The sequence below is a fragment of the Erythranthe guttata genome, chromosome 3 (genome assembly GCF_056151865.1).
Source record: "Erythranthe guttata isolate IM_541 chromosome 3, IM_541, whole genome shotgun sequence".
Classification (NCBI taxonomy): domain Eukaryota; kingdom Viridiplantae; phylum Streptophyta; class Magnoliopsida; order Lamiales; family Phrymaceae; genus Erythranthe; species Erythranthe guttata.
The window spans coordinates 3418091-3471709 of NC_142535.1; the positions used below are offsets into that span (position 1 = coordinate 3418091).

A 53619-nucleotide genomic window follows, 5' to 3' on the forward strand; every position below is an offset into this window, starting at 1 on the left:
AAATTTATTATTTTTAATTTTTTTGTGATTAAACGTTTTTTTACAATTCAATTACTCTTCATAATATGTTATTTTTTGATAAAATTTTTAACTGGAGAAAAAAAAAATACTGAGTACAAAAAGGACATGTAGAACACAACTAATAATGAAACACACCAATCATAAGAAAAATAACAGTGATGATTAATAACAATAGAAGTTATTTAAATACTTATTTAAATTTATTATTTTTTAAATTGATGGAAGAATTGATTAATTAGGTTTAAGTAATATGGAATCTACGTGATAATTTTGTAAATAAAAAGTATTAAAATAAGGATAATTTTGTCTAAAGAAAATAATTTTTTATTCCCATAGGATTGGGAATAAGTAAAACCATGGGGGAGTGGAGGAATCCCTAATCCTATAATTTTGGGTATGACCATTCCGGTAGGAATGGGTATTCCCATTCCCAAAACATACCAAACATGTGTTTTGGAATGAGATTGGGAATACGTATTCCATTCCTTGCCCATTCCTATATACCAAAACCTAGAGGCTAGAACAATAAAAATGTTTGGTTAGGGACTTATATGCACAAAAACCCTTTAATTAATTTTTATATTGGGAATCCTATATTCTGAAAAGTGAAAACATTGAAATCAAAACTCTACTTAGAGCACCTTCCACCCTACTCACCATTTTTTCACCAAATCCTATTTTAGCTGGTGAAAAAATGGGTTTATCTCCCACCCTTAGCACACCATTCTATAATTTAACTACTTTTGATGAAGAAATAGTGTATTTGGTCTCCCACCAATTCCATCAAATTTTACACTAAACAATAAAATAATAACATTTCACTATTTTCCTATTTATAGAGAATAGCATTTGGTTTGATCTCCCATGGTATTTCATAAAATATATCACAAAATTATAAATTTAATGTTAATCATAATTTTAGTCTATTTTAATTTTAAAAATATTGATTATAGATCCGATTATAAGTAATAATTTTATTGATTATATAATCTTAGAATTATATTAAATTTTAAAAAACTATTGAAACATGAATGAAAATCGACATAAATTATTATACATATAATAAAACCACACATAAACAATAATTTCATAACTAAATGCATAAAAATATTACAACACGATTTAAAAAAAAAAACCATTAACATTGTTTTGGCCAAAACAAATTATTGGATTGATAATTTTGAAGGTCAAATGGGCCTCATCAAAACTTTGTTTGGCCTAACAAGGAAAGAGTACCCCTTACTAGAGCCAAACATATTTATATTTATTTAATAATAATAATAATAATAATAATAATAATAATAATAATAATAATAATAATAATAATAATAATAATAATAATAATAATAATAATAATAATAATAATAATAATAATAATAATAATAATAATAATAAATAATGTATTTATCTTTTGAACACTAATTCATTAATTAATACTAATATATTTTCTATAAATATGTTTATAAATTGGTAATTACATGAAATTAGTTAATATAATAATTTTATATGCTAATTATAAAATGGTGTTAATTACACCAAATCCTATTTTAATTTCTATATTTGATAGAAAAAATAGGATTTGGTGAAAATAAAGGTAAAATGGTGGTAGGGTGGGAGTTGCAAATTTCTTCACTAAAAAAAATTAGTGAAAATATAGGATTTGGTAATATGGTGATATGTGATTTGACCACAATGGGAGACTAAAACTATGTCACCATAATTTGAGGTGTAATGCTGATTTAGTGATTTAAGTTGGGATGTTAAAAACACCTGAATTAGATGAAAAATATAGGAAATAGAGATGGGTGGAAGATGCCTTAGCATTGTATTCTTAAATTGGAACGTATGGGTGAATGTCAAATGGAACGTATTCTTTAATTGAAATTATAATTGAAATGTATATTTTCCAAGGTTGTAAAAAGCGGTAATCGGGTCCGAGTCGGTCAGGCACCGATTCACGATTAATCGGTGCGGCGGTGATTAATCGGTAATAAATCGGAAATAAATCGGTTTTTAAAATTTAATATAATATATCTCTAGATATTATTTATAAATACTCGAAACATATATAAAAAGATATTTAAACATAGTTATATCTCCATCATGTATATATTCTTAATAACATAATAAAAGTTTAATAATTATAAGATCATAATACATAAATATCCTTATAAAATATAAATAAAAAAACATTTTTTTTGAATTTACATTTATTCTTGAACATTTCTGGCATACATCATTAGTTCTTTAACAATAACAATTAACATAAACAAAATAAGGCATAAACTCATATTTTCTTTTATTAAAATCCCAACTTTTATTTTGAATTATAAAAAAAAAAAAAAAAAAAAAAAAAAAAAAAAAACCGATTTTTTACCGATTTTTGCCACCGAGTTTGACCCGCCTTAAAGGTTTGACCGCCTCAGACCGCCTAAAACCGCCTCACAGGCAAAAAACCGATTTTTCAAACCTTTACACTAAAATCGTAAAGGTTTTGGACCGCCTCCGCCTCGGAGACCGATTAATCGGCCGCCTCGGCTGATTTTTAGAACACTGATATTTTCTAGCCAAAAATAGGAAGAACAAGTAGGTCGTTATAGTTGGAAGTACAACCACCTATCTTTCTTCTCTCATTACCATCAGCATGAAATATTTTTCACCAAATTGGAGCACATGCTATAAATATGGCGGGAGAACCCATTTTCTTACATAATAATAAACACACAAATTAATATACGTTGGGATAATGTTTTGAAAATCGGATCGGACATCGACCCGGCCAAGTTACTGGATCACGGTTGGACCGGTTCAACCGGGGCCCAACCGGGTTTTTAAAAAACTTCTTTTAGATGATTATTTTATTAATTAAGTACCATAAATATAATATTATCTATATATTTTGTATATTTCCACTGACTCACTTTTTTTATAAAAAAATAATTTAAAATTACATTTTTCACTCACTTTCTCTCTCTCATCTCCTCTCTCTTCTTTCTTCTTTCTTCCATATGCTTTTTCCTCTTCACGCATGTCTCCCGTGTCCAAACTGATATGCCCTGCTCTTCTTCCCTTCCTTCTTCTCTCTCTATTTGTTCTTTGTTCTTTTATTTTCTACACATACAGAGATTTTTATCCACTTTTTTTTTTTTTTTTTTTTTTTTTTTTTTTTTTTCATATTTTTCTTTATTTTCATTTTCACCTCCTCCTTTCTTTTCTTCAGTCACATTTGCCCCAAATCCGATTAGATCCATTCACCCACAGCCGTTTCCGGTAAGGTCAACTCACCCACAACCATCATAGACGCAGATCCGACCATGAAATTTTTTTATAGCTAAAATCCGGTTCTTGAACCGGTTTCCGGGTTTTCCGGTTCTTATCGGTCGAACCCGGATTTTGGTGGTTGACCCAGTTTTTTGGAGGTTTTGGGTTTTCGCTACTAACCGGACTGGATATGGCGGCGGTTCGCGGTGAAACCGGTCGGACCGGCCGGTCCGGTCCGGTTTTCAAAACATTGCATTGGGATTCGAGATAAAGAGAGAGTAGACGAAACTTTAAATATTTGAGTTTTTGTGCATAAGTACCCAACCAACCATCTTTATTATTCTAGGTTTAGGGGTTATATCTCTTTCACCAATAAGCCAATCCCTTTAATATTTATTATAAATAATAGAAAAATTCATGTATATGACAAAATTACCTCCAACCCTATACACCCAATTCTTAATTGTAACCCCAATTTAATCAATTTTTACCACAAAAATCCAATCGTTGACTTTTTTTTTTTTTTTTTTTTTCTTTTTTCTTTTTATACGTCCGCCGCTAAACGTTAACCGTAATTGTGCTGTCATTAACGGTAATTATACTGTCACTGACAGTAAATTAACGTAATTATACTGTCACTGACAGTACATTAACGTAATTGTACTGTAGTTGACAATACATTTATGTAACTTTACTGCCCGTTGACAGTACAATTACTTGACTGTACAATTAGAGTCAATGACAATATTATTATTTTTTTTGTTATTTTTTTTTTAATTTTGTTTGATTTTTTGACAAGCCAACATAATTATATTACTGTCAACAAACACAATAGTATTACTGTCAACCACATGAATATTATTATTTTTTTGAGTTTTTTTGTTTTGTTTGAGTTACTCACAGAGTAAGGTAATAATATTACTACATATTATTGTAATATTGTTGTAAACATAATAATATTACTGTTGTTGACGGTAATATTACTGTTGTTATAGTAATATTATTGTCACTCACCGTAATATTAATTCTTTTGGCTTTTCATTATGTTTACCTTTGTTGAACGGTCAACATATTAATTTTACTCTATTACACAATAATAATATATTTTGTTGTGTTAATATTCTTGTGTTAAACTGTAGTATAGTTAATTTTACTGTGTTTAACAGTAATATAGTTAATATTATTGTCAATCACAGCAATATTGTTGTTTAAACGTGGGGCAAAAACATGTTAAAGAAAAGGAAAAAAAATCGAAAAAGTCAACGTCGGAAACCGGTGGCGGAAAAATTAGGATTAAAAAAATCAACGCTGGAGACCGGCGGTCAACGGCGGTAATTGTCCATAAAAATGTGTTTTAGGTCAAAATTATATAATTATGAAATTTGGGGTCAAATTGATGTTAGATTAAATTAAATGATGAAATTTGAGGATATTAATAATATGAGGGACTATTTTAGTCTTTACCAAACCTCTAGACTATGTGTGGACTTTTTTGTAAAAAAATTATTATCTGAACATTTTATAATAAATATCATTGATGTGTTTATTATTAAAGTGTCCTTAATACTCCCTCCGTTACTTTATAATTGTCGTTTTTAGCTTGTGCACAAGGATTAAGGATCTCAATAAATGTTGCTTAATTTTAGAAAAATATATGTTCTTATACTAAAATGCCCTTGCCAATAATTAATGTGAGAGAATGTTGGAGATAGTTAATAAGGGTAAAATTGATAATTACACAATTAATGCAGTGTTGGAAATGTAAAGTGACAGATAACATGGAACAAAAATAATTTTAAAAAGAGACAGTTATTGTGGAACAGAGGGAGTACTTAGCCTAACTGTTTCAAATAATGATTTTGTTTTGCAGATGAAACTTCAATATGGGATTTCTTTTGGCTTATAATTTGTAATGTATTATTTTTTTTTAAATTGTTTTGGCATAGGTGATATATATTTATTTTGATTGATTATTTTATAGTGACTAAAGATTTGTCCTTTTATGATTTTTCAATATAAAAAGTTATTTAGATGCCACTAAATGCCACCAATAATCCAATTAGTAACTAAAATTTAATTGTAGGGCTAACATTGTAAAATCATATCATTCAGATCTTAATTATCAAACAAACATTTTGGTTCAACATTCAACATTCAGACATTATTCTTAATCATGCCAATACTTATTTAGCATTTAGTGTTCAGTGCTTAATTTTATCAAATATAACCTTAATCTTTTCCGGAATCAAAGAAGAAAAGAGGAAAGAACTTACAAAAGTACAAAATTTATTTCATGATTAAACCGTGAGATTACATTTCACCACCTCATCATCAGATGTGATATATACGAATTATAACAAGGGGCGAAAGTCGGATCGATCGGATCAGAATTGCCTTTCCGGAAAATTAAAAAAAAAAAATACTCGGAAGGATAAAATCAATTTCAATTCCAATTCTAAAATTGACGGAATCTAAAAATTCATTCCAATTCCAAATGGTCTGGAAATTTCGGAATTTCAGAAATTAGATAAGTTTTAAAATTTCAAAACTTGGCGGAAATTTTCTGAAAATTTCATAATTTTCCAAAAAATAAGAACATCCACGTCATAAAAGTAAATTTAATAGCTAATACTAAATTTCAATTCAAAAAAATAAATAAAGATAAACTACATCATGATCCAATAAAACTTCTAACAATTCAATATGTCAAAATCCTTAAACAAAACTTAAAGCAAATTACTGTTTAAAAAAAAAAAAAAAACAAAACCCTTAAAATAAGTATTATATTATATATATTGTTTATAGGTGTATTTCTTAGAAAAAAATCGGAATTTTTCGGAAGTAATTTCAGAAATTAAATCGGACCGGAAATTCCAATTCCAATCCAAAACAAGAAAATTCGGAATCGGAATTTCAGAAGTCGGAATCAAAAAAATTGTTCCAAAACCGGAACTTTTCGAATCGGAACCGGCGGAAATTTCCGTTCCAACTTGCACCCCTAATTATAACAGACAATATAACGTTTTTATAACGTTATTCACATCACACTTATAGGATTATTTACACTAGAAGAAAAATTATAAACGTTTTTATACTACTTACTTATAAAAACGTGTTCTTTCAGAACTGAGTTTATGCATATGTGCACTTTATAAATATTAGACTACATATATCAAGAGTTAGTTAGATTAGTTAGGTATATAAACAGATTAAACTGATGTATTTCTTATGCACTTTTTCACAACTCAGTAATTCAATAATAAAGCTTCAATTAATTCATCTATCAAATCAAAAGGAGTTCTGTCTCTTATGTTTTTGATCGTATAATATGGTATCAGTTAGTAAATCGTTTCCGCTTATTCACTCGTTATTCGACTTCTTATATACGTTACATTTGTCGTCTTGCTAAACAAAAAAGACTTTGCATTTATTTTAAATGAAAGGTTCCTATTGCTTTGTAGACTGATTGCATTATATTCTCAGTGTAGTGCAGTGTATCTTATTAACAGGACTTCTTCTAAACTTAATTACATTCGATAATTGCCCACCAACCGACTCGTTCTGTCGGGCCGGTTATTTTAAGCGACCCATATATAGTTGGGTCTTGTATAGTTTCTAATTTGTTGAAAAATCGGGTGGTTGATATTACTCGATGAACCGACCTCTCCCTTTTTTTTACCTCTCTTTCTGTTTTGACTGACTAATCAATTTCCATATTTAATTTTTGATATTTCGGTGAAATAAATAAAAGTACATAACTAAAAAAAAAATCTACTCCTCATTTTTCCCTAATCTTCCGACTCATGTCTCTCTCTCATAACACAACAAATGTTCTTCTTCAATAGTTTTAATTGTTGAACCGATCTTCCTATTCTTGCATTCAACAATAACAATAAAGCACATAAAGTCATCAAGTTCATACACTTATTATATCAAGTAGAAGAAATAATCCGGAATTAATAATTGAATAAAATCATATAATTGAGTTTACAAATCCCACATAGGGGTTGAATAAAATCAAAGAACAAGAAAACTAGCTACTAATATTTCTTATGAAAAGAGAAAAAAAATAAGGCGGAAATTCGTCATTTTGCTGTCTTGCTCGTAAGTCGTCTTCTCGTTCTGTGGTCTAAAAAATTTTGTGATTGGATGATAAGACATTGTTGCTCTTATAGACTTTTCTTGATAAGGAAGTTGGGAAACCTAATAGGAGTTAACTTCAGCAACTTTATCCCACCAAGATCTATTCTCCGATTTTGACTATCTTAGAATGCGAATGCTGGAAAATTATACGAAATAAGAATTGTATCCCTCTAAAATAGTTTTCCAGTGTCGCTAGAATAAAGTGATTTGGACTTTGGATGAGAGAGATATGCTCGAAATTAATTGTGGACACGGCTAGTGCTGTTGCGAAATTCCTTTCTTCCAAATTGATTATATTTCTTTTTTTGCATTTTTTTTTCTATTCCTTTTGATATTTTTTCCTTCCTAGACATTAATTCTCGATTTGCACCTTTAAAACACAAAATCTACTTATTAAAGTACAAATATAATTAAATCTAAACAAAAGATCCACGTAACGCAAACGTATTGAATATAAATTCTACACTCAACAGTTGGTTGAACCCTCACCAAAATTAGTTCTTCTCGAACACCTTCCCTGAATATTGATTGCCGAAAAATTGTTTCGTTCACCTGAAATCCCGGGGCTTGAGCCCTGAGTAGACACTTTGATGATCAAGTTAGTCGGAGAAAACAGTTCAAGAAAGAGTAAATAAAGAATAGGAAAATGAGAGAAAAAAACGTGTATTTCTTGTGTGTGAACGTGTAAAACTATTCAAATATCCTATGAAATCATTGTTGGGAATCAAGCACTTGTACGCAACGAAAAAATAAAAAAATTACATGAAAAACGTTTTTACATATAAATACGTGCACAATTTAGCAATAATGCGTACCTTTTTTTTCTTCCAGCGCAAATTAAAAACATACGTGCATATAATTAATTTGATTTAATTAAAACACATAGCATGGTCGCATTAAATCATAGATCATGCATCATATTATCAAATAATTCACGAAGTCAATCATAAAAAGATCCAGGTGATAAATTGCAATTCATAATTAATCATAATTAATAATTACACAGTTAAACACTAATGGATCTGGATGTTACCTCTTGAAGCATGAGGTGAATGATTCGACGAGAGCGGACTGTCCCAGAAACCAATCCGTGCAGCCAAGTATGGAGCTGAGGCGAAGTGACGGCGACGGACGCGCGGACAACGGCGTTGCGTGCAGTACACGCGCTGATCCTCGGACGGCGTGTGAGGACGCGTGCGGCGGTGGTTCGTCGACTGGATTTCACCTCGTACACTGAGCTCTACAATCATCTGGCACTAGACACGCCAAAGTTATCACAAAATGGAAGAAATGACAAGGAAAAGGACTACCGAACGTCGACAGAGGCGCGTGGACACGACAACTGGGGGTGGGGGGGGGGGGGGGGGGGGGGGTGGGCGACACGGCTTGGCGGAGAAGCAACGGCCGTGAGCTGAGTGAGAGAGAGAGCGGCTAAGGTTTTGTGTGTTGTGTTCAATACCTATTGTTGGCATCAGATTCTCGAGATTAGTTTAGAGAATCGGGTTGTTTGGTGTAGAAGATTGTCATTGATTTTATTCCATGTTTTTTGCTAGGAAATTGTTTAGTCCATACCTCCTAGAGATTTTATTGTATAGGACTTCATTTATTTCCTTATTATTTGTATTAGATTAGGAAATATATTGTAAAGATTCTTTCATATCTAATTTAGGTTGTAGAGATCATGAAGGATTCTATTTCCTTAGAATTGATTTCTTAGGACTCAAGCTAGGTTTATGGTGGTGAATTTCGTGCCTATATAAAGCCCTCAACCTCAGATTCGGGTGCTCGTGGAAAAAGAACTGTTTTTGGCACATGGATACTTGAAAAACTTGTGGTTTAGATTCGTTTATGAAATGATGATCTTGTTCGAAGAATACAATATATTCTTCTAACATTTAATATTTGAGTTTAAGCGTTTCAAATTAGCTCCATGGGTGGGAATAACAAAGATATGATTTGTTTGAACAAGTTAGAGTGCACGGAAATCCAATTAACATAGAAAATAAAGATTGACACATGCCACACGTTACCACTAACTCTTATTAATGCAGGTCAAAGGTTGTTAGGTAAAATATAGTAATATTGGGCAACGAGGAAGCAAGTGTAGGGCCAGACGGGCCATGGCCCCCTCAATTTTTTCTTTTTTACTAGTATATATGTTTATAGTTTATAAAATATTTATAGTTTATACAATGACGAATTAAACTATATGAAAGAGTATATTATGATAGATATGAACCTGAATAACTTGTTAAAACACGAAATTCGTATAAATGCACATTTTGTAATAATGCACTAGTGATTAAATATTGGGCAGATTTTCTATTTCCTCACATATTAGCTAAATCACGTACCAATTACATAATTAATGAATAATTTAAATTATTAAACTATATAGAATAATTTGCATATATAATTTAAATATAGCTTATTTAATTTCATTTTTTTATATAATATATTGTTATATATAATATTAATATTTTTAATGCATTTTGCATATTACATAATAATTAAAAAAAATCATACACCATGGTCAAAAAATGAATAAAAAGATAGATAGTGAGAGTGTGAAAAAATATTGAAGAAAATTTTATAAATTAAAAGGAATAACTAAATTAGAATAATTAATAATTAATGTTTCATATATTATATAATACATCAATATATTCATTGTACTTTTCATATTGGCTATTGCATAACACTTATATAAAAAAAAAACACTATGGCCGGAAAAGAATAACGAAAAAAAGATTGCTAGCTAGCGAGAGAGTAAAAGAATTACTACATAAATAATCTATTTAATAAATCAACATTAAAAAGGAATTACTATATTACTAGAGACGCTGTAAAAGAACTACTATTACTATTGTTTTACTTGTGACATAATGTATATAATATATAATATAAAATTATTGCTAAATAACACAACAAAAACAAAACCGAAAAATAGAAAAAATAAAGCCATAATAAGATTGAGATATGATAATCACAAATAATTGAGAACATGTACACAATATTTAACTAAATAAAGACAAATATACAAACAAATAAAAATAATTGAGAAGAAATACACGATATTTAACTAAATACCAGTGTTCTAAAAATCGGCCGAGGCGGCCGATTAATCGGTCGCCGAGGCGGAGGCGGTCCAAAACCTTTACGATTTTAGTGTAAAGGTTTGAAAAATCGGTTTTTTGCCTGTGAGGCGGTTTGAGGCGGTCCGAGGCGGTCAAACCTTTAAGGCGGGTCAAACTTCGGTGGCAAAAATCGTTTTTTTTTTTTTTTTTTTTTTTATAAATCAAAATAAAAGTTGGGATTTTAATAAAAAAAAATGAGTTTATGCTTTATTTTGTTTATGTTAATTATTATTGTTAAAGAACTAATGATGTATGCCAAGAATGTATGTAAATTCAAAAAAAATTACCTTTTTATTTATATTTTATAAGGATATTTATGTATTATGATCTTATTATTATTAAACTTTTATTATGTTATTAGAATATATACATGATCGAGATATAACTATGTTTAAATATTTTTTATCTATGTTTTGAGTATTTATAAATAATATCTACAAATATATTATATTAAATTTTAAAAACCGATTTATTTTCGATTTATCACCGATTAATCACCGCCGCACCGATTAATCGTGAGTCGGTGCCTGACCGACTCGGACCCGATTACCGATTTTTACAACCTTGCTAAATACAGACAAATATAAAAAAATTAAAAAACAAATGTTGATGAAATTACAACATAATTAAATCTAATAAACATTATCTTAAATACCTTGTCAAATTTGTTGGTGCAATGTGCATCAACACTGTAAGTGTGCAATAGGTCTCCACATTGTTGACAACGTATCTATTCTTCAAATCTAGGGGTGAGCAAAAAAACCGAAAAACCGAAAAACCGAAAAACCGAGCCGTTTTAAACCGTACCGAATAGCAAACCGCATGTACGGTTTTTTATTTTTGAAATACCGAATTATTCGGTTCGGTATGGTGGGAAGGTAAATAACCGAACCGAAAAACCGAACCGAACCGAAACTATAAAATGACTTCATTTTATATAATATATGTATTATTTTACCCTAATATTTATTTTCTATCTTTCAATTACTTGTCTCATTCTAAGCATTTGTTCATAAATTGAGACATTGTATTTTATTTATTTAGTAAGTAAAAATTTACTTGAGTTCATGGTTTTAATAATGTGGTAGATGAAAGTAGGAAAAAAAATGAAGCATAATACATCATCTAAATTACGTAAGTCCTATGAAATTAAAGATTTTATATTTTCATTGCATTAGTAAGTTGTGAAAGTAATTGTAATTGTATTTTTTTGTTTGTACAACTATTTGAATATATATTGACACTTGAACCGAAAAATAACCAAAACCGAACCGAAAAAACCCGAAACCGAACCGAAACCGAAAGAAACCGAACCGATAAAAAACCGACATACACGGTTTTTAATTTTACAAAAACCGATATATTCGGTTCGGTTCGGTTTTTGGCTAAAACCGAACCGAACCGACCCGTGCACACCCCTATTCAAATCCCAACGTCACCGGATATCATACTAACGTTATTTGTATATGCAAAAACAATGAAAATTTACAAACTATATACATGTGCACGGAACTGCAAAATATACAAAAAAAAAAAATTAGTATAAATTATTTTGCCTATATATTAAACAAATCGTAAAAACATTATATACATGTGCAATTAAATAAAATGACAGAACACTAAAAAAATTAGTTCAAATTTATTTTTTTACGAACTTTTAGGTTCGGATGACTGAACATTTAGTTTTTGCTTTTTTTGGTGAAGGGATGAGATGAAAAACTTGAATGTGATGGGTTGGGGATTTTATAGGCGGGTAGAATATGTCGAAAAGGTAAATGCAATAATTAAGGTAAGTATATTAATTTTATTGAATATATGGTTTACAAATGAAAAATAATAAATTAGATTTTAGTTAAATTGAATGATTATATATATATATATATATATATATATATATATATATATATATATATATATATATATATATATATATATATATATATATATACACCGAGTGTCAATATATAAAATATATGTCAAAACAACATATAATACAAATTTAACAAAGGGGACGGCTATTTCAGAATTCAAATACCTACTAGTACTACACCCGTGCGATGCACGGAGTAGCATTTCTAAAGGTAATTAATAAAAGATTTAAATATGTCATCAATAAAAGTAGTAATAAAAATATGAAATAAAATTTATTAGGAAAATTAAATTGACAAAGGGATGTATGAATTTAAATCGTCAAAATATGAATTGATCGTTAAAGAAATGAAGTATATTGAATAAAGCAAAAATTAATAAACTTGCCATACATGTATTCTACAACTCCAGCAATTGACGACATTATTATTTCGTTCTTTAACAAAAATGACTGATATATACATATATAAAATATCAATGCACCCGCAACAAAATCAAGATTGACATCCGGGGAAGCCCTGACAAAGTGTTCAACGGGTGAGTTAGGCTTTTTAAGTTTATCAAGATTCTAAGTCATAATAAGATTTAACGCATGACTTGAATCACACTAAATAGAAACAAATATATTCTAATGCAATTACTTGTTCAACCTTAAAGAAAACTAAAATAAAAAATTGTAAGATAAAATTACTAATTGCATATTATAGCTTTTCAAATGTCAAACATTTGTAAAACCATGAATTAAAATCAAACCCATATTTGTGAAAATCTTAATTGATTCCCAAAATTTGGTTCTAATGTATATGACATAACCAAAAATACTAATATGAAAAGCATCAAAATATTGCCCATCTACAAAGGAAAATGGCGTCATCTAAAGATTGTGAATATTTAGCCTTGTACATAATCCCTGAGCAATCAATTTGTACCTGATCCTGGTCCATGTTCGTAGCCCTTGAGCGAATCCCGATTCCCGTTTTTGGAGAAGACCTTATTTGCTGAGATGGAGACTGAAATAGGGTTGAACATATTTTGATCAAGAAATAAAATTCCATCAACAAAAACGTATGACTGTAGCAATTAAAACGTTAAAAAAATATTTGAATATTAAAATTGACAAATTCGAACATTATGAAGAATCAATATCAAGGTATGGTCGATCTACTAACCTTACATGGGGGAGAATTTTGGTAAGGCGGCCAATAGTTATCATCTGCAAGAAAAGCAACACAATATATAACTAATAGTATTTGAAGGAAAATAGTGTGTTTGTGTATGTTGAAAACGGGGAGGGTAGTAACAAAACATAAGATGGCATAACCAAGACACTTGGCTATCAATTAAAGAACCTATAAGACAGCATACTGAAGCCAACTTAACAATCCTACCACGGATATGAATGTGGTCGACGGAATAGAATCACCTAACTGCAGCAAAACACTTAAAAATGACTAACACTAACTCTAAAATGCGATAAGAAAAAATTCTGAAATACGATAAAAAAAAATTATTAATCTAAAATCCAGAATTACTAACTGCTTAAAGAAATGAGAAAAAAAATCCAATGAGATGCATTTATAAAATCTGCCCTTACGAAATACAAACACAAACACAGCACATCACACACATTTACATTGCATAGCACGGAACACATTAGCGCACACACTTTCATATCTTATATGATGAAAGAATTGAAAATAAGATCCATATTGCTTTTCCCTACTGCTTTTAAAAAACACACTATAGTTCAAAAATTCATACCCGAAAAAACTTGCTTTTTCCTACTGCTTTTGTATGTTCCAATTGTCAGACAGTTGAAATGTATAGAACCTGCAGTTATACCAAATAATAAATCTAAGTTGTGAAAAAGATAAAAAGACATTGATAAATTAAAAAGACCTCGAAAGAAAGCAATAAAAAACACCGGAAAAGTATTGGACGTCACTATAGTAAAATGGTCACTCAAAGTTTTCATTGAAATGTAAATTCGACATAGCTTAATTAAATTTCAAACATAGCATTTAACTGAAATTACATGTCAAAATAGTAATTTAATTTCTTGCTTCAACAGAATACTATTGCTTTTTAAAGCTAAACTATAGCAAATCATTAGTAAACAAATGAAAACAAAAACCTTAGATAAACCCAATTTATTTTATTACAAATTGCAATTATCCGTCGTGTCTGTGAGGAACACTTTTTATGCAGCAAAACTATATATTGAAAATTATTGCACTAAAAAAGGGTTGGTAATGCTGCAATATTTGAAACAATTATATTCTTAAAAATTATAGAAAATAGAAAAGAAATATAAGGGGGTCATCGTGTAGTGTAATTATTTCGAGATACGGAAAAACTGAATATAAAACTTAGATACCAAGAGTACAAAAATTGTTCCTAAACTGCACCAGGAAAAATGTATGCTTATTTATATATAAGAGTATATATATTCATATATACACTGTATGTGGATGTCGAAATTGTTCTTGTTTATTTATTATTACTACTCTAATTTTTTTTGGTAAAAAAATCAAGGAAATAATTAATATAACACATTTTCTACCAAAATTTTAATTCAGTGGAGCTTTTTCAGCATTGATAGTACTAATTCTTTGGAATGTGATGTGTTCACCTGGCTCGAAGGAGGCACCAAATTGGCAGGGCTATTACTATTAGCAGTAAACGGAAGCATCAAACGACTGTATCTCTAAGACGGAAAATCACAACCCATCTTTGAGCTACCGAAAATCACTATTCTCTATCTTGATCATTCAAAATTGAACCACACATGCAACTGTAAGACATCAGTCGGTCGACCACCAATACCATCATATCTAGATAAACTTACATGCTGTTTGGCATCAAGGAATCAACATCTAGGATTGTAATCCGAAATACATGGAAGCTCCTGTATATCATGACTAACATATAAATTCTCCAAGAAATAAAAAGCCCCATTAACTACATAAATAAAAACAGGGGAAGAAGTTATTAAGGTTGTGTAAAAAAAAACCTAAAAACAGGGGGAAAAAAAGAAAATAAATGAAAACGACTCAAAGAAATGACGGAAAAACGTCTAGGGAAACCAACAACCCCATTACCCCATAACCTGGAGATTGTATCTTATAAGGGGATTGAATCGGTAAATTATGCAATTATAAATAATGTTTTGAAGGTTTTGCAGAAATAAAACCCAATTTTTTATTGAAAAAATTTCAGTTCGATGGAAATTCCACAATTTTGTTTCGTTCCCAAAATTTGTGTTTCTCTCTGTCTTTCCCAAAAATTTAAATCTTACTTGAAATTTGGAGCACCACCGGCAGAGGCTTCCACCGGCAAACAATGAGCGGCTACTCCACTAACCCTCCCGGACCAATTTTGTTGATTTATCTGCCGGCGAAATTTTGAAATCTTCAATTTTCTGTAAATATTTCTGTGAACGATGTGTTTGTGCAGTTGGGAAGATGTGTATTGTGCAGATAAGGTTTTTTTTTTTTTTTTTTTAATATGAAACGGTGTTTTTTTAGAACCGTAAAAGAATTATTACAAAAACACTCCTTAGGTCTGTAAAAATTACAGAAAATGCCCTAAGGTTGCCTAGGGTTTGAAACCCTAAGAAGTGCCACGTGTCAAAATATTATGCAATAGATTCTCTTTTTATATATATATAGATTGTTTATCACTTCAATACACCTGAATAAAAATTAGTAATTATTTCTTGGTGTACTTCTTCTTCTTCTTCTCTTCCGCCCTCCTCCTCCTCCTCCTCCTCCTCCTCCTTCTTCTTCTTCTTCTTCCGGGTTCTTCTTTTTCTTCTTCCTACTTCTTCCCACTTTTTGTTCTTCTTCTACTTCAGCTTCTTCCAGCTCCTTCTCCTCCTTTTCTTCCCCCTTTTGTTCTTCTTTTTCTTCTTCCTCATCTTCATCTTCCTTTTCTTCATCTTCATCCTCTTCCTCCTCTTTCTTCTCATCTTCTTCATCCTTTTCTTCTTCCTCCTCGTCTTCTTTCTCCTCTTCTTAGTCCTGCTCCCCTTCTTCCTTCTCCTCTTCGGCCCCCTCATCTTCTTTCTCTCCGCCTTCTTAATGTTCGCCACCTTCCTCGTCTTCATCTTCCTCTTCAACGTTTTCATGCCTCTTCTTCTTCCTTCTTGTCCTTCTTCTTCTTCTTCTTCTTCTTCTTCTTCTTCTTCTTCTTCTTCCATATTCTACTTCTTCTTCTTCTCCTCCTCCTTCTTCTTTTACTCCCCTTCCTCCTCTTATTCTTCTTTCGCTGGAGTTTTCCATCAGTTTAAATAATATACAGTCTGTAATGTTGTTGAGATCATGGGGTTCTACCATGAAGAGTCGTGTAGTGGGATGTTAGGATTATGAAGAAGATTGAGATCGAAAAGAAAAGAAAAAATTAAAATACAAAAGGAACAAAAAAAAAAAAAAAAACAAACAAAGAAACCATTCATCAAAAACCCAAAAAAAATAAAACAAAGGTTGTGTTGGACGAAATAGTATTGATGATTGCTTGAATATAATACAGCTTTGTAGAATAGGGAGTTTGCAACTTCAAGTCAAAAGTGCATCGAACCCTCTCAATTACAACTGATCGTTAGAAACAAACATTAACCTGTAATGGTTATCTAAACCACTCACATCTCACAAAAAGAAAAAGAAAAATATCTGAATTAAAAAATAAATAAATTAAAACAACATTCAGATATAACTAAGTAATAGAGAGATGAATCTTACACCGATAAACATGCCGAAATAACGAATAGACACGATGAAAGTTGTGCAGAGAATCAATCGCTTCTTTTTTTACATTAATATATTGTATATGGATGCGTTCTCTGTATACAAAAACTTTGTATTTCAACTTTAATTTGTCTGAAGAACCTGTAGAGATGTTGAGCAAAGACATGATATATAAAATGACTGAAACAAAAATAGAAAAATGGAAAAATAAATTTAGAGGAAAATATTTTCCGACACAGGAATTTTAATTCAGCCTCTCCCCATACTCTCTTTTCGTAGGTCTTTTTATGTTCACTCTGTGCATACATGTTAAGTGTATATTTTTACACTTAATTGTACCTTTTAATTGGGGCTTTTGGGTGTGTTTTTACGATAATTGGTGCTTAAAATGGGTATTATTTGTATTTTAGGTACAAATTGAAGAATTGGAAACTTATGGGGTGAAAACTGCAATTTCGGGGAAAAAGTGGGCCAAAAGTAAAAAAATCAAAACTTCGAAGAATTGAAGACCGCACGGCCGTCCGGAATTAAGCGTGAATTCTCACACGGCCGTCCGAGTGCCCGAAGACGCGCAGTGAAGAAAGTTTAATTACACAAGGAAACCACCCGCTTATGTTTTTGCACCCTATTTAAAAGCCAAAAAGCACATAATTAGGAATCTATCTTTTTACACGCAATCTAGGAGCAAGAGAACGGAGCAACGAAGACGAAGACTTGACAAATCTTCATCATAGTTCTTCCTTTACTTTTATTTCTGGATTTTTATGAACTTTCGTATTTTTATTATGCTTTTCGTTAAGAACATGAGTAGCTAAGTTTTTATTCTAGGATTTTGTTGGAACCCTATGTGGTGATTCGAACCTATTTTTCTAATATTATGCAAGTTTAAATTCCTTGATTATTTCTCCTATTTGATCTTATTTAGCGCATGAACGTAGCTAATTTATGTTGCTATATGTTATTGTTAGAATTGATTGACAGATCGTTTTAATAATTAGAACAGGGATAGGAGAGCCTTCGAGTAGTTTTCACCGGATGAGTGTGTTAATTGCATGTGTTATCGTAGACATATAGATAATACCTTTGGTAGCCGTTGTCGAGACTTGTTATTTAATGCTCTATTCATACTAGGTTTGCATAGACATATAGTGAATCGTTTATGAATAATAGACTCATAATACACGCGACAGCGGGTTATGAGTAATTTCGTGTCTTGGGTTAATAATCAGGAATCGTAACTTGTATGATAGAGGTTTAATTGGGTGAAGAATTATCGCATAGGGGGAAGATAAAATCCTAGATCCGTTTTTATATTGATATTTTCTCGTGATTATTTGCTTTCTTAATTAGTTTAATTGTTTAATTGATTTAAATTGACAAACTTGCGTAGGCTGGATAAAAATCATAATTGTTAGAATTTGGTACTTAGGATTAGGTAATTTGAGTATTCCCTGTGGGATCGACATCCGACTCTCGCGAGTCCACTTTTACTACTTGTTTGCGATACGTGCACTTGTGTGTTAGGTATTTAGCCCAACAATACACATCAAGCTTGGCTTATTTGCGAGATACAAAAAGTTATCTTAATACATTCCACAAACACTTAAAAGAAATGCATATATTTTTAAAAAGTGACGTGCCATGGCTGCTGCAAAAAATAAAAAAAGAAAAAAAAAAAGGAAAAGAAAAGAAAAATAGCTCGTTGTTAAATTAAATTTGATCTGGTTATACCTTTTGTCGGTGGATTTGCTTGAGATGAAAACGTGGGAGATTTTGTAGGAAAGAATTAGTTCCAAAAAATCTAAGGCAACTCATCAACAGTTATATATAAAGATGTGATCGACGTAGAAGTTAGAACTTTTGGCATGAAAAAACTACCAGCAATGTGAAATGAATAAAAAAAAACTGCCTAAATGTAAAATGACTAAAATACTCCTAGGGTTACCTCTAGGTTTACAGGTCGAAATATCTTCCTTTTACATTTAAGATTAGTTTTTAAGTTTTTTTTGTTCTTTTAACAAATTATCCCTCAAAAAATCTGTCTTTCTCTGCTACTTTGCCTTTTTTTTTTCTCTACTTCCGACGATCCCCTCTTTTACTCCGTCTCCGACTATCTCTTTTTTCTCTAATTCAGGCAACACATATTTTTTTCTCTCTAAAAAAGAATCGATAGTTTTCTCTCTTCCGTTGAAGAGTGATGTCATGCAATTTTGTACGAATATAGAACTTGTGATTAATCATAATATTTTTTTATTGAGGTAGTATTTTTTGTGTTTTAATTTTCTCTTTTTCTATCGAATTGATATATTATTGTAAATATTTGAATGACATTTTTTTTCTTATTAAACAATATATATCTATAGCTTTTTATAAATTAAGTATAATTTAACTTTACGGAGTACGTCTTATGATAATTGTCTTGTGATAATATTTTTTTCATTTGTTGATAATTAATGATTAGTTAATCATTTTACCATAGAATTGGTGATTAATCATAATATTTTTTTATGAAGGAAACGTTTTTTGTATTCTAATATTTCCTATTTTTCTATAATAATTTATATATTATTGTAAATATCCGAAGGATATTTTTCATATTAAAATATATATCTAGAATTTTTACAAAAATTAAGTATGATTTAACTATGGAGAACGTCTTATATGATTATAAGACTTGTCTCTTAATTAATTTATTAATGAATATGACTAAATTGTCCTTCAAAATTTACATATGCAAAGGATATTTTGTCCTTACAAAAAATAGAAGAAACCTCCTATATATTCATACTTTTATAAGTAGTATAGATGGGTTGAGGTTTCGCGTGTCGAATAGTCTTTGAGCCCATCAAGTTTGTACAAGTTTCTATAATCTGTGCTCTGATACACCTTGTAGCACCCCCTCTTACTTAGGTCATAAATCGAACCGGTTTATCAAAACAGTAATCTTTATAGAAGTGTTTATTAGAAAAATATGTATAGATGATCATTTATTAAAAAAGAGCTTGCAAAATTAAAACTTTTGAGATAAAATTTTGTTAAAAATGAGTCTTATATATTTAAAACACTTGTGATTTTCCAAAACATACATGGAAATATTTACTTTAGAAGCTGAATTACTCATTTCAGAATTCACATACGAAATCATACAGGGTCTGATTGGTTTGTAGAATACAGTATGTAAAAATATGAAAAGTCTAAGTAATACATTTTTCCTGTCTGGTTACAAAGAAAAATACTGAGTAAAGTAATTTGGGGAAAAGGGTGAAAAATTTTATAACCTAAAACAAGGAAAAAGTCTTTTCCTGAAAAAAAAAAGCAAGGAAAATGTGAGGGAAAAAGATGATCGGACCTTTTTCCTCCACTGCTCTTCTTATTTTTTTTTTCTTTTATGGATTCCAAATTATATTTCTTAAATTCTCCGCCGCCTTACACAACCTCCCCGCTGGCACAACCTCCCCGACACCATGAGTTTTCCTCTCCGCCACCGACTCTTTCTTGTCCTCCGCCGGATGATTTCTCCGCCCACCCACCACCATCGCCACCGCCGACTCTAGTCCGTCAAAATAATTTCTCGCTCCGCTCACAACCACCGTTGCGCCATTCTTGTCATCCGCCCAGATGATTTCTCCACTTCCACCTTGATGTGTCTAATTGGATCTTAAACCCAATTGGTCCATTAAAGGCCCAATTAAGGAAAAAGTCCAATTAGAGCACCACTTTTATAATTTTCTCTCATATTGAATCTCTACAAGAAGTTTCACACTTCTACAATTGTCCCACATCGAAAGTTTACAAGAAACTAATAGTCAAGTCCTCTTATAAAGACAAGGTATGATTCATTTGTTGATCAATCTCCAATTTAGGTGATAGTTTAGCCTTTGCAAAATATCACTTCCAATATCTGACTTGAGCGTGGAAGTGTAATCGTCGGGGCCACCGCGACGAGTCACTTAGTATCTTGATTTGTTGTGTAGGTTATTCGGCGGACCCACACCTTTGATCCTTTTGGAAACTTGGCAAGGACCCTCGGCATTCCCGATATTGGACTTGAAGATTCCCGGACTTAGGAGACCAGTGGGCTTCAAGACCATTGGGCTGACCCACCATTTTGGAGCAGCATCATTTTGGCGTCGTCTGTGGAAATGCGTACCTGAGCACGTGGCATGGAAGAAGGCGGTCGGAGGATGGATGGATTCTTTCCACAAGAAGCGCGCGAGATCCCGGATCCCCCCAGAAGGGCAAGGACGATCAGAACAGCAAATCAACCAGGAGGGCCCCCGTCTGTCTTGCAGATGAAGACGAAAGAATTGGAAGCCTTGATGGATCGAGCTGCAATGAAGGCGGCGGCGGTGGCAGTGGCACATTACCTCGTCACCCAAGGTGTAGCCCCAGAAGAAGAGCCAAGCCCGGAAGCCAGTGACCTGTTAGGGCCTTACCCAAACCACCCCGTCTTGCCTATCTGAAGCCTTACCAGTCGGAGGAAAGATGTCAATGGGAGACCAGAGCTTCCCCTCAGCATTCGTTAGGAATGCCCAACGCCGGACACCTCACCTTAGCCTATCGTTGGAGAAAGTGCCCCGAAGGAACGATCGCGGGTGGTCGCCACCATTTGACGTCTCCTCAGATTACTCCCTTCGAATGGGAAACCGTCAATGTAGGGACACGCTCAAGGGGACAAGAGGAGCGTAGGCATCGAGAGGAGAGTGGCAACAGGAGGCGCCACCGTCCCAACCACTGCGGAGGCCCTTATCGAGGCAAAGAAGGTAGCAGAATGCCCCAACCAAAGGAAATAAGCCGACGTCGCTCAAGGGTTGGCGATGACAATGCAAGAAACCGAAGGAAAGAGGCAAACGAGTCGGCACCCTTCGCCCTGGTGAGAGTGGATCCGACAAAAATAAGCCCATTCATCCCGGCCATCCTAAAAGAAGCCTTACCCTTCGGGTTTTAGATTCCCGATCTGCCACAGTTCGATGGGACCGCGGATCCCCAGGACCATATAAATAACTTACGCTAATGTCGATCTTTACGGTCTCACGGATGGGGCATACTGCAAGATCTTTCAAACTACCATGAGTGGCCAAGCGTTAGGTTGGTTCAACAAATTGCCAGGAGGGACTATCGAGGATGGTTGCAGTTAGTAGAACAATTCCTTACCCAATATTCCATCAACAAGAAATACGCCAAGAATGGAGCCTATCTTTTCAAGGTCGTCCAGCAAGAAGATGAGGCGCTTAGAGATTATATGCAGCAGTTCGTTAACGCGGTGCATGAAGTACGCCACGTAAACCACGAGTTCTTGGCGGGAATCTTGATGAACAACTTAAGGCATCAACGTTTTCGAGAGTCCCTAGCAGGCTGACCCCCCTCGACACTGGACGAGCTCCTCGGTCGAGCCGAGAAGCACATTCGCATTGAGGAGACCGCGGAGATGGGTTTGCCTGCGAAGGGAAAGCTTGATGAGGAGCGCCACGAGAGAGAGAGAGAGAGAGAGAGAGAGAGAGAGAGAGAGAGAGAGAGAGAGAGAGAGAGAGAGAGAGAGAGAGAGAGAGAGAGAGAGAGAGAGAGAGAGAGAGAGAGAAAAGGCGCCCAACACTCACCTAACCTAACATTCACACCGCATAGCCGTCGAAAAGATAGCGGCAACAGGTGGCGTCAGCACACCAGCACATGGATGGGCGCTAAGGGCCAAAAACTTGAAAATTTTGAAGAGCTTTCAACAGCAAGTCGGGGGGATGTTGTCGCCCACCGCAATATATTCCGTATAATAAGCTACAGTGATAATGAAATGTTTTAATTAGGAGCATACCGCTCGCTGAACTTTTATTTAATTATCGTTATTTGTATATGTCTTTTGATCAGTTTCATTTTAGTTATTTTTCAAACTACTACCCGTAAAACAACAATTCACATACTTGATCAAATACCAGAATTGAATAAGTGGGCTAAAGGAAAAACACTAGCGGTCCAAAGAAGAGCTAGCTCAGCTCGAAACTTGGTGTTTTGTTCCCTGAGGCACCAAAAAGAATTAAAAGATGGACTTCCCACTAGGCAAAAAGCCAAGGGATACCATTACGCCTTAAAAGATAAATCTTAGCTTTTTCTTTGTGAAAGTCGGACTTCCCACTAGGCCAAAAGTCAAGGGATACCGCTTCACCTTAATACATAAATCTTAGCTTATTCTTTGCGAGATTCGGACTTCCCACTAGGCAAAAAGCCAAGGGATACCGATTCGCCTTAAAAAATAAAGCTCAACTCATTCTTCGAAAAGGCACATTTTTTCTAAAAAAACAGCCGTTAGCATTTTTCGAAAATAATAGTTGTCGGTATTTTCATAAAGAAATAAAATTAAAGAATATAAATGAGGTCTCAATGAAAAGGAAAGAACTAGGCGAACATCTTAGTGAACTTTCTAAATTGGGAAGTTTCCAAATTTAGAAGGACTACTGAATTAGGGTTTCCAGTTTCAGAAATTGGAGATCGAGAATTGCCATTCGTAATGATGAGGACGTCTCAATGATTCCGAAAATATAAATGTTATACTTTTCCAATCATTGAGTTGTGAGAAAGAGCGAAGAAAGACTAACGAACTTAAGTTGTTGGGCCCGGTCCAACTTAAGCCTGTTAGGGCTTAAATACAATACACTATAAATATAAGATTTATTGGTCTTGCACAAAAACACAAGTCACAACCCTAACCGTAGCCGCTCACCTCATGTCCGCTGCCCCTTCTCCACCGCCGCCGTTGCCGAAATCGGCGGCCACGCGCCGATAGCTCTTCGATAGTAATTCAAAAAAAAAAGAGAAAAAAATGATATCTCAAACTAATGTTGAAATTAACTAATGATGAGTCAGCTAAACGGAGCACCGACGAAAAACCGCTGCAAAAAAATAAAAAAATAAAATAAGATGACAACTAATTTTAAAGTTAACTAACATTGAGTCAGCTAACCGGAGCTCCGACGATCCACCACCGGAAACAAATTAAAAGGAAAAAAAATAGATAAAAAAAAATGGAATGTCAAAGTCAACTAATGCAGAGTCAGTTAACCGGAGCTCTGACGACCCGCCGTCAGAAAAAAAAATTTAAAAAGAAAAAAGAAAAAAGAAAATGGAATGTCAACTAATATTGAAGTTAACGAATGTTGAGTCAGCTAACTAGGCCTCCGACGACCCGCCGCTAGGGAAAAAAATAAAAAAAAAATAAAAAAAAAATGGAATGTCAACTAACATTGAGTCAGCTAACCATGGCTCCGCCGCCGTAACAAAAAAAGTTACAAAAGAATATATATATTTTATTTAATTTTTTTAAAATAAATAAATAAAAATAATTATAATCAAAATAAAATATGATAAAACAAACCCCGATTAGGGTTTCAAAGGGTAAAAACAGTATAAGCTAATTATATGGGTTAATATCGAATGAAACTTACAATTAATGGGTTTTTCTCAGAAATATAAAAAGGCTCAGAAATATAAAAAGGCTCGGTCTTATCCTACATTATGTAAGTTAGTGAGGGGGCTATCTCAAATAAACCCTATATAAGATTATATACATATTATATAACTTATTTTCAATCCTCGGTATTTATTCGGATCTTACTGAACTTTATAGCTCATATAGATTGCTTTTGATTGCATGTAGTACTAGTAGCAATCCTCCGCCGCAACAGATTGAGTAGCAGATCGAAATCGTGCCCGACATTTTTGGAAGTTCATACGAGAATTCTGTAAATTATGCTAAGTGTCGTATTTTGGAGATGTAACCGAAAACAATTTTCCTTTCCGTTTATTATGTTACTAGTATTCACCCGTGCGATGCACGGGGCGATATATTTTCAACTGAAAATACATGTTTGTAAAACAAATTTACGCATATATCAATTGTTACGCTCATTGAATTTAAGTATAAAACGCCATCAACCAAAAATATTAAAAATGTGTTATGAGTATCATGTTCTTCATAGTTACAATATAAGAATAATATTAAATATTAGTATATCGACAAATATAAATCTTATGGATAATAAGATTTGCACCGAGCATCCCAGGGACATGACTGAAAACAACATCGCACGGGGGAAAACATAGAGGAAAGATAGACCTGCCAAAGAACAAGGTAAAAAAAAAATAAACCAAGACATGTTACATGAAGAACTGATAAATATGAAAATATTTTCCACCTTCAAATTCGATGAAATACTTCATTTACAGGACATTTCAAGTAACACTGGTGAGTTCACCTGAATCCGACTTGATGAATATCTTAATGCCACCTCTGCTCTTAACTCTGGACAATGCAATATTTAGTTGACCATGGCTGAAGACAAACCTAGGAAGATACAAACCAACATGCAAAAGAATTTGGCCTTGGTTTATTGATCGTCATTGCAAAAGAAACAATCAACGAAAACTGTCTTCTCTGAAAATTAATTGGCAGTCCGGATTTAGATGGTAGTAAAGTCATCCGAGGAATGAACACCATGTCACAGATATTTTTACCGAAAAGAAGTTTACAATTTAGAAAATGAATGTCGGTTCTAATAATTTGAAGTCTGGTCCCGTTGCACAATCCTCTAGCTTGATCGATGTTTCTTATTAGCATAACTGGTGCACCGACCTTGAACTTCAATACATGAGAAGGAACTCCCGAGCATCTTATTGTGTTGAGAAATTCAGTCGAATAGATTTCTGCATTATCCTCCGTTGTTTGCTCGTCCCTACACATACTATCTGAGCTCAGGTACACCTTCTCTTCACCTGGAATGAGAGACATTGAGTGATCGTTCACAAACTCGACGCATTCATTAGTTGGTGCAAGAATTGCCCTCCCTTGAAAAAAAATCTGGATCATACATGTTACTCAACAAATTGGGATAAACGAAGTTCATAGATCTCTGAATGGATCTTCTGAATCACCAAGCAGCATGTCATCGGGAATCTCTAGCGAAGCTTCACCATCATTTTGTTCCCTAACATCCCCATTACGAACCTTCAGTACCCAGTCTCCGAATTCTCTTACCTCGTCTACATTAGATGGAGAAGAACATGACTGTAATCTCATGTTCTTACTCAACTTCCTGACACGACAGAAATGCCACAATGGAGAGGACTTTACCGTAGCATGTACTATGTCTTGCCTTGATGCTTTGAGTACAACTGGTAAAAGCTGTCTAAAATCTCCTCTAAGAACAACCACCTTACCTCCAAAAGTTTTGTCTACCTGTAATATTGACTTCATTGTCTTGTCAAGCGTTTCAAAACAGTACATATGCATCATAGGAGTCTCGTCCCATATAATAAGCTTAGCCCTAATTAGCAACACCACCTGTAGACTTTGGTGCGTTAAGCTGCAGGGGGAAGTTTCGTGTACATTTATGGGTAGTCCAAATCGAGAATGAGCTGTTCTTCCACTGAGGAGAAATAGCGATGCTATACCCTTCGATGAAACATTAATTACAATCTCTCCCTTGGAACGGAATGCAGCCGAAAGAGTTTTCCAGATAAACGTCTTTCCTGTTCCACCATGACCATATAGAAAGAAAATTCCACCACGGTCATTGGATATAGCATCCACTACATCATAAACCTTTATTTGTTTGTCTGTAGTTGAGGCAAGATACCGTTGAAGTTTTGTACCCATTTCAAACCGGTCGTAATCCAATTCATCTATGACCAATATGTTTACTGTGTCCTCCACCGCAAATACGATTGGAAATGGCATGGGCACGTAATTACGTAGACTTTTACCATTACTTTGCAATATTTTCTCTATTTCAGTGAGAGTATAGCTCATCAAGTTTTCATCCGATATAGATAAATCTGCACAAGTATTTGATACATTATGTGCATTTAGTTCAAAACTTAAAGAGACAGTATTAAAAAAATGAGTAATATTTAAAATCTAATTGAATAATGTTCTATACAAATTTATATACCTGGATTATTATGAAGCCGTTGTTGTTTGTAAGCAATACCCTCCACCAAATCCGACCAACAACTTTGCCAAACATGTTCGGGCCGACTTAAGATATAGGAAAGCAGCATAATCGCAAATAACCTCCTTATATAATCCCCAGATGCCCGAGCATTCACTTCTCTTATCACATCTATGTATTCTTTGTCATCGTCTAACAAACCCAACACATAACACGCATCCCTGAACGTATGGTAGACGTAGCCAACAACTTTTGTGGTGTCCTCGTAACGCGTGCAGCCCCTCTGAATGTTAAGTAGCAATCTAAGGTAATAGTCTTCCCCATTTCCAGCACATACATTTTTCCATGTTTTTTGTCGTTAACACACAACAATTGAAAATGATTGCCGTCCTCGTAGCGAAGGTTAATGGTAGACAACCTTGTCAACCGAGAAGCTTCAACAAAAGCATTCCTCAAAGACTGCATATAGAATTGAATGAAGAATCAAATACAAAATAAAGCAAGAATTCATTGTTATACTACAAAAGGGACTATAATGAATATACCATTGCATGTAGGTGATACCAATGCAATTCTTTCTCAAGAATTCTCTCCATATCTTTGAAACAGAAAATATGTATGTGGAAAAGTTGAAGAAGGTGAATGTGTTGTATGGTAATTTATAGGAGAGTTAGGGAATGTAATAAAGATAACAAATAAAGTAATTAGTTTAAATTGATATAATTACCTATTTTTCTAAATTAATTTTAAAATAGTAATATATGAAAATCGTGAAAATTCAATATAGCTCCTACATTTTTTTAAATCAATAACCAATAAAAAATATGTGGTGGAACATAATTCTCCTATATTTCCAGAATTTCGATATATAACATCTACGTCTCATGTATGCTTTTGCAAATAATATATTATTGTGCATAAAATTTACTCAATTGCGAAATTATAAAAATTGCATTTAATTAATTAACATGTTGGAGGGATGAAAGCTGAAAACCAATAATCTGAAATCAATTAATTAATAATATAGATGATTATGATAATTGGGGTTTTTATGCAATTAATATAATATTGTGCATAAAATTTAATTAACCCAAAAAAAGAATTATGTCCATTTATATATTTAGGTATTTATTATGAAGCAATGGATTAAAAAAAGAAACTCAATAACCAATAAAAAGACATTATTTTGACATGTAGGAGAGATAAAATTTGAAAAATAATAATGTGAAATCAATGAAATAATAATTTAGGTGATTATGGTAAGTAGGCTTTTTTTAAATTAAGAGAACAATGTAGACTCAATCTCCTCAAGTAGATAACTTTTATTGTGTATCTTAGTTTTATATATAACTAGTACTTCACCCGTGCGATGCACGAGGCATTGAGCGTTCTAACTGATATTCGATAATAAAAACGTTCTCGAAATAGTGAGATGAATGGTTAATACACAATACAAAGTAGTAGAAAAATATTATAATACTGTTTTATTAGTATTAATCTTAATTATAATCCTAATACTAATACTAATTAATACTAATATAAATAACCATTCAATATATTATTTCAAAAGTGAATAAGTATCAATTTAATTATCTCATAAGATTTGAGATATATTGATGAAAAATAAGATATTAATAATCGTTGAAAATTATAGTTAGAAAATTAGTAGAGAAAAATATTAAAAATAAATAATTACAGAAGTGTCATTATGGTAGGATTTTTCACGGGTTAGTTTCAATTTTGATAATTGTTAAAAATTATAGTTAAAAATTAGTGGTATTAAAAAAATTAAAAATAAAGAATTAAAAAAATATCATTAGGATTTTTCTAATGTTGTCCAGCGTTTCTTTCTTTTATATATAAGATATAGATTCTAATTGACTCTCATCGATACGGTCTTATTTTGGAACCTTATATTACATCAGCTAGATTATTTTAATGTTTTATTGTTTCTTGAATTTTTCACCAAAGTATTTCTGAAACTCTTTCTTTCTAACCTTTCTAAAATAAGAATTATAAATGTGTTATCATGGTGTAGAACTCGATTTAATCCCTTCTCTATATGGTTTCAAATGTGAATTCTGAAATTAGTAATTCAGCTTCTAAAGGGAATTCTTCCAAGTATGTATGACTGATTTTTAACAAAATGTTATCTCAAAATTTTTAATTCTGCAAGCTCTTATTTAGTAAAGGATCCTCAATAAAAAAAAAAATTCTAATAAACGCTTCCGCGAAGATGATTGCTTTGATAAACCGGTTCGTATCGCCTAAGTAAGAGGGGGTGTTACAAGATGTATGAGAGCACGAATTATAGAAACTTGTCCGAACTTGACGGGCTCAAAGACTATTCGAGACGCGAAAACTCGACCCATTTGTTAAAATATGTGAATTAAATACTTTATGTGTTTTATATGCTTTACTTATAATTTGCGAAATACCATAAAAGTTATGGCAAGATGTCTAACCAGAGGTAACCAAGGCGCTCCCGTCGATGACCCACAAGATCACGATCAAACCATCCTTAATCTTTCGAACCTTATCTGAGAACAACCCTGATATGTCTAATTGGACAAACCCAATGGGCATACAATTTCTTTACTTAATAGGCCACGATCCTGATTTAAAAGACCACAACTATGAAAGCCTAAACACATTCAAAGAAGGCTTGGGCCCAACAAAATAACTCCAACACAATCAACGAAGTATAAATTAAGGTTTCAACTTATTCCTTAAGGTACGTTTAATATTCGAACTATACAACTGTCCGTACTCTCTTTGCGACTTTTGCTATCCACACACCTAACTTGAGCGTCGGAGGGGTTTCCGCCGGATCAACCCCGGGCTTAGTTTTTGTTCTATGATCGCATGTATCTCAAGGTCATCAAGCTCGTGAGCCAGTGAGTGATCCACTTTGCTCTTTCAGCTCATCATACTTCAAGTCTTAAAGGTGATCTATTTCTAGCATCATCAAACCCCAAACTCACCAACGACAAATCGAACAACTTCTCCAATGCGACCAACCTCCACCTCAAAATACCGTACCTAGGGCTACATACGAATGATTCCTTAGAATGAATACCTCTGAATTCCACTGTGCTACCGATCGAACCGTAGCCGAAGAATGGATTCAGCCTCTCGATGAAATTTACGACTATATGCAAATGGCGGACCCGCGATCGAGTGCATTGCGCCATATTCCTACTCCAAAACGAGGCTCGTCATTGGTGGGAAGGAATCAAACAAGGGTCAAAACTCGAAAATCTGCAATGCACTGATTTCAAAGTTCAATTCTTCAAAATTATTTCTCGAAAGGTGTACGAGCTCACAAATCGAAAGAATTCATCTAACTCCGTCAAGGCGGCTTATCAATGATCGAATACCTCCGTCGTTTCGAACGTGAATGACTTATCAAAGCATGTTAATAAAATTAAACCAGCTAACTAGAACCTCATATGAATTTCCATTGGCTTGTGGGAATCACATCCCAACACTATGAAGTTTGCTAAAACCTTCATGCAACTAATCAAAGTGAACTTAAGTCAACTAAAAGGAGCTCCGGCGACACACCGTCGTCGGCGCCGAAATAAATAACTAAATATTTTTTTTAATTAATTATAGAATAAAAAAAAATCCTAGTTAGGGTCTAAAATTATAAAAGAAAGGTATTAGATAATTATTTCAGTTTATAATGTGAAATGAAAGTTTTAACTAATGGGGATTACTAAAAACAATATGCGTGGTACTTCACCCAATTATGTAACTTAGTAAGGGGTTATGTTGGGTAAACATCATAAAACTTCCTATGTTATGACAAACCAGCATCAAATTCCCTTGTGTTCTTTTTATTGCATAAAACTCCCATGTGTTTCATTTTTTCTGCATGAAATCCCCATTTCCGTTAATATAGGGAAATTTATGCAATTCTCGTGTAACATAGGGAGATTTGGTGCATGGTGTCGCAAAACAAGGGGGGTTTATTATGCAAAATTAATTTATTAAATTAAAATTAAAATTATTTTCTTAAATTAAGTCGAATACGTCTATTAGTATAAAATATGAAAACTAAAATAATAATATTCGAGAATGAAGTTGGAACGAATTTCTCAAATTATTTATGTTATTTTCACATATAATTAATCCAGAATAAATTATAAAAATATATAATAATTCTAATAAAATAGTTATACATTTTAAAGACTAATTTTTTTTAAATACATTCACCACACCTATTAAGTTTCTTTTTTTCATATTGTAACTGAATAAATATGTTCGACTTAATTTAAGGAAATAATATGAAATTAAACGAATAAATTAATTTTGCGTAAAATCTCCTTGTATTGTAGAACATATGCACTAAACCCCCTATGTTATGAAAAGATTGCATAAAATCCCCTTTGTAGTTAATGGGGTTAACTTTTAATTGAAAAAGGGATTTCGTGCAAAGTAAAATGAAACACAAGAGGTTTTAAGGGGAAAAAAAAAACCAGAGGGATTTGGCGCAAGTTTTCCTTAATACATGAGAGTTTTATGTTGTTTACCCCGGTTATGTCTAATAAACCCAAATAAATAAAGCCGAAACAACAAATGTAAGATATATAAAGAAAAGGGTAAATTCCACTTTACCCCCTTGTACTCTGCCCAAGAACCACTTTACCCCCTCGTACTCTTAATTTCGTCGATTTACCCCCTTGTACTTGTACAATTTCCCAATACAACCCTCTTCGTCAACTTTTTTTCGATTTTGACTCCGACGCCATTTGGTCAAGAGTCAAAATATTGACATAAATATTGAATTTTTTCGATTTTGACTCTCGAGATTAGAAAAGAGAAAGTTTCACACATTCATATATTTTTTTCTTTGCACTCGGTGGAATCGATCAATTTTTGGGTCTTGATTTTTACTAAGTTAGGGGTTCAATTTGGGGATATCTTGGAAGGGGAAGTGGTGGGAGAAGAAGAAATGACAATATTGACGGAGGAAAAACGACGCGTTATAGGCAGTGGCAATTTTGTAATTTACAGAGTTGACCAAATGGCGTTAGAGTCAAAATTGACAAAAATTGAAGGAAAGGGTTGTATTGGGAAATTGTACAAGTACAAGGGGGTAAATCGATAAAATTGAGAGTACGAGGGGGTAAAGTGACTCTCAAGCAGAGTACGAGGGGGTAAAGTGGAATTTACCCTAAAGAAAATGGTAAATTACAAACACCCCCCCTGAGGTATGATCAATTTACAAAAAAAACCCCTCTTGTTTGGATAATTACATCTACCCCTCAACTATGATTTTTTCTTACACCTCCACCCTTATGGTGTCAAATTAAACATAATAATCTAGATTTCGTGGAATGTGCTCTAGTTTGTACTCATTTTGTGTAAAAATACAGTTTCTGATGCACCACAATCTGATATATACAAGCCAAAAAACACATATTATGATCATCTTGCTTCAAAATGTAGAGTTCGAATGGGATAAAACGGGTACAAAAGTGATAATATTTCATATAATCTCGAAGATTCCACTAAATTTGAGGAGTTGAGGGGGTAATTGTAATTATCCAAACAAGAGGGGGGTTTTCGTAATTTGACCATACCTCAGGGTTGGTTTTAATTTACCCTAAAGAAAATGCATCACCAAATGATAGAGAAGATCCACATTTTCTTTGAAAATAATCAACACAATATTATTCAATTGCATTACACAATTAAGAGATTCTATAAGTTCTAACGATAGTTGCTAATAATTCTGGCCTTCTATTAGAACTTTTTGTCAAAAAGTTATGCTGAATTGATACTCTTCACGATCTCCTACGGTTAAGCGACGAGCCCCCGATTCAATAACCATTGTTCCATCTTCACTAGCTCTTGCAAAGTGCTGACATGGATTTATTTCAAATTCAACATTAGTCTTCTCCTTTGCGTTCAACCTCACTGTCTGAAACCCGACCAACTGTTTCACGGGACTCCCATTACCAGCTTCATCGTGCCTTACGAATAGCAGAACCGAATGCTTACCGGTCATATCACCTTCATTCTTGACGCTAACAATAGCTAAAAACTTCACCTCCTCACATGACTTTGAAATAATATCCGAAACCGGAACGTATTCTGGGTTTCTTTCTGTGGTTGATAATCTCTTGAGATCGAGCTTGCTTCGGCTGACATAAACAAACTTGTAAGAAAATTTTGAGTAGCTAAGACCGTACCCGAATTCGAAAACCTTTTCGCCTTGGTAAAATCTATATGTTCGCCCGGGAAAGCCGGACCATGGATCGGGCCTCATTCTCATATCCGTCATTGGTACTTCGATGAAATCTTTCGGATACCACGTTATAGGCAGCCTTCCTCCTGAAAACAATTACATCAACTAATTATAGTGATATATAAATACGAGCTAATAGCACGGACCTCCCTGTGTTATTTCTAGTTGGTGAAAAACCCCTTGTGCTAAAAAAATTAGCAAGAAGCCCCTTATGTTGCATTCTTCAAAGCAACCCGGTTCTTGTTTTGAAATTTAGTGTTGACTTGTGTGAAATGACCAAATTACCCTTACAAAAGAAATATTAAAAAAAACAACTAAAGAGGAAACAAAAAGAATTTCAGAGGGTATTTTTGAAGTTTCAGTCAAAAAACACACTTGTACTCTCACAATCCACACGTGCATTGCACAATAAGTTGTTAGGGGGTCTTTTTGGCTTTAACTATTTTTCACATGGGGGTTCTTGCTAATTTTTATAATACAAGGGTCTTTTTAGCAATTAGTGATTACATATGGGTAGTTTTTGCGAAAAAACCATATAAATACATTTGACTGACAAAAAATTGTTGTTAGAGGGAAATGTACCTGGATTATGGTCACCAAATATGATCTCTGCAATTGCTTTCCCTCCGGCTTCACCGGGATATCCCGCCCACAAAATACTTCCAATCTTGGGATTATTTTTCGCGAACGAAATATCAACGGGACCTCCACAGAGCAATACCAATATAACCGGCTTTTTAGCAGCCTTTGCAACGCGCATGATGAGCTTTTGTTGCTTGCCCGGGAGCACCAAGTCTTCTCGATCAAGCTCTTCGCGCTCGCGATCTTGATTGAGTCCCATTACGAGAACCACATAATCAGCCGACTGCGCGATTCTCACAGCTTCACTTGAGGCGATCGACGTGCAGTTTATGGTTTCGCAGCCCTTGTGGAATTTGATTCTCTCGACATAATCCGTTAGTCCCTGTAGTGGAGTAATGGTTTTGCAAGGGCGGCCCGCGTAGTTTCCCAAGAGTGTTTTCGAGACGTTCGCATTGGGGCCTATTACCGCAAGCGATTCTGTTTCGGATTTTGATAGTGGAAGAAGATTCGCGGCGTTCTTTAAAAGGACAATCCCGTCACGTGCAACTTCGAGTGCCAAATCTTGATGCTCGTGAGTACATATGTTGTTACGGCTAAGGTTGCCGTAAGGAAGTTGACTTGGATTGCCGTTGAAAAGTCCTAATCTCATTCTGACAGAGAAGAGGTTGTGAAGGGCTCTGTCTATATCAGATTCCGACACTTTCCCCTTTTCGACTGCTGATTTTGTGTGATTCGCCAGATAGTCGCCGCAGTTAACATCCATTCCTGTTTTTTTTTTTTTCCGTACCAAATGTCAATAGAATTTTTTATTTTTTTTAACATTGCAATATTGAAGCTATTTTAACTTACCTGCTTTGAGAACATCAGCCACAACCTCTTCGTGCGATTTTGCGTAGTGTTGTTTCTCGTAAATAAGAGAGACCGCGTCACAATCGGATGTTATGTACCTATTCGTTTAATTACCATTGACATTAGGCGCGTTAAGATAGAAATATAATTAAAAATACAAAAAAAAATTATTTTTTATTTGGAGTTATAAAAATCTTTACCCTTTGAATCCCCATTTGCCACGAGCGGTTTTCGTTAGTAGATCGTAATCCGCACAATTGGGAACACCATTTACGAGATTGTAAGCACACATAATCCCGCTCGATCGGCCTTTTTCGACACAACTTTTGAAAGGTGGCTGATATGTATCTGCCATATCCTGCTTTGTAACCTTTACCAAGAAAAGAAAAAAAAAACGATCATTTTAAAGATGCATTTAATTCTCTTATGTACCGGTAAGAGAAATACGTACGTGAGCGTTGAACGTAAATCGGTTATTTCCATCCCAACTCTCCAAATCATAGGCAGTGAGATGTTTGCAGCATGCGGAAGCTAGAAGATGGCCGTCTTTGAGGTCACCCCCTTCGAAACTGTCGCCTTGGATTCCGCGAACGAACGAGACGGCGTATTTACTTGTAAGGAAAGGGTCTTCGCCAGGTGTCTCTTGTCCCCTTCCCCACCTCGGATCTCGGAAAATGTTGATATTTGGTGACCAAAATGTCATCCCTATTGACTCTCCTTCGTTGTATATTGCTCGAGCCTCCGTTCCGATCACCTTCAAAATACATATACTCGTTTGTGTTAGAAAATTAGCATAATGTTTTCCATGTGTGATATTTAGCTGTGTAGAGAATGATTCATATAGCTATATTATGATATGCAAATAGTATCTAAATCCTCTGTTTATGAAAAAAAAAAACAATTGCGTTTATTGCGTTGATTAAGTGTAAAATGCAAATAGACCCGTTATACCAGAGCCGGCAGGCGTATTTGGGGGGCCGGGGCGAGAATATAAATTGTACCCTTAATAATATAGGGTTTCGTGGCAATGCCCCGATTTTTTTTTTTTTTTTTTTTTTTTTGCATTATGTTTAATGACATAATATAAATAAATTTGATTAATATAAACTTTATTATCAATAAAAGATAGAAATATTAATGTATATCTAAATTTTTTTTTTCTATAAAGCAAATGTTGGAGATGTATGCGATACTTTCTGTTTGACTAAAATAAAGATTTAAAATTGTATATTTTTTAAACTAAGTTTTAAAAATTATAAATAGAAACATATTTCTTTTAAAAAACAATAGAAGAATAATTTTTTTATAAAAAAACAATAGAAAAATTAATTTTTTTTTGTTCCAATAGAAAATAATTTTTTTACACATAAAATATATATATATATATTATATATATATAAAAGTTGGGCGCCTTAGGAAATACCAGATTAACAGAGTATACAAACTTAAGTTATTGAAAAATAAATCATATTACAGAAACTGAAAAAATAATACTAACATTAAATAAATAAAACTTGCTATTGAAAAATAGATCATATTATAGAAACTGAAAAAATAATACTAAAATTAAATAAATAAAAGTTGCTCACAATACAAGTTTTGAGCTGTGAGCCTGTGACCATAAAATGCTGGTCCCATAAGTTGAATTACTTGCCTTATCTATAGTTGGTGTACTGATTGATAATCAAACAAAAGAAAATAATGCTGAATTAAATTTAATTACCTTGGCGATTCGATACCAAAGTTTCTCGTCGAATGTAGCTGCAGTGAGTATAACTTGCGGAAAACTCGTTGCCGCCCGTATAGTCCCGTTGAATGCGATCCCGGTTTCCACCGAAAACGCACCGGCGACTCCATGCAGAGCCTCCGACCACCACTCGTAGTACGGTATCCCTAGCCTCGGAATGGCCGACGCCTTACTCACGAGCTGAGATATTTTCTCGTCTAAGGTTAGGCGCGTGATTAAGTCGTGGGCCCGTTTTCCGATCGGCAAATCGACGTTGCAGAACCGGTACGACTTTGTCGATGGATCGGACGCGTCGCAAGAGAACGGCGGGAGTGGCTGTTTGTGAGAGCAATTTATATTTACAAGAAGGGTAGAGCATATTATTGATGCTATGAGAGCAATTTTATGGATGAAATATTGATCCCTCATTTTTTTTTTTTTTTGGAGAAATGAAATTAATCATTAACAAGCAATTGGGGGGTTCTTTTATAAGGAACAAAAAAGGTGAAATACCGGATTTACCCTTTTGTATGAATTAGGTTTTTTTTTTTCTTTTTCGGTTTCATTTGGTATATATGTTTTTATAAAGTTTCTAAAATCGGACCGGACTGCTTAATCCTTATCCGATTCGGTGCATCTTGAAAATTCGAAGAAATTGAAAACCGGTTTGACTGTATTACTTAATTTGGAAAATATTTTTATTTAATTTATGGATACGGATAATGCATTCAAAGATTTTAAATGATTTATATGGGAAGAGATTTGTTTTGACAGTTATGATTATTAAATTTAGTATGAAATATTACCATAATAAATTGAGGAAATTAAACAGTTTCAATTTTGGTTTTGGTTTGACTATTGCAGTACATGGTTCAAGGGTTTGTTTGATGGTACACCCGGTGAAATATATTCCGGATGATTATTAACCGTTGATCTGTATTCAACTACACACACAACTATGTGTATGTGTGTTTAATGAGAAGTTATTTCACCACATCAACGGATAATAATTACCTGATGTATTTCACCAGGTGTAGCATCTCAAAAACCGAGTTCAAGCACAAAGAATGTAAGGTGGTGGTTGATGTTAAAAGGTCATGTCCCTCTTCTTGCTGATGAGTTATCCTTGTCACTCTTTAACGTGCAGTACACTTCATCTCTCTCTCTCTCTCTCTCTCTCTCTCTCTCTCTCTCTCTCTCTCTCTATATATGTATATTGGGGAGATATGACAATAGTATATATGGTATTCACTTTAACAAAATATGAAATGTTGGAAAGTATTGAATGGAATAGTTAAGTGGAGATTAGATCTATTTTCTCAAACTTATGTAATTTAGTTGTGAATGAGAAATTAATAAATTACACATTAAATTTAATTATTTTATATATGTATGTAGGAAAATAATATAATTGAAAAGACACAAATAAATTTGTGCAGAAAAGATACCTATTTAATTGAACATGTGTTTCGTTTATATGAAAAATTGTAACACATCTTCATGAAATTATTTTTCTATGTGTTGTGACTATTAATTAAACACAACATTTGAAAATCTAAAATAGATTCGACAAGCCACCATTTGAATCACTTCTATACATACTCTATTCTTTACCCCGATTTTTTTTCTTCTTGTGTATTCTTATTGAGAGTGCAAAGCACATTTGATTGTGTTTGCATCATATTTCGAAATAGGGTTTGAAGAAATGTGTACATTGATGATACAGATCGGTAAATATTTAATTACACAAGATCATGCTTCAAATTTTGAATTCACGTATACGTTACGGTCTATTCATCATGTCTTAGAGGTATCACAACACGGTATATTTGCACATATATTTCATCAACAAAATATGGTTACAGATGGCCTCACAACATAGGCTCATATTCATGGGGATAAAATGGAGTTTCAGTCGGATAAGTTTCTTCCTATGGAAATTCGGAGAGCTATTAGAGTAGGTACCATACGAGACTGAGTTATTTCCGAGCTTAGTACCCTTTCGATTTTTATAATGCAAGAAAATATTCTCGAGCTTAGTTAAGTTAAGAAGTGATCTTCTATGCCTAACAATTTTTTTTTACCTATTACATTGATGTTATTGTTATGCTTGATTTAGTAATCAGTGTTCACTTCAACGGCATGCAAGAAGTTGTGAAAAAAGAGAGGAGTATGTTAATGTTTCTGAATCGAGTTTTGTCATAAGTTCGAGCTAATGGAATGGTTGTTGTCCCGTTGCTAAATGTACAACATTTTACTCAGTCGGGTACTTCGAGTTCAAATTTGATCCATTTGATCGGTGGTGCGCCAAGTGTTTGAACGTGGAGCTCCAGAGTTTACGATTTTTTTCTTCTTCAAATTATGCTTATCGATTTTCTCTTTTAGTGTGTTAAAAATGATCAACTAAGTATTATTATTGGGGAGTTCCTACTTCAGTCGAGGATTCCAATCAGTTTTTTTTCAAAATTCGGACATTTGAGAAGTTTCATACCCGTGGTTTTTTCTTTAGTACTGCAAATACAATTAGCATGAGTGCGAAAGTTGTTGTTGAGTTTGTTGTTGATGACATTAGTTCGATTGGTTTACCTTTAATCTGGGTTCATCTTATTAACGTTTCTTTCCTTTTCTTTATATTTTTCTTTCGGTTAAATACAGTTTATACACCTAATGTATACTCTATGTAACACTTACCCCCTCAAGCTCAATTCAATTTATATTTTAAATCCTAATATCTTAAAATTTCCTTTTTTTTATTTAAAATAATAATTAAAAGAATAATTAAATTATACAACTAGAAATATCTGCTCAATATTTTAAAATTTAAAAATATTATCTTGTACTGTTGGGTACATATTTAATAAATAACATCTAATTGTTACTGGCCCAATTAATCGAATATATTCATATCAATAAATTTTAAGAAATCAATACATAAATAATAGTAGTTTTAGTATTTAAATTAATTTTAGTTCATTAATTTCTTAAAATATATTTTCATTCATTATTATACAATATACATCACTTTTTATCTTTTTTCCAACAATTTTTTTTTTTGATGGAAAATATAGGATATCATTAAGCAACATTGGCCAAAGAAACCGGAAGAATTGTTCCTTCCTTACATGAGTGATCGTATCTAGTGGCAATAGCGTGGGCCAACATATTGGCTGAGCGTTTAACAAATTCAAAACGACAATTATTGAAAAAAAGAGACAAAACCAAGCCTTCCTCTATAAAAACCCCGTACGGAAGAGTGTCCGAGTTCCGAGTTTGAAAAGCCGTAATCACTTGTAAGTTATCCCCTTCAATCACAATGTCCTCCCAGCCTTTCTCCTTTGCTGTGATAATGGCACTAAGCATTGCATGGGCTTCACCATCTACCACCGTCGGGCGGCCAATAATCTTCCTAGTGCTCCACCAAATACAAGCTCCGTCAGCATTGCGGGCAACAAGGGCCGTTACATGGTAGTCCTTATCGAATGGAAAAGCCACATCCACATTAATTTTCACCGAACCTTGATCCGGCGGTTTCCACATCGTCGGATGATGGCGATTGTGGGAAAGAACCGGCGGAGTTTGGCTCGCCGTAAAATTATCAAGATAAATTCTGCACCAATCTCGGATATCGGTCGTGGGGATGCCTTCTTCTCCATGAATTTCCTTGTTCCTCTTCTCCCAAATCTTCCATGTAATAACCAAGGCCAGGTTCAAGGAATCCTTGTCGAGGTGTTTTTGAAGTTTCTCGACCCATTGCCAAGCAGACAATCCTAGAACCTGGTGATTTATTATTATCTTGAAATCCCGCCATATATTATCAACCCCTCCACATTCCATAATCACATGCATTGGTGTTTCTTCTGTCCTTCCACATCTCCGGCACCATGGGTCTGCCGCAATTCTCCGTCGGAGAAGTAGAGACGACGTAGGTAAAATGTTCGAAATCCATCGCCAAACAAACAATTTAACCTTTGGTGGGAGAGATAACTTCCAAATCCACTTCCAGTTTGATTTAACTTCCCCACTACTCGATGTACCATCCCTCGTGTTTTCAGATTGCCGTGAAATAACATGGTGATAGCAAGAACGGACCGTGAATTTGCCGTGATTTGTGAAATGCCAAATCCATTTATCCTCCACGTTGGTGTTACCAATCGGCACCGCCCTTATCCGTTCCCAATCAACGGGCCAAAAATAATTCTCGACAATGTTGTTATCCCAAGAATGCACAGAGTGGTCGATGAGGTCTGAGACTTTATTCGGGAACGATGTATGACTTGGTCGACGTGTAAAAATATGCCTGCCCCCGCTGTCCGTGAGCCATGGCTCGGCCCAAACCGAAGTTGTTTTTCCATTACCAATCCGTTTTCGAAGTCCCGAACGAAGAATGTCTCGGACTGCCCAAATACTCCTCCATGTCGCCGAAGGTCGTTGACCAACTTCCGCCGAAAAGAAATCACCATTCGGGAAGTACTTCGCTTTCATGATTTGAGAAAGAAGAAGATTTGGTTTCGTTAATAAGCGCCACGCTTGTTTCGAGAGTAGTGCAATGTTGAAACACCGGAGATCCCTGAAGCCGAGTCCACCCAATTCTTTGGTCTTACATAATGCATTCCACGAAATCCACGCCATCTTCTTATTCGTTCCATTACCCCACCAAAAGCGTCTCACTGCCTTTTCGATATCTTGGAGAAGACCTTGGGGTAACATAAAACAACTCATAATGTAGGAGGGAATCGCTTGTAGAACGGCCTTAATAAGTACCTCTTTGCCCGCTTGAGACAAATACTTTTCCCCCCATCCTCGAATTTTTGCCCATACTCGATCCCGGAGAAAACTGAAAATTTGTTTTCTCGTTTTACCCATAGCTGCCGGCATACCCAGGTACTTCTCTTGTTTTTCCACTACCTCAAAATTAAGAATACTATGTATAGATTCTCTGGTTGCAACCTCCGTCGAAGGGCTGAAAGTCATCGTGGACTTGTCAAAATTTATTTCCTGGCCCGAGGTCCTAGCATACTTACACAAAATCTCCTTGAGCTTGTTCGCATCAGCCTCCGTAGCTCGGCAAAAGATGAGTGTATCGTCCGCAAAGCATAGGTTAGAAATTGTTGGGGCCGATGCAGCCACCCTAACGCCGTTTAACTCCCCATTATTGGTTGCTTGCTGAATCATGGCAATGAGAGCTTCGGCGCAATAAATGAACAGATACGGGGAAAGGGGGTCCCCTTGTCGGAGACCTCTAGACGGGTGCAACGAGCCAAACTGCGAGCCATTAAAGAGAAAGGAATAAGAAACCGTAGATACACAAAGCATGATGAGCTCAACCAAATTATTCGGCAGGCCAAAGCGAATAAGAATTTTCCTAAGGAATTTCCATTCGATCCGATCGTAAGCCTTACTAATATCAAGTTTAATTGCCATATAGTTTGTTTTACGGCTAGAGTGCAGTTTAATGAAATGGTTAATCTCATAGGCAACAAGCACATTGTCAGTAATAAGACGACGTGGAACAAAGGCAGATTGTGTGGGGGAAATTAAATCATCAAGCACTGTCCAACAATTTAATTTTAATTACTTTTCAATTTTTATGATCTAATATTTATTAGATTGTTATGTTTATTATGTTTTAATTCTAAATATAAAACATTTGATGTTGAGGGGTAAGTGTTACATAAGCTATACTTCAAGGTTGAAAAGTGTATTTAGCCCCTTTCCGTCTATATTTATTTTCTTTTTTAGACTTAATGAACGCTTTCAACTTCTAATTAAAACTTAAAAGAAAATCACGATTCTTTCCTTATCAAGAAATAATTTTTCTTTTTCACAATTTGTTTTTTCAAATTTCCTTCAATTAAACGGAAGTTAATAAAATATGTTTTATCTTCTATTTGCACTAATATTCATAACGTAGTATTATATATTTAATAAATTCAAAATTTATAATACAATAATTACTAAAATAGACAATATTATTTAAATAAGAAGACAATATTCATAACATTATTTTTTTACAAATTCAAGTTGTTGCCAAAATATTATTATTTCACAACAAATATTTTTGTTGGAATTTATCTAAATTGTTGTTAATGTGGGTGGTATGATTAACAACAATTAACATCGTCGCCTAATAACATTTAGTCGCTACAAAAATATTTCGTTGTCGATTATTTATTCTTTGGGTATGATTATGTTTAGCTACAAATTTATTTACCATTTACAACAATTTATTTCGTTGCCTTTCATCACATAGTGACAACGAAATGCAATCGTTGTCAATCAAAATGTATTTGCTACAATTTCATGTTGTGGCAAAAGTAATTTTTATTTTCCTACAAAAGAATGTGTTGCGATTGATTACATTAATTGCCAAACGTATAAGATACTATTCACGACCATATTTATCGTTGCTGAATGAGATCCAAAGTATACAAACATATTTTGTTGTGAAAATCAAAACAATTGGCTACAAACTTACATTTTCATTGTTAATATGTAACTATTGGCAACAAATATCACGTCGTAGCTGAACAAAACGTTGCCAATTTGACAATTTGTTGTAGTGAAATATTTTCACCAGTTACAATAAAAGATTCATAAATCAAATAATTTAGTGAGAAAATATATTATTTTTTTTTTTTGTAGAAAAATATAGGGTTTAAAGTAATTCAGTGTGGTTTTTTTTTCGCACTTACGCTCAAAATTAGGTTGGAGGTCGAAAAAAACAACATAATTTGTTATTTTGCACCTTGGGAATAAAATAAAAAATGAAAAATGAAATGGTCTCATTAAGTTAAAAATATTCAATTTAAGATGCATTGTGAATGATTTAGTGTGTTTTGAGAGTACAAAGTGCTATTTATTTTTTCCAAGGATATAAAGTGTCAAAATGTTACGTTTCAATGGTGCAAAATAGGATTAAGCCATTGTTTGCTCAACCGGATAAAAAAAGTTCTATTACAAATAAGTCCATCATGGGCTATTAACTCATAACTAGGTCTAGACAAAAAACTCTTTTACGAAAAAATCCAAACAATGTCCAGAGGTGTAAAAGATTAAAATACCCCCTCACATTTTAAAATGCTCCAATTTCTCATTTAATTCAATTTGACCCCAAATTTCACCAATTATTCAATTTTGACCCCTTACCCAATTTTGACCACAAATTCGCCCGTCACCGCCGTTGACCGGCGATCTTCGGCGTTGACTTTTTCGATTCTTTTTTCGCCGCTGATGACCGACGGCTAGCGTCGGTCTCTAGCGGCGTGCGTGGACTTTTTTTTTTTTTTAATTTTTTTTCATCAAATGTTTTTGGCCCGTTTAAACAGTAATATCGTTTAAACAGTAATATCATTGTTTAACACAGTAATATTGCTATATTACTCTTTAGCAAAGTAATATTAACACAATAAAAATCACTATTATTGTGCAATAGAGTAATATATTAATAATATTGATGTGGTTGACAGTAGTATTATTGTGTTTACAGTAATAGTATTATCAATGACAGTAGAATTATTGTCAGCGACAGTACATTACTGTCGATGACAATACAATTATAGTCAGTGTTCAACGGTGGGCATGAACAAAAACGTATAAAAATTTTAGGAAAAAAAAGAAAAGAAAAAGTCAGTGCCGAAGACCGGGGTTGACCACCGGTCAACTCCGGAAACCGTTGGCATGAAAAACAGGGAATTTTTTGTAAAAAATCAACGCCAGAAACTGGCAGTAAAAAAAAAAAACAAAAACAAAAAGTCAAAACTTGGATTTTATGGTAAAAATTGATGAAATTAAAATTCAATTGGCGTTACAATTAGGAATTGACTGTAAAGGGTTGGGGATAATTTTGTCATATACATTATTTTTGCATTTATTTATAATAGATATGAGGGTAAATAGCACTTAACCCCGTTGTGATTTGGACATTATGCACATGACCCCTTATGATATGAAATCAGGCACATAACCCCCTTGTGGTCTGGACATTTTGTAGTTGGCCCCCTTATGGTACGAAATTAGGCACATAACCCCCTTGAGGTTTGAGGAGGTAGCTTCGGTTACATTTTCCATCAAATTTTTCGGCAAGTGAAGGTGACTCTCCAAAAGAGAGAGTGGCCGAAAAAAAAGGTCAAACCAATTCTTGCAAAAGACTAAAATATCCAATTACTTTCTATTTTTCTTTTCTTTTTAAATTATTTTTTCTAGAAATTGAAGTGATATTTTCCAATTATTTGTGATTCAATTCGAAATTCATGAAATTAATTTCAATTTTAGCATTAGACTTTTTTTAATTTAATTTTCATTTCAACTTAGAGAAATACTTTTTTTAGATTTTTCCAAAAGAAAATAAAATTAAGACTTTGTTTCTTAAAAAAATTAAAATTCGATAATAACTATAATATAATATATTATATAGAAAATAGTAAATAATAATCATAATTAATAATAATATTAAAGCTTTGAAATATGTAGAATTATTTTACCGAATTATAATTGAACACAGAAATTGATACTTCATAATTTTATATCAAGTTTCACCCGTTTTTTTTCCATTTATATTTGACTAGTATTATTTTCCCGTGCGATGCACGGGATATTATTTTAAAATAAAAAATAAATTATCAATTTAATACATAATAAGAAAATATATTACACTAAAATAGTAATATTTAATAATGTAATATTATTTATATTTTATATAACATTAGTTTTTTTAAATCTTACATATTAAGATTTATAATCCAAATAGATTTAACAAATCGAATTTCTATCTTTATCTCTTAAGATTTGAGATATATTGATGAAAAATAGTAGATTGATAATTGTTGAACATTATAGTTGGAAAATTAGTAGAGAAAAAAATATTAAAAATAAATACTTACAGAAGTACCATTAGGGTAGGATTCTTCACGGTTAGTTTCAATTTTGATAATTGTTAAAAATTATAGTTAGAAATGAGTAGAGAAAAACTATTAAAAATAAATAATTACAAAAATACCATTAGAATTTTTTTAGGGTGTCCCAACGTTTCTTTCTTTTATATTAGTTAATTGCTCCTCAAAGGTGATTCTTTCTTCTATTTTATTTGGTGGGATAAAGACAAAAAAATCAAAGTTACAAACTAAGCACAATAAATATTTATTTATTTTAAAAAAAAAATCATGTGGATTTATATAAAACCAGTATATTTTCCCGTACGATGCACGGGATATTATTTTAAAAGTTAAAAAAAAATAACCAATTTAATACATAATAAGAAAATATATTACACTAAAATAGTAAAATTTAATAATGTAGTATTATTTATATTTTATATAACATTAGTTTTTTTAAATCTTACATATTAAGATTTATAATCCAAATGGATTTAACAAATCGAATTTCTATCTTTATCTCTTTAGATTTGATATATATTGATGGAAAATAGCAGATTAATAATTGTAGAACATTATAGTTGAAAATTAGTAGAGAAAAAAATATTAAAAATAAATAATTACAGAAGTACCATTAGGGTAGGATTCTTCACGGTTAGTTTTAATTTTGATAATTGTTAAAAATTATAGTTAGAAATTTGTAGAGAAAAAATATTAGAAATAAATAATTACAAAAATACCATTAGGGTTTTTTTAGGGTTGCCCAGTGTTTCTTTCTTTTATATATAAGATTTGTAGTATATAAGATTTTCAAATTAGTTTCTAAAATTGAATAAATTTTCAACTTTGCCATAACTATTATTATATACCTTTTGTGCTGTAAAATTAAAAAACACAATAATATATTATATTTCCCATTTTACAAAAAAGTACATTAAGCTTTTCATTTTATAGAATAGTTATGTTTAAATTTAAACGAGAAATTTTAACTTGATAGAGTAACCAACGAACAGGTGATATGGTTGCAATTTGGCTAAACTTTAGGGGTAATTTAGTCTTTTCCAGTTTTTAGTTAATGGAGTTAACATAAGCTACCTCGATCAAACCTCAAGGGGTTATGTGTCTAATTTCATACCATAACGGGGTCATTTGCAAAATGTCCAAACCACAAGGTGGTTATGTTAGAGTAGGTGACCAACAAGCCAACCTGTGGCTGTGGTCTTTCGTATTTATTATTGTAATAAACGAACCTTTATTCGTATTAATGATAAAACACATTGGCATTCTATATCTTTGTCCCTTTGTCACAAGCATAAATATAGTCCTTACAGTTATTACAAGTACTAGTAATTGATCGTTAGGATCGTGAGATATTTACTTAAGTATTATAACTGTTAAACGTGTTCCTAGTCGAAGGGTTACGCCACTAATGAGGATATCGGCCTTTCCCATTAAGACTAGCACTTAGTGTATGTGTACTGCATCTCATCAGTAAACGGTATTGTGATATCGGCATGCATAAGTGGGTGCTCGTAAGTTGACGAGTTCACTGAACTCCCTCACCCTAGAAATCTCTAAGTGGTTCCCAATAATCGAGTAGAGATATCTATGGTATAGTTGTACACCATTAGTCCTTATGACCTAGACATCACCGTGACTTCATTAGAGGACCAGCTGTATCGTGACCTGTCCCTGAGTTCCACCGAGGACCATCCCAAGGGCCAGTGTTCGTGCAATCCGAAATCTAGTGGGAGGTCTGTGCATTGTAGTCGGGGATTCGATCGCTAGAATAGTCTTGGATGTCCTGTGTGTTCTGAAAGTTTGTAATCATTCTAAGTCTCTGGCCAGAGCTGACTAAGTGATGATTAGAGAATTCGATTCTCTAAGTCATGCACGTAAGGATTACAACACTTAGAACGATCGCACCGTCATCGAACATATAAAGAGGTCTCGATGAACCAATGCCTCTAGTTCGATCGGGACATATGAATCGAAGGGACCGTACTGTACGTTAACTATATCTGAAGGTTCTTGCAGGCACTTCATTTGTATCTAGGGAATCATGACGCGTAGTTGCTAGACGCCAATCTTGATTCGTTGGGTGGTTAAGGTGAAACGAGTTTCATCTTAATCGTAACTCTAAGGGGACGAGTTTTGACCACAAAGGGTTGTGGGCCCACGGCTAGCTTACACCTGAACCATCGAGGGTCACACTGCTCGTGCACATGAGATCTTTGAATAAACGGTCAGAGATAAAATGGTTTATCTTTGCATGATTGGAAGTCAATATGATTGGGTCCAACATTCGTAATTTGGAATTATGAATGAGAATAAGAAAAGGAAAAGAATAGGCGAAAGTTGTAGTGAACTTTCTAAATCAGGAAGTTTCCAAATTTAGAAAGTGCACTGAACTAGGGTTTCCACTTTTGGAAAGTTGGAAAATGAAAGATGGCACTCGTAATGACGAGGACATTATAATGAATCCGAATATGTAATTGTTACGATTTTCCGATCATTGAATTGAGAGAGACGAGCAAGTGAAGGAACTAACGAGCTTAAGCTGTTGGGCCCGGTCCAACTTAAGCCCGTTAGGGTTTTATGCAAGGGACTATAAATACATGATTTATAGGTCTTGCACAAACACACAACACGTCCAAAACCCTAGCCGCTCCCTCTCTCACGCTCGGCCATCTCCCCTCGGCCACCGCGCCATCGTCGCCGGAAAATCGCCGGAATCGGCCATCCGTTGGCCGATCTCTTTCGGTATTCCTTTCCTTCTTTCTTTTCTTCCGTTATTCTGACTATTACGTGTCTAGTGCCACGTGTTTAGTAGATCGAAGTATACGAGGTGAAATCCAAGAGGAGGAAGATTGAAGAATCGAAGATGCGAGAAGGCAATTCTGAAAAACTGCTCTCGGATTTTCTGCGCTGTCCAGCGAGAAAATTCGCCATAAATCAACCGGTGATCGGATGGACGTGAAATTTTGACAGCAGCTTCACGACTCATAAATCTACCATCGTCCAGAAGGAATTATTCATCCAGTAAATACGCATGGAGATACGGAAGTCGGAGCAAGGCTGTAATTTCAGATCAGCAAACAGATTGGATCAATAGGAGTGGGAAGAGCAGCTAGCCATCTTCTCTGCGCGTGAGATTCACGCGCCGCCGTGGCCGTCTCGCCGCTCTTGCCGCTGCACCGCTGCTGCCCCGATTGTACGGATTGGTTTCCGTAGCAATCTCGACTTGCTAAGTGCGCCTACCTCACGCTTCAAGAGGTAATGTTTCGAATCTATTGTCATTCGATTCGGTTACGTTTAAATTAATATATGCATGTTCGTTTTAATAAGAAACTTGTATGACTTTATGTGTCTACATGAAATTGGTTTTATTATTGCGAGCATGATTATTTGATTTAAACGCGAGCATGCTAATTGATTTAATTTCGATTAAGTAATCGAGCATGTTGTTGTTTTAATTTCGCTGGAAGCGCAAAGGTACGCAATTAATTGATTTAATTTGTCGGGCATGTGCTTATGTGCTTTAAAGTCGTTTAAATCGCATAAAATTTTTGTTTTCCGCTGCGTACACGTGCCCGAAACCCAACAGTGGTATCAGAGCTCGTTGCGCAATTAATTGCGTTCGTTTTAATATGCATGTTCGATTTATTAAAGTAGCGATTGTCGTATTATGTAATTGGGAGTTTTCGTAAGTTTAAAATATTTTTGAAATATTGTTTAGAGTTTTTCCAGCTTTAAAATTGTTTAAAATTGGAAAATCGGATCTGAAATTATTTTTAAAACATCGGTTTTTAATTGTTCGGATCGAACCGGTCGAACCGGCCGGTTCGATGGTTGTGCACGATTTAGTTGACCGAATCCACGTGGATTCGGGTCGGTCAGACCGGTTCCCGGTCCGACTGACCCGGCCCACTGATTTGGGTCAGCTGGACCGGACAGAACCGAACCGCTTCGGTCCGAACCGGTTGGGCCGAACCGGTTCACTGAAAATAAAAAAAAAAAAAAAAAATTCAGATTTCTAAAATTAAACTTAAAACAAATTGATTTTAATTTTTGGAAAATTATTTTCAATTAATCCCAATTAGATAATTGGATCGACAATCATCTATTTTAGTAAATAGGTGTTAGATTATTTAAATTGATTTAAATTGTTAAATTGATTTCAATTAATAGAACACATATATAATGTTGATTATATATTCAACTTAATTAGTAGTACCTTAAAATTATTTGAATGATTTATGCTAGTTGAGGTTCTATAATTATTTTGAAAACTCGATAATTAATTAATGTAATTAATTATGAAATTAGGTCGTATGTTCCTCTTAGGACAATATGCGCTTCCATATACCTTTAGAGAACATAGATGTAGGAATCACATAGACCAATCCAAAACCTTCTGATGAGATAAAACTTTTAAATAAAATCCCTCATTCTTAATTCAATTAAGAATCATTTCAAGCTATAAAGAAAAACCCAATCTGTTGAGTTATTTCTTTCCTTCTGCCAACGGTTGGATTATGTGTAGCCCTTTACTATAGTGCAGTAAGCCGTGTTAGCGGGGAGTGCTATGGTAGAGTAAGCTGTAATTCAATTGACATAATGATGAAGGTAGCCATAGAAAAGGGTTATGTTGGATTAACGTGGTCGGCTAGATTAACTAGGGACTGCATTAGTTTGGCATAATCAAGTTCTATGAGCATCTTTGATTGGTAGGTTAGACTTGACACACGACGATTTTGATATTCGCGAGATTAACTTAGGTCATTATCAAGTGTGAGGAAAATTAATTTAGGGTCATATTGTGGATATGATTGATTGTGATCTACCTTTGGGCAAATATAATCGGGCTAGATTAACTACGGGTTATATTTGTCTATTGGACCTAAAGCCCATTAAGAAAAATCAGTTTTCTCGTTTGTCTACTAGAGGGAAGTGGAACTCGATAAAATTAGTGGGAGAACAATTAAATAACATAAGTCCAAACATTTAATTGTAACAATCATTTAACGCGAATCTCTAATAATCCTCTTCTCTATATGTCTCAGATAATTATGTCTAAGAATCCCATAATGTCAATCCTCGACAATAAACTCAATGGCCCTTATTACCTAGATTGTTTGCGTAGTCTTAAGCTTGTGCTAACTGTTGAGGGGCGTCTCTATGTTTTGAACGAGAGACTTCCCGCCACTATACCTGCTACAGCGACTGATGCTGAAAAGGAAACTTATGAAGTTTGGAAGAAAGATGACACTCATGCTAGGTGCTATATGATAGCCGCCATGGAGCCCGCGCTTGCGAGGAAATATGAGTCTCACTTGCATGCTTTCGATATAAAGGCTCATCTCGATAGCATGTATAGTGAGAATATTAGGGCATCGAGGTACGCTGCTACAAAGGAGTTGATCACGGCGAGACTGCGCGAAGGGACTTCGGTCCACGAGCACTGTCTCAAAATGATCACTCTCCTTGAAAAGCTAGTGAATCTCGATGTCACCCTCCCGGCCGAGCTCTCGTTGGATTTGATCATGTTGTCTCTTCCTAGTTCCTATGAATCGTTCATAGTGAACTTCAACATGAACAAACTAGATCCTCCCTTGGATGAGTTAATGAACATGTTGGTCAGTTTCGAGTCCACCATTAAGAAAGAGAAGTTTGTTCTCATTGCTGCTACTTTTGGAAAGAAGAGTTCTTCCCAAAAGAAGATAAAGGAAAGAGTTCCCTTCCCAAAAAGCAAGTTCGAAGTTGGTGAAGGTAGTGGGGGCCCCTAAGGCGAAAATCAGCAAAACGTAAGGAGATAGATCAAAACCCCGCACAACTTTGGCACGCTAGATTAGGTCATGTCTCTTTAAGAAGGATGAACGATTTTGTCAGTGAAGGATTGTTCTCTTTGGAGGACGTGAAATCACTACAAACTTGTGAATCTTGCCTTAAAGGGAAAATGACCAAGTCACCCTACAAAGGGAAAATGGAACGAGCCGAGGGTCTTTTGGATTTGATCCATACAGACGTATGTGGTCCACTAAGTGTTAGTGCGAAGGGTGGATATAACTACTTCGCCACCTTTACCGACGATTATTCTAGGTATGGGTATGTGTACTTGATGAAGTACAAGTCTGAAACATTTGAAAGGTTCAAAGATTTTAGACATGAAGTAGAAAAGCAACTCGGACGAAGTATTAAGAAGCTGCGATCCGATCGTGGTGGAGAGTACTTGAGCATCGAGTTCATTGACTATCTAAAAGAAAATGGGATACAGTCCCAATGGACTCCACCGGGAACTCCTCAACTTAATGGAGTATCCGAACGTCGGAATCGAACTTTATTAGATATGGTTCGATCAATGATGGGGTTCACAAACTTACCGGCATACTTGTGGGGTCATGCACTCCGTACTGCCGCGTATTTGCTGAATAGAGTTAACACCAAAGCAGTTAAATCCACACCTTATGAACTTTGGCATTCCCGGAAACCCAATTACAAACATATTAGGATATGGGGTTGTCTCGCTTATGTGAAGCGATTAGTGGGAGATAAGTTGGATAGTAAATCCGACTTGTGCTATTTTGTGGGGTATCCCGAAGACTCGATGGGATACGAGTTCTACTATGTCAAAGAAGCAAAGACGTTTGTTTCAAGAAATGCCACCTTTTTGGAAAGGGAGTTTCTATCCGATAGAAAGGGCAGCATGATAGAACTTGAAGTAGTTCAAGAACCACAAAGTGAAGTTCAAACGAAAGAACAAGTAATCGAACCAATACAACAAACCACTAATATACCTCCTGAACCTACGGTACGTAGATCCGAAAGAGTTCGGAAAATGCCGGATAGGTTATTCCTCCTCGAAAATGATGAAGATCATGTTGATCTTGGACAAGATCCAAGAACATACAATGAGGCCGTATCGGATGCGGACATGGGACATTGGCTAACTGCCATGAAATCCGAAATGGACTCCATGTACTCCAACAAGGTGTGGACCTTGGTAGATCCACCTAAGGGAATTGTTCCTATAGGCTGCAAGTGGATCTATAAGAAGAAAATTGGAGTGGATGGAAAGGTATCGACCTATAAAACTAGATTGGTAGCGAAAGGTTACACTCAAAGGCAAGGCGTTGACTATGAGGAAACTTTTTCGCCAGTCGCGATGCTGAAGTCCATTAGGATTTTGCTGGCCATAGCTGCGTGGTACGACTACGAGATATGGCAAATGGATGTGAAGACCGCCTTCCTTAATGGAGATATTGAGGAAGAAATTTACATGGCGCAGCCGAAAGGCTTCATATCTTCTGGAAGTGAGCAAAAGGTTTGCAAGATCCAGCGATCCATTTATGGATTGAAGCAAGCATCCCGTAGTTGGAACATTAGGTTCGACTCAACTATCAAAGAGTTTGATTTTGAGAAGAATCCGGAGGAACCTTGTGTATACAAGAAGGTTAGTGGGAGGGCAGTAATATTTCTAGTGCTTTACGTTGATGACATTCTACTCATTGGGAATGACGTAGGAATGTTACAGCAAACGAAAGCACGGTTGTCCACACGTTTCTCAATGAAGGATTTGGGAGAAGCATCTTATGTATTAGGAATACGCATCTATAGAGATAGAGCAAGAAAGATGCTTGGCTTATCCCAAAGCCTGTACATAGACACCGTTATGAAACGGTTTAGCATGGAAGAATCCAAGAAGGGATTCTTGCCAATGTCCCATGGGGTTCGTCTCTCGAAATCTATGTGTCCCCAAACACCTAGTGAAATCGAGGAGATGAAAAGGACGCCCTATGCTTCTGCCATAGGAAGCATAATGTATGGCATGCTATGTACGAGACCCGATATTGCGTATGCAGTGAGTGTCACAAGCAGATATCAGTCTAACCCCGGCCCGGCTCACTGGAAAGCCGTGAAAGATATCCTCAAGTACTTGCGAAGGACTAAGGATATATTTTTGGTCAATGGGGGTGCCGAGTTGAAATTAGAGGGTTTCACTGACTCTAGTTTTCAATCGGACGTGGACGACTCAGTCGAATTCTGGATTTATATTCACGCTTAATGGTGGTGCCGTGTGTTGGAAGAGTTCCAAGAAAAGCACGACGGCCGATTCCACTACCGAAGCGGAATACATTGCAGCGTCCGAAGCTGCAAAAGATGGGACTTGGATAAGGAAGTTCATCCAAGAGTTGGGTGTCATTCCTAATGCTAGTGATCCA

At 34.2% G+C, this 53619-nt stretch overlaps 2 protein-coding genes and 1 long non-coding RNA gene across 3 annotated transcripts; all 3 read right to left on the reverse strand.

Annotated features, from left to right (window-relative positions):
- Positions 1–13600: 13600 nt before the first annotated feature.
- LOC148771550 (uncharacterized) lies at positions 13601–15883 on the reverse strand. The gene is made up of 4 exons (XR_016030477.1): positions 15730–15883; positions 15064–15339; positions 14193–14261; positions 13601–13644 (listed from the first exon to the last, which is right to left on the reverse strand). It is a non-coding gene; the product is annotated as an uncharacterized LOC148771550 (long non-coding RNA).
- A 10177-nt stretch (positions 15884–26060) lies between these two features.
- Positions 26061–30305, reverse strand: LOC148771551 (uncharacterized). The gene is made up of 4 exons (XM_088815113.1): positions 30045–30305; positions 27449–27570; positions 27112–27332; positions 26061–26995 (listed from the first exon to the last, which is right to left on the reverse strand). Exons 1-4 carry the CDS (start codon positions 30303–30305, stop codon positions 26061–26063), a joined length of 1539 nt encoding a protein of 512 aa, XP_088671239.1.
- A 2442-nt stretch (positions 30306–32747) lies between these two features.
- On the reverse strand, positions 32748–36987 carry LOC105973933 (putative beta-D-xylosidase 7). Its single transcript, XM_012998973.2, has 6 exons — positions 36525–36987; positions 35253–35555; positions 35002–35171; positions 34802–34899; positions 33953–34717; positions 32748–33456 (listed from the first exon to the last, which is right to left on the reverse strand). Exons 1-6 carry the CDS (start codon positions 36954–36956, stop codon positions 32879–32881), a joined length of 2346 nt encoding a protein of 781 aa, XP_012854427.2. The 5' UTR covers positions 36957–36987; the 3' UTR covers positions 32748–32878.
- Between the last annotated feature and the right edge of the window lie 16632 nt (positions 36988–53619).

Coding starts and splice junctions, on each gene's coding strand:
- LOC148771551 (XM_088815113.1), bottom strand. CDS start 30,305: ATGGCGCAATGCACTCGATCGCGGGTCCGCCATTTGCATATAGTCGTA. Junction 27,571..30,044: donor GATCACCTTTAAGACTTGAA/GTATGATGAGCT, acceptor TTCTATATGCAG/TCTTTGAGGAATGCTTTTGT. Junction 26,996..27,111: donor ACGGCTTCATAATAATCCAG/GTATATAAATTT, acceptor ATACTTGTGCAG/ATTTATCTATATCGGATGAA.
- LOC105973933 (XM_012998973.2), bottom strand. CDS start 36,956: ATGAGGGATCAATATTTCATCCATAAAATTGCTCTCATAGCATCAATA. Junction 34,718..34,801: donor GGCTGATGTTCTCAAAGCAG/GTAAGTTAAAAT, acceptor AAAAAAAAACAG/GAATGGATGTTAACTGCGGC. Junction 33,457..33,952: donor ATTTGGTGACCATAATCCAG/GTACATTTCCCT, acceptor AATTGTTTTCAG/GAGGAAGGCTGCCTATAACG.